Source organism: Cupressus sempervirens, chromosome 4 (assembly GCF_028749045.1).
Source record: "Cupressus sempervirens isolate cs-2001-9-10 chromosome 4, ASM2874904v1, whole genome shotgun sequence".
In the NCBI taxonomy this organism is placed as follows: Eukaryota; Viridiplantae; Streptophyta; class Pinopsida; order Cupressales; family Cupressaceae; genus Cupressus; species Cupressus sempervirens.
In genome coordinates, this window is record NC_143121.1 from 436,941,936 (window position 1) to 437,014,024 (window position 72,089).

Sequence of the window (72,089 nt, forward strand, 5' to 3'; positions counted from 1 at the left end):
TATATTTAAAAAAAAAAAAAAAAAACTATACCATTTACCTCTTTAAAATTATTGATCTATTCTTTTTTTAAAGTTTAATTAATTTAAATTTCCTTAGGTTACTTATTTATTCAAATAAGAAACAAGTTAAGAATTAAATTGACAAATTTTGACAAGTCACCAATTTTAACCCTCATCAGTAATTAACCAACCTCAGTAATACAACCACTCACTGATTAAAGTTTAACTCACCATGTAAGCAAGGAGCTTCATAATTATAACCCTATTAAATTATACAATAATGAATTATAATGCAAACCAAATATGTTAGAATTAAATAATAACTAGGAGAATACCTATCCAGGCCTTATCACATATGTATATGTTGATTCATTAGAATATTTTTGTGCTATTAAGACAACCTTATCTAGTCATTCATATGGGATTATACTAATCTCTTGTAATTACACTATTATAAATTCATACATGAATTATACTAACCTCTCACACTTTCAGTATGAGATTCTATTTATCCCATCTTTTTCATTCATATGGAAATGACCTTGAATTGAACGCTGGAACATAGCCATTCATATTGAGATGAGCACAATTCCTACTATGTAAATTTGATAATTACCTCTTTAAATTTATTCAATGAACAATAAATTAAATTTAAATAATTAATAAATACCACTATCTAAAATTAATTTATATTTACATGTATAATTTTTAATATACATAGATATTATACCTTTTTGTTATATAATAATGTGAAGAAAATTTTACATATATAACGTGCCTTATACACATACCTTAATGGGGTTGGTCCTTGATAACTTTACCACCTTATTTGGATTCATTAGTTTTTATGTTTTAAAATAAGAGTCTAAACAATTGTAAGTCCTTATGGTTGTCTCCTTTTAACTTCTTCATTCCTTATCATTCCATATCTATTTGGAGAGATTAAATTTCAAAATGGATTACACAATTTGTTCTCCCTATTCTTGAATGGGAGGTATTGACCTCCCTTTCATACTTGGTACTCTAAAATGATGACTTCTAGAGACACGTCCTTGTATCTTCATAAGCCACCATTCTTTAACTATATCCAGACCTCAATACTAACTAATTCATTTACTTTTAATCAATGCCCAAGTATTACTCATTCTTATTATATTATAAGAAATTTATAATAACTATTACTTAGTAGTTTGAATCAATACATTTCATTAATTTTCTCTTTATTTATTTATTTTCATTAGCTATTGTCAACTATGATTATAGTATCTTTATTGTCTCGATTGTGAATCTCTTATTATCAATGATTACTTATACCATATTATGACACTCTTACATTCAATTGGGAGATAGATATTCTAATAAAGTATTATGTATGTGAAATCCATAATGTTTAAATATAAGTTGATGTCATCAGAGATGCTCTCTCACTCTCTAAATATATTCATCCATCTTTAAAAGCATAGTGTGCATGATGTTATATGAGATATGGCATTGTCCAATTGGACATATTATTTGTTTTCTTTCTTAATTGGATATACATAATCATACGAAGTTGGAGTTTTAAATAACCTCCCATATACATCTATGACATTTTATTTCCCTTATAAAATATCAATTTTTCATCCTTCATCCCTTTTCATGTATTGATAATTCCTTCAATAGTTCTTGTTGATCAAGATGCTCAATATTTTTTTGCAATACTCCTAATGTTTTAATATAAGCTTATGATGTTAGAAACTCTCTCTTACTCTCTAAATATCCTCATCCATCTTTAAAATCATAGTCTATGTGGTGTTAGATGAGACATGGCATCATTCATGTTAAACAATTCTTTGTTGGCTTCAATTATTTCAACTACATATTCATATGAAGTTGAAGTATTAAATAAAATATGCCATTTTATTTCCCTGATAAAATATGAATAATTCATTCTCTTACATGTATCTCACAATTCCTTCGATAGTTCTTATTTGGGAAGATACCCAATATTTTTCTTCTTAATAAAATACTTTGTCAACATTTCTATACATTAATAATTAATTTATATGCTTAGTCCTTTATATTATTTAAATCTAATGACCAATTATGATTGATAAGTGTTGCAGATGAATTACTTAGTTTTATTAATTATTTTTTCATTATATTATTTTACTTATTGAAATATGATTTACAAATTTACTGTTAATATTAATAGAATTATATAATATTTAGTTATTATTATGAATAAATGTATTTAAGGAATTTTAATCATATATTTATATTCCAATATCTGTATCTGAATAAAGCACTATATAATGATCTTGTATATACACTAACTTCATATCATGATATATGCATAGTAGAATTTGACTTAACTATAAAATAAACTTAAATAAATTCTAAAAGTTGGAAAATATATGGTGAAATAAATATATATGATAAAGTAAATTTACTTTAAAATCATATATTTGTATATATAAATAATATTAAATAGATAAATAAGCTCACTCATGTATCTCAAGTTTTGACAAAACAAAAAGAGTTATATTATAGAATCAACCTCTCCAAATGTCCCAAAGTAGAACATGGTCCAACACCATGAGGCTAATAAAAAAGTCAAATATTATACATTCTAGATATCATAAATGCCCTAGATTGGCCAAAGGAAAACTTCCATGAATAGGTGTGGAATATACTAATAAAATCACTAAAAATTAAAATAATAGAATGAACAAGTAGGAAATTCAAAATACTAAAAAATAAATTGGGAATCTAATAGAGGTTGATGTTGAAATTCTAAAGAATATTTAGGAAGTTATAATGAATAACATTGACAAGATAATAGATTATTCTAGGGATTAGAAGTAGAATAAAACTCACTTCATTTAAATTCATTTAGAAAGAGATGATGAAAATGAATGAGAAGAGGTTTATAAGGCAAGTTGTGCTCTACTTCCCATAGCTAAACAATAAAGTAAAAAAAAGTCAATAAAGACACCCAACTTGAACATAAGGTGGAAGTTTCTACTAGTTCCTCTTCTTAGGTTGGATGAGTATTTTTTAAGGCCATCTTAACTTTTTTAAGAAACAATGACATTCTCTTAAAGAGAATGGTGTCTCTTAACAACAATTAATTGTCTAATCTTTTGATATTTTTTAAATTTTTCATAATTAGTCTATAGAATATTTTATTCTTTTCTCAATCTTAAATATTTTAAGATTTATTTCACTTGTCTTGATGGCTAACTTGCAAGAAGTCTAAAAGTAACAAATCAAAATAAGAAAATTAGAAATGATGAAGAAATACTACTAAAAGAAATGACAAGAATGAGACAACCAACTCAATTTTATTCACATAAAATAACATTTTTAATAACCCTCCTTTTGGTAGGAAAAAAAATTTCACATACTAAACTTTTATCATCTCAATTCTTCGTTTCTTTCCTTTAAATAAAGTTTTATTTCTAGGTAATATTTTTTTTAAAGATGCTAGAGTATTCTAAATCCCTTTTCTTTAATAAATACCCATATTGAAAGGCAATGCATCATATCTTTTTGGAAGGGTTTATTTCTTGACATTTAAGAGGAAATCAAATAGCTTAGATAATCATAGTTTTAATTATGGATGGGAATCCATCTTGTCCAAAATGAGGCTAATAATATTCTTTCTTAAGGATATGATCCTTAAGGAATCTATTTATTTTGATTTCAGTATTAGTTTTTGGACCATAAAAATATGAAGAAAGAGACTTTACTTGGTGGAAAAGATCAAGAATATAGTTTGACTTTTTTTATCCTAGGCATGTATGTTTATTTGAGACAATATATCAAAGACAAAATTAAAACTTTCATTAAAAAGCGAGGTGTATGTCACTTATTTTTTACCTCATTTTTTGTGAGTCATTAGAGGTAGTGATGGCACATCTAGACACTATATCAAAGACAAGATTCCAAATGCCTTTTAAAAGTGTTATTTATAGTGATAAATAGAAGAGTGTGTCAATCATATTTTACCTCATTATTTGTGAGAGTTTTTTTTTTTGGTAAAAGTGGACAAGCCACTGAATATATTTATTAAATAAAAGCTGATTCAACAACAATTCATATGATAAGTAGGAGATAATTTCAACTGCAAGCTTTGGGTTTAACCATGGAGGAAACTCCATAGTTAAGTGCACTCAGGCTAGAGTAGTATTGGGATGGGTGACCTCCTGGGAAGTCTTGGTGCTTCACCCCTGTGAGCATCACCTAGATCCAATGAGTGCTAAGTGTTCCATTTATTATCATGAGAGATGGATTCATGTTGAATCACTGCTCATGAAATATGGGTCAATGAGTTTGACTCAAAAATCACACAACTAAATCTTGATAGCAATATCACAACAGTTCATATGTTTAATTTTTGGCTATTTGGGATGTTCTCTTATACTTTTTTTAATTCTTTTTTGAATATTTTGAGATTTTTTGAAATATTTATTCTTAGTAGATGTTTGTACAAAATAAATCAATTGATATGCCAAGGTCCCTTAGAGTCTCATTTTATGTTTTATAAAACAAAAATAAGACTTACTAAACAAATGTGGCCAAGTACTCAATGCATGAAGTCTTAACATCTTATGAAATTTAAATTTCGAGGTAAATTGACTTGTATCAATACTTTGGATCTATTTATTTGTTCTCTATGATAAAATATCTTTATATGGTGAATATATGTATTTAGTAGTCTCAATATCCATTAATGAATAATAATAATATTTGGCTATTGTCCTCTTTACAACCATGATTTTCTTGAGATAGATGAAGTTGGATGAAATAGACTTAATTTTGGTTCACATGTTTTTCTTATCCCTATAATAATTCACACTGACAATCATATGATAAGCTATGAGTAGAATTCATGGGTTTTGGTCTTCCTCGTGTCAAAAAGCATCCTTGGAAGTTGGATTCTTATGTTTAAGACACCATTCATGTCAAATTGAATTTCAAGATAATCTTATTTATTTATCTTCTATAGAATTGAATTCTTTCATAATGTGTATTATGAAATGGGCCTTTCCTATTAAGTTTCCCTAGAATATTATATATTAATTATAGAGCTATGTTTTTCTCAATCTCAATATTTGTTTTGCATTGTTAGTTATCGCTAAGTACTATTGTATTGTTCAATGGTTTATTCATTTTAATTAGTGATTAAATTTTTTTTTACTAATTAGAGTTCATCATTTTTAAATTTTATTATAAAATTAATACATTATAAAGTATAGATGCAAACTTTATAACATTATCATTTTTAGAAAATAGTTTTCTATGATTTGATTGGATGAATCCATTTAATTCTTTTATTGGCCAGATTTCATGGATTGTATTTTTAAGAGTTATTTTTCTTATTAATCAAAATATGATTTATTAATGTTTAATATTTTTAAATATCATAAGCTAGTTTAGTTTAAATATCATAAGTATGTTCTTTTTCTGGTTTGATGGCTCCTTTTGGTTACTAGAGGTGGTGGATTTGTAGTACATCTCCTTGAATATTCATATTATTGTTCACAATTGTTTTGGAACATTATATGATACCTTGATTAGTACAATTATTATTTTTGTATAAAGGGAGTAAAAGTAAAAATAAAAATAAAAATAAAAATAATTCTAACATTATAAATAGTTAAAATAACATGTCCATGTTACTTAAAATGATAAATTTATTCTACCATTCCTATGCTTCTACCAATTGTGTACATATCAAAATTCATTTAGAGCACAAATCAAAGTGATTCCTTTGATTTACTAATTGCACTTAATACACAACTAGTTGAGAGTGAATGGTAAATAAATATGTAATTAGATATATTTAGATATGAGGTAATGATGAAAAATTGCATAGATGCATGTCTAGTTGGTCCTAGGAAAGAACACAACAAACATTTACTAGTTGAAATTTAACATTTCATTTGAAAATGTTAGAAAATCAAATCCATAGATGTAGTGTCAAATTTTCAAGAAGATGAAGAAAAAAGTAGAGCAATTGGTCAGGGTAGAATGGGTAGTTAGGATAGGAATGAGGATAGGGTTGAGAGGGAGTGCTCAACTCCCTCTCCCCATTTTTTTTTCTCCTCATGGATTTCTAAAAATTAACACTGATGGTTCTTCCCAAGGGAATCTAGGCCCTGCTAGTATTGGGGGAGTGGCTCGTTGCAGTTTTGGTGAAGTTAATTTTTTTTCTTAGTGTATAAGGGTGACCATACTAACAATCTCATAAAGGCTCGAGTCATTTTATTTTTTGTGCAATAGTGTTGTTTGCAGGGATGGTGTAAGATCATCTATGAGTCTGACTCCCAAGTGGTGGTGAACTTGCTTTCTTCATAGGAGCTTGAAGATGTTAGTTGGCAGCTGGCCACTATTGTTAATCAAACTCTTCAATTTTGTACCTCTCTTGAGTTCATTAGGTTTACTTACATTCCTTGTGAATGGAACAAAGTTGTTGATTGTTTGGCCAAATGGACTTCTAGTCATGCTCCGACCTAGAATATTATGGATAGTGGTCAACTTCCCCTTGAGTTGTTACAACAATTTGATGATCTTTTTGCTCAGAACATATCTCCTTGTTGAGCTCTCTTTCTTGTAATACTTTTTGTTTTAATAAATTTTTACCCCTCTTTTTCCAAATTTGCAAAAAACCCATCAAATTTTTAATAAAACCATACTTAAACATTGCCATTATGCCTCTACTATAGATGTAAGTTACAATTCTACAATACATTTCAAAAGTTGCCATTAAAATGGATATAAAACTATTTTTCAATTATAAAGACAAAAAGAAAGAATGGAAAAAAGAAAATGAAGGTAATTAGAAAAAAATTCATAAAATTACAAATAAAAAGTATACAAAAATATAAACAAATATAACTAAAGTGCAAATAAAGCTTTAAAATTGAAACATTTTATCATTAATATCTATATATGCATAAATGTGTAAAATAATTTATATTAAGACTTAGTTTGGAAATGAGTGTTTCCTCACAAAAAAATCTATTGATATTTATAGGCATTAACTATACATTCACATTCAGTAAGAGAAATACAAACAAATAATTCAATCATCTACATGCATAACTGTATTACGTAAATAGTAATCCTTCTAATTATTAGAACTCCTTTTGAAAAAATGTACCATAAACCTGTTTCCTGTGAAAAGAACACTATTGCCTATGAAATTGTGTTGGGGAAAAGTTTGGATAGTCATAAAGTGCGCTTCCTTAAAACAAAGTATTGTATAAAGAAAATTAGTTTTATGTGAAGTGTAATTTAGTTGTAAGCCTAGCAAGAGTGAGACTTAGACTCGGAAAATAGTGAGTCAGTCTACATTTATGTGATATTTTAATTACCATGAGCAGTGAAGGATGAAGACTTTTCTACTGAAATTTAGTATATAATAAGTAGCGATAGAGTTACAATATTGTTATAATTTTCCCACACTAAGTTGCCAATTATGTTGCGGAATCCATGCACCAACAGTAGAAATCAGATTGTGATATTTGAAGCAGAGCTTCGGGAGTCATTTTCTCAAGATCTTTCTGTTTCATTCTTCCATACACCAAATTTTCAGGGAGAAATTCACCTACACCGAGTGAAGCAGACTGTGAATGCTCCTGATTTCTCATTTTCTTGTAAATACGCATTGCTGACACGCAATCCTCATATGGGTCATGAATGCCATTCTGAATTTTATACCTGTTGATAGATACGAATAAACATATTTTCAGTGACAATTTGTACATTTCACATATGAAAATTGAATAAATAGACTTTGATTATGTGAATTAAATAAATAAACTTTGATTTTGTATAAACATATGAATTTTTTTTTTATTGTTATACTTGTTCTATTGTCTTAAATATCACACACTAAGAAAAATTTAAGTTTTAAAAAAAAGGTTTAACTTTAACTAAATAACACTTTAATTTAAGAATGGATTCTTTTACTCTAATTTGTCAAAATACTCATGATCAGTCTTATGAAAATTGAAAATATAACTCCTTCTACACCATATAATTAAATAAATAGGCATTGATTTTGTGTCAGCATTCTATAATTATTAAGAATAAGTTTTGGGAATAAATTTCTGATTGGTAGAATTGTTCTATGATCTTAAACATTATACATTAAGAAAAATTTAAGCTTAAAATAAAAAGAAGTCAACTTTAACTATTTAACACTTTCAGTTAAAAATCAATCCTTTTAGTTTAAAAATTAGTCATAGATATATCATGTCAGCCATAACTAATATATCATGTTTACAATCTCAATGCCCTATACTTCTGATATATACTATATTGCAATGGAAAAAATAAATAAATAACGTAGAATATTTATTATTTACATAAAAACCAATACATAAGGTGCGGGAAGAAATTACCCTAGAAATGATTGAGTTAGATACTTAAGTGAATTGCTGACTTTGCTGCTCTTGAGTAGTGGAATATACTTAGCAGTGTCCCTGAAAAAACATCATGTTTAAATTATGGTCTTATACAATTCTTCTAATCCTGAACTAATCATAAGGTAATCCAACTATACCTAATAAGATGAGGAGGGTATTCCATTCCTAAGCATTGCAAGTCACGGTCTAAGCCATGTCCTACAAGAACCTTAGCTTCTCCCCCATTCAAACGAATTCGCCAAATTGCTTCTCCATTATACAAAATTTGCTGAATCTTTTCTCGCACTTGCTTAAGTGGCATGGCATCCATGATATGTTCTGGTTTGATGCCAGTGACATAATATCTACAAACAACATCCAACGTTTTAAATTATAAATTTATATAGTAATGGCAGGCTATAACAAAAAGATTGAGTTGGAAACATCTTATAACCTGTAATCTGTAATTGGAATTGGAGGCTTGACATAACAATGGAAGACCACTTTTTCTTCCTCGTCTATCAAGCAAACTCGTGCACAAAGGTCTAGAGACCCATCCTGACCACCACCTACCATCTCACAATCCATTGCAATGGCAGAAATATTTCTCTTTCTTGAACTTTCACCATGAATCTGCTCATTTTCTACTTGGATTCTCTTGTTCACCAAGAAATGCCACCCCCCAGAAATCTGTATGCATCAAAAGAATTTGAATCAATAACTGATCCCTAGAAATTAGGGCATTGTTCAATTGAAAAGCAAATGAATTGAAGAACACTAAATTAGCTATTCTCATTTCAAATTAATCTCATTAAAGAGGCGGTGGAAAAACTCGACAAAGATTTGCAGAATTAAGTTGAGGCTAGAAAAAGGTTAAAACATGGCATCCCAGGACAAATCCAGAAGTTGAAGACAGTCATAGGGAAAGTGAAAGGGAAATCTACGGGCTGTTGCAGAAGCTGATAACAGGTAAGAGCAAAACGGATATTCAAGGCATTCAGCTCAGTTTTGATCTATTGGCTAGGATAAAGCAGCTGGATTAAACATCACACACTAAGCTTCATTCTAATACTAAAAGTGTTAAATAGTCAAAGTTGACTTATTTTTTCGACAATTGAAGGGTGGGCCCCACAAAAGAATGAGAGGGCAATTGACTAAGAACAAAGAGATTGTTGTGCCTACAAATACTGAGGAGGATCTGAAGGTAGCAGAGATATGGGCCGCCAAACTTCTTAAGAAGTTGGCTTAGCTCTGGTTTTCTATATGTTTCTTGTGTTTCTAGTTTTTTGTCTGGTTTTTTTCTGCTGGTTTCTTGGTTTTGTGCTGGTTTCTAATGTTTAGAATGATGGAGATTGTAAAGTTTTATCATTTTTCAAGCATAGTTTAAATTTTTTTAGACCTAATTGTTTATATTATGTAAGTTGATACATTTGAATTTAAGATCCTTGTAAAACCTACTTTTTCTTTAATCCAAAAATATTAGCCATATTCAAAGATTTCTATAGAATGTAATGAACTATTTGTTCATTATCATATGACCAAGAAGATTTATTTATATAAAAAGATTTATCATTTGTTAGAACAACTTGTATGTTCTATCTTATGTTCTCCAATTTCTACAGTCTTAAGAAAATAGTTGATAAAACTAATTTGGAATTGCAAAACACGGCTGCAAACTCATTAAAAACTTACAGGAGGCGATGGTGGCTGGGATTGACATGTTGGTCGATGATAACTGAGATCGTCCGCACTTGGGAAGACCTTGAGACAGAGGCTGCATCCCCTTTCACTGAATTGTTTAGCACACTCAGCTTTGGGTAATGCTCCTAATGAAAATCACGAGTTCAAAGTCATAGTATTAAATAATTAGAAATTGGAGTAGTTGGATTGTTCAATATCTGCTAATGAATTTAAAAGACATAAATCTTTTGACATTATTCAGTGTTATTTGTTTTGTAAACCCCTAAGGATTTCCAAAGAACTTACTCTAGGTTCTAGCTTTTACCCCATGTAATTCAGGAACAAAACAAGGATAACATGCTAAAGATAAGATAAATGGTAAAATACCAATCAAATGTTCCCTCAGTGAGTCGTAGAACCTGCAATGCTTTTTGCAAATATCACAGATCGGTTCGTGTGTAGAGTGATAAAAAGTTTTCATGTGCTCAACTAGATGCTCCATTTTGTTGAATTGTCTGAAGCATGCTGCACATTTATACCTGTAAATTACAAAGGAACTCACTCCATAAGTACTTAATACTTTCAGTTTAAACCAAATCTTCATAATAGTGTAAGATGAGATTAATCCCTTCAAAAGACCCCTACTCTTTGCAAATGAGTTCAGATAAGTCATCTATATGTGCTTGAAAGGCATATAGATACGAGACTCCAAGAAGAAAGTAAACAAATACTAGAAATAGTAGTCAAAGCATAGATCAAATAGTTTAGGTCACTGCGTTTCATCTAAACAACAAATAATTTGCTGGTATTCATGGGGATTTTCTTTTGATTGAGGTCGGTTCTTTCAAAGAAATTTAAATGGCATTTTCAGACAAATTCCTGTGTAATATGTGATTTTTCAATTGTTGGGTTCATTAAGGTCGTCTTCTGCTGATCCTTGCTGGTGGTTTTTTCTTTTTCTATATTTTTTATTTATTTCTATATTGTACATTAAGAAAAAAATTAAGTTCCGAAAAAATAAATCAATTTTGACTATCTAACATTTCTAATTTTAGAATGAAACTTAGTGTATGATACTTAAGCCATCTGTGATCTCACTAACTATGAGTCCCATTATACTGCTCTGTATAACTGTGTTGTAATAGATCCAACCCCTTTCTGTGTTTATCTTAATTAAAAGATAACAAAATTTTCATATTTCCAAAAATAGTAATTTCTATCCAAGAAAATGGAAGAAGATTAATCAACATATAATAAGTAAGATTATAGAAATGAATTTGCAGATTAATCAACATATAATAAATAAGATTATAGAAATGAATTTGTAGAAAGCATGCAAACCTCTGATTAACAGGGATTGCTGCAAGAAAGAAAACCAATATAAGATAATCTCTTAAAAAAAGGGAGCACTAAATGTGAGCAAAACACCCATAATCTTTCAAATACTATATGAAAACCAAAATAATCATTTTGCTTATAAAAGAATCAATGCTCGACTCTTAAGTTGAGAAGATAAAGGTAAAAGCTATGAGGAAGGGAAATGAAGAGCACCTCAGGGATTCAGTTGGCTCTAGAGCACGATCCATGAGATTGGGTGGAATGAGTAGTTTTCTGATATGCAGTGCAGAGGACTAAGGGTGGGAGGTTATATATAGGCTATTTCTCAAAGAAACCTCACCACCATCCAGATTTTTATTATTCTTTATCGACTTTTTTTTGCATTCGACATGAAGAATCCTTCTTTTTAGAAAGGTTATAGTGAATAATGAATGTTCATCCAAACTTCCCATAAAGGATAATATTCAAACTACCACTCAACTGTCCTATACCATATTACTTCGATACTACTATTCACATATATTTGCATCGCTATATGTTCTAGCTGACACTTTAAGCTAATTTAACGATGTAACTAAGTGTTAAAAATATTTGAGCATAGTTGTTTTATGCTAGGTTTTATTTGAATGTGATGTAATATATATTTTTAAAGCTTTTAAGGTTGTAAGAAAAATCAAAAGGCTCTATAGTTTTAGATTCATAGGCAATGTCAAGGAATTGAGAAATGTTTTTAATTTGATAGTACTATAAAATTAGTTGTCATAAGAAATATAATGTTAGTTTTTGAAGTATTAGATAGCAACAAAAAGAATGGGGAGTTGACCTTGGAGTGCATAAATGTTGAAGGATCAGCAGGAGGTTACCTCTCAATTATCTAACTAATACTAGTTTTATACTTCAAAAAACATATCAGTTCCAAAATAGAACAATCATTAAAGCACATATCTATGTCACCTTTTAGGATATCAAAATGTGATTTGGTCAAATCTCATTTCTCTATCAAAACTCAATTTTTTCAAAAATTAAAAATATCCTTTTATAGATCTTAGATTCAATATCACCATTATATAAATTTCAGAGTGTTTCGATTAGTTGGAAGATTTTATAATTTCAAGTCAATATTTTAACATTTCAAAATATTTTAACATTTGAGAAGATGCTCACTCAAAAAATGATAAAAAAAGTAAATTGTATAAAAAAAAAATATTAAAAATTTACATTTATCTCTAGAGGAGAGAATCCTCTTCATGAATATGTAATTTTTTTTCAAAAAGCGTAGATTTGATAGGGAAGTTTTGATGGGAGAAAAATATTTTTAGATTCTAATAAGGTCAACTTTGAGTACTTATAACAAAGAAAATATGCATAAAAAATAATTTATTTATTTTTTGTTCCCTAGCTATACATGTCATCTATAAGATATTTTCAAATCAAAGAAAAAAAAAAAGATGATTTGCATATACTTATTTGATGGGAAATACACCTTTTATGTTTTATAGTTAAAAAAGAGACTTCAACATTTAAAAAAAAAGAATAAATTCTTACTCAAATAATTTATAAAAATTATACACATAAAATTCATCCAATTCTTTACCTTTCATCTGTTACATCATCTTCAAATTCTAAACACAAATACCATTTTTATGTCATTAAAGTTGAACATTTGCATTCTGATATCCTGTTTCTTTAGAAAAGGTGACACACGTTTGTGCTTCTACCCTACCATCAGTCCTATTACTATTCATCCAAAAAAATGGAAAAGCATTCTAGCAACAAGAGGACATATTGTTGCTATTAGTCCAACACTTAATCATATACATATATACTAAAACCTTGTAGGGAACCAAGTTTAGAGTGATAAAAAACATAAAAAGAAAAAGAAAAAAACATAATCAGGGCTAACTGTCATCATTCTTTTATGGTTCCTCATTTTTTTTCTCCTCAAACTCATCCCTATTCATGTCCACCCCCTCCTCTTTAACAAGTTTGTCCAAGAGCGTCTTCAACCAATCCTTTGCCAGGAAACTATAAATAGAGCAAGTAGTTTTACTCTCCTTGCCCAAATCCTTTGCATCCTTATTCACTTGTAGGAAATAAAAAGTAGTGGCAACCAAATGCATAACTATCATGGAGAACTCAGCTAAGGTGTCAAATGTGTGGCAAAGGCCAATTTGATTGTCTACCATCTCCTTCATTTAATGCTCCAACCTATCCATTCAAACCTTACTTTGGCTCTGGCCATGGCTATGCTTCTCTTTTTTCCCCCTACCTTAGGGAGTGCCTTTCATGGGAAAGTTGATGTCCTCCTCCCCACTTCTAGTCGAGGATGAGACAACTTCAAGGGTATTCGAGATATGTGAGGGACTGGGAGGGCTAGATATAGGCTTCTTTCCAATGTCCTAGTGTGGCCTCTTCCTCTTGGTGGGTTTTTTTCTCACTCTTGGTAGACTCAGAGCTAAAGTCCTATTTGGGGGTGGGGGGAGCAAGAGGGCTTGCATTTGTCCAATTTGAGTTGTTTACTAGTTCTCTGAGAATTTTTCTTGCTCCTCCTTGTGTCCATATTTGAATCAATAAGGTTCATTTTTACCTTAGAGGTAGGGGTTTTCTTGATTTTTCTGTGGCTTGAGCTAGGGCCAATGTCCATGGATATCATGTTAGTTATGAGAAAAGAAAATATCAATACTTTAATCAAAATGTATAGGAAATATTATTTTTTAATATATATTTTTCGTGATCTAACACATAATCTAATGATTATTGGGCAGTAAATATTTTTGAAAAATAGATTATGTAAAATTTTAGATAAATTTTGAAGTAAAAAACTCATATGAAACTTCAAATGGGTGGCAATAGAATATTTTTCCTAAGCTTAAAAGTAGATATGAAGGTAGAGTTTGCTTGAGCATGTCCTTTGATAAACTCACAAAAAGACAAAGAAAAAACTATGACCATCACTCATGTAAGATTGAACATGAAAATATTATGGAAGAAAATTAGGACCACAAAAATTAAGAATTGATCGTCTTAAGCCTACTAGACAAGAGAATACATAGGGAGTCAATTATAGAAGCAAGTTCAATCATGGAAGATGTCACATTGGAGATTGTTTAATAATATTCATATGGGCTAATGCAAACACACTCAATTGGCAGCTGGAATTGGTTCTAGACATTTATAGATAATTTTAAAAGAAAAAACATGGGTCTACATTCTAAGACATAATAATGATGTATTTGAATATTTTATCAATTCAATGCTCTTATTGGATAGAAAGTGAGTATTAATACACACTTAATTAAATATGAATATATTGTGAATTGATATAGATGTTGAATATATTTAAAATGATTTCTTAAGGTTTTACAAATACCATGGAATCCATGGATAATTTATTACAAGATAAAAAATCTCAACAAAATGGAATGGGTTAAGGGAAAATTAAACAACAATTGAAATATAAATGAGCACATTAAAAGAAAATAATTTTTCAAATTTTTGTTAGGCTACATTCATGACATGTGCAACATACATAATGAATAAATTTCCACCAAAACATCACAAGTATGATCTTGTAAGAAGGATGCAAGTCTAGAAGAAAGCATAGTGATTTTGACAAGAGAGAATTTGACTGTGTGGCACATATTCTAGATTAATTGAGAAATCAATGCTTACAAAGGAGAATACAAAATATTTTGTAGGCAATAAAAGTTAGATTTTATTCATCAAACAAAACAAAATTATATAGCATATGATATAGTTATTGATATGTATCATAGGATATAGTTAACCAATAATTGTTCACTATCTACAAGGGAGGAGGCATCAACAATAAGAAATTTCTAACCCCATATTTACTTTGCATTATGGATATGAACCTTAGGTTTATATAATAAATTAGGTTGACTTCAAAATATAAATACATATTTTGATGAAATCATCTTCTAAAGCAGAAAATCCTGAACTAAGAAAGGCTACATCAAGTTATCTTGTGAGCCTCAAAAAGGTGTAGCTTCAAGCCAAATTCTTAATCTCTCCATCGTGAACTCTCAAATAAAAAAATATTGAATTATTCAAAAATGATCCATAAGAAATAAGTAGATCTTTACCCTTGTGTAGTGACCACAAAAGTGTATAATTATTGATCATATAATCTGAAGCTCTCTAGACAAAAATTCATATTGAGGGTAATATCAAGTTTAAAATATGTCCCCAAAATATGTCTTCATAGGACATGCATTCTTCAAATTTGTTAGCATTAGAGAGAAAAACAATATCAAAGTCCATCTTCAAAATATAAAAACATATGAATGAAGCAAGGCTCCATCGAGTTATCTTATGACCCTAAAAAAGATGTAGCTTCAATCCACATTCTTAATTTCTCCATCCTAGACTCCCAAATAAAAAATACTTGAATTATTCAATAATCATCCATAAGAAGTGGGAGTTGGAGGATGAGGTGGCTTTTTATTCTTAGTTCGCAATTATGCCTTATCATGCTATGGATCAGGAGGATTCTTCTTCGTCGAGATGGGACATTAGTCCATTTTACCCATTTTCAGTAGTTGGTTGATGGTAGAAACCCATGGGGTTTCATGTTGTGGTATTGTAATTTTGGTTGATCCCATTTTTCTCGTATGGTTGCTAGTTTTGAAGTTATTGGTTGTCTAGTTCTCAATTTTGGAACCCTCTATTGGGTATGTCTATATGTCATTGTTATGATGGATTTCAACTGGGTCTTCTAGTTTATAGTTGGTGTCTTGGGTCTTACTAATAGTTTGGTTATTTTTCAGTTGTGGTGCATGATTTTTTGTGGGTGTCAAGTTTGCAGATATGTAACCATCTTTTGAAATCATGTACTTCTAGTTTTTATAACTATTTACCTATAGGTGATTTTTCCTTTTGCTTAAAAAAAAAATGATCCATAAGAGATGAGATAGATCTCTAACATTGTCTAGTAACCATGAAATTTTATAATTATTGATCATGCTATGAAGCTCTCTCAAATTTTTTTTTTATTGAGTGTAATATCAAGTTTAAAACCTGTCTCTAAAATATGTCTTCATAGGAAATGCATTCTTCAAATTTAATAGGGAAAATCTTCTAAGTGCATGGAACAATGTATGTTACTTAATCATGATACCTAACTCTATAGGGCTGCTACAATGTGAGTTAATATTACCACTTTCTCCTTTTGAACTACTTTCACTATCATGATGGAATATCTTTTCCTTTCTCTTTTATTGTATGATTTAGATGCATCTGTAATGGATGTTAGAAAGTGTACAATAGAAGGAAAAACCTATACCATATTGCAAGGGCCTCATTTCTCAGCTTTACAATTTCCACTATGTTATGTTCCCTCCCTGAAATTTTTTCTTAGTGCAACCCTTGACCTCAAATACCTCTCATGTGGTAGGTTTTACCTACATTCTTAATTCCCATATCATTTCCCAAGATTCTCCTTCTTCTAGTAGTAGGAAAACCTCAGTATCTTTTAAACCTAAGATGGAGCTTTCTATTGACCTAGGTGAGATAGGAAATGAGTCCTCTATTGAGAGGCAATAATCTAATAGAATTTCCAATAAATCAAAAAAGAAGAAGCCAGAGACAAAAAAAGATAGCTTGGAAGAGGTAGAACCATATTTTGAGTCTAAGGGGGGTGGGAAAAAGAGAATTCATACTACAGAGAAATTATATATTGATGAAGAGAAAGATACACCCCAAGAAATTGAAGAACCCTTTAAGGATAAATACACTCATTTTTTTGGCTACTTTTAGTATGGCACGGTGGATCTCATGACCAAGGATGATAATTTGGGAACAAATAATAACTCTCACATGACAATTACTTCTCTCCTCATGAAGGCCAAGGAGGATCCCCCTATTCCCCCTCCCTCCAAGAAAACCCTTGTTCAATCCTAATCCTTTTTAATCATCCTGTGCACCCCCTTGTTGAGGAACCCATCCCACCCCCAATTTGGAAAAAACTACTTTCGAATAGGTTGAAGATGAATTGACGAATTTTTGGATCAAGCTAGAAAAATAGAACCCAGTGGTTGATTTGAACCTAAGGTTCACCACTTTGGAAAAGTTTGTTGTAAAGGTTATACATTATGTGACAACCACTCTCCAACTTCTTCACTCACCCAATGAGAAGAAAGAATGATGGTTTGGCCTAATTATGGGTTAAATATTTTACTGTATTTATGATGGTTCAACTCTAGTCTATCTTGGCCAATATGAGAACTTTTTATATGGACTTTAATACCACTAGCTTATATAGTTTTGTTGTTCTTGGTGGTTACTAGTATGACACTATCAACTATAATGGTTTTGATAGTACATTGTTGAACTCTCATAGGTACTTATTTTTAATGTTAATTGGTGGATAATATGTTATTTTTTATCCTAGTTTGTGAGTTGTTTTTCAATTGATAGTATTTCCTTTACTATGGTTATTTTTACTAGACAAGTCAACCTTTTTTATTTCTATCAATATAAAAAAAAATCAAAAGCCAAAATTTCAAAAATTGTACTCATGCACAACATCACCCCAAAGTGAGAACTAGCTTGAGATGATTAAATTTACAACATCATCTAGTGTCACCAACCTCTAGAATAACCAACTAAAATATATCCATTTGATTTCCCATGTGAGTCTTCTTATGTATTTTCATGTTTAATAATGAGGACCCTTCATATCCAAGCACTAATACAAAGAAGATAGATTATTTGATTAACATATTTGAGCAAAAAAAATCACCTTCTTTGCACTTTACATAACTTATAAAACTAACTCAAAATGTATCTTCCCTCACAAAGAAACTTAGTTCTGAAAGTAACACTTGAGAAAGTACCATGATTCAAAAAGTGGAGTAATAATTACACTAGAGTCTTGATCAATAACACCATTAATGAACCCATACTCTAATTTTTTCTTTAGAAATATATTTCTATTACTATACTATATATTCTCCAAAATCCTAGCCAAGGCCTTTAATATTTGTAATTGTGATTAAAAAACCTATATAATGATAATCACACTTCTGTAATGAATTATTTCATGATAAATATGGAATTTTAGAACTCAAATCTTTACACATGTTTCAATGCTAGAATATGCTTTCCTTGGTAAGGGACACTAAGAGTGATGGTTACTACTTTTGTGCCTTTTCTTTTTCCTCAATTGTTTTAATCAAGGTTGTGTGGTTGAGCTAAATCTGCAACAACCCTTATCTATGGATGACCATTGACAAGGGAGGCATTGTGCCTTTAATGGAAGTCACAATAAGATTTGATGAGCACTACTCCATGTATTTTGTGAACAACTTGGCTAATATGAGAGTCATCATGAGGGGCATAATGTTTGAAGTTAATAAGGAAGTCATTGCACAAGCCATTGGGTTCTTGACTAAGGGAAGGAAGTGGGAAAAAAGAAAGGTTTTAGATGAGACTGCTATAAATAGTGTTTTTAGAAGAACAAAGAACCCATTAAACTGCTTGGTTTCTATAATTGAGGGGATCTCTCTCAGTCTTGGCACCAAATATGTATGGTTTTGATGAAATATTTTGATAGTTTAGGAATTATGATGGTTTTGTTGGATACAATTAAGTAAATTGTGTATTGTCTTTGATGTTACACAAATGCCATATCAGTTATCAAACAGAGTCTACCAAGTTCTGTCGGTCAGAAAAATAGTTTACAGAGTCTACCAAGCTCAGTCGATCAGTAAAGCCTTTTCCAGTGTATACCGAGCGTTCCTGTATGTCACACGGTGAGTTAGTGTTAACCGAGTTCGCATGGTAAGCTAAGGAAAGCTTAGTTTTCATCGAGTTCACTCGGTAGTCGAAGACAGCTTTTACCGAGTCTAGTCGGTTTCCAAAGGAAGTGGTAGGTTTACCGAATTCCCCGATAATTGTAGTTTTTACCGAGTTCTGCCAGTTGACACAGGAAGCAATTTTTTTGTTCTAGCAGCGTCGGCCAGTGAAGAATTTTGTTTTGATTGTTAGTTCAAGCCGACTTTGGAATATGTTTTGTCAAGTTGGTTGGGCTGACCTGGTATTATGTATAGTATATAAAGAGGTGCTCAAGATGCGGAAAAGTGTGGAATAGAGAGTGTATACGGATAGTGCAAGGAAGTGCAAGGAAGAGACTTGTGTGTGCCTAAGCAGAGTTGAGCAGAGGAAAATCTTGGAGCTGCAAAGATATATTTAATCAATAAGGATCTTGTCGAGCTAAACTGAGATCTGTATTCAGCAAGATAAGTTGCATGTATTTTCAAATCATTCATTGTTGCTTTCTAACCATTGTAACAGTGATTCCAAAATCTCTTAACAGAGTTGGTTTAATAGCCATTCCATAAATCCTTTAATAGGGTGGCAATTCAGTTGAATTGTTCTAAAGACCTCTCACAAGGCCACTCCTAACAGGGTGATTAAATCCTCTAACAGGGTCACACCTAATAGTGTGTTTTGTAACCTTTAACAGGGTTGGCTCCTAACAGGGCTCACTTCAGAAGAGTGAAAATTGGTGACTAGTTGCTGGTGGTTTTTCCCATATTGGGTTTCCACGTAAATCTGGTGTCTACTGTGTTCATGATTACTTTCTTTTGCATGGTCGCTTATTTCAGTAAATGCTTAATAAATTAACTAAACATCTATCAAGTTTTAAGCAGTAATTTATGTGTTTACTGAGTAGCAGCAGCAACTAAGTTTAAGGCATCTTTGAGACTATTGAATTTGTTTTTGTGGTAACTGATTCACCCCTCCCCTCTCAGTTACCCCATCTTCATTTTCCAACAATTGGTATCAAAGCTTTTGGTGCTTGCAGGAGGAGATTTCAAAGATCTAAGCCAAAGATCAAGATGTCTTACAAGAGGGAAATCCCAAGGCTTAACCGAAACAACTTCTCAGCATGGCAGGGATTAATGAGACTTCATCTAGCTTCCATTGGTGACACTGGTCTGAAATATCTTGATGAGAAATATGTAGAACCATTAGGTACATTATCAGTCAATGACATTGCTATAAAGAAGACTCATAACATTATGATGATTGATATTGCATCTTCTTTGAGTTATGAAGAGTTTGATGATGTTAAGGACTGCACTACTGCCTATGAAATGTGGGAAAGACTAAAAGAGATCTATGGTGGAGATGACAATGTCAGAAGAGCCAAAGCTGAAAGTTTGAGAGGACAGTTCGATCAGATGAAAATGAAAGAAGATGAAAACATTGCCAAATATGTTGAAAGAATTAAAGCATGTGCCAGTGCTATCAAAGCTTCTGGAGGAAGTATCAGTGAAGAGACAGTCATAAGTAAAGTTCTTAGAACTCTACTTCTAGTTTATGCCATCAGGGTATCAGCCATTCAAGAAAGAAGGTGTGAGGCCAATCACAAGATAAACCTAGAGGCCATAGTTGGAAGATTGACAGCATTTGAACTAGATAATTTTGATAATTATGTTCCAGCTGCAAAGAACATTGAGTCTGCATTTGAAGCTAAGCTTTCACTCAAGGACAAAGGCAAGAAGAAGAAGGAATCTCAGTCAGAGAGTGAAGATCAATCAGATCAGAGTTCTGACAGTGACCTTGAAGTAATTGAAGCTCTACTTGCAAGGAAATATTCAAGAAGAAGAGGTAAATACAAAGGTAAAGTACCCCTAATCTGCTTTTCATGTGAAGAAGTCAGTCATATTGCTGCAAGGTGTCCAAACAAGAAAGATAAAGATGAAAAGAAAGATAATAAATGGAACAGTAAGAAAGATCTCAAATCATTTAAGAATAAAAGTAAGAAATCATGTTTTATGGCTAAAGATTCTAATGATTCTAATGATGAAGAAGAGGATGAGATTGTTTACATTGCTATAAAAGATGAATCTGACAATGAAGAAATGACACTCATCTCTCACATAAGTAAGAATGATACATGGATCATTGATAGTGGCTGCTCACATCATATGACTGGAGATAAAACAAAGTTTGATCAATTTGAAGAGTATGATGGTGGCAGTGTAAGATTTGGAAACAATGAACCTTGTTGCATCAAAGGAAAAGGAAGAATCACTCTAACCCAGGAACTTGTATGTGATAATGCTTATTGGGTAGAAGGCCTAAAGCACAATTTGTTGAGTGTGGCACAGTTACTCAACAATGGACTCAAAGTAGAATTCATCCAAGGCAAAGCAAGACTGTTGAACGGTAAAGGAAAGCTGATTGGATCTGGTACTCAAACTAAAGGTAACTTGTTCTATCTTGAACTTGGTGAACATTCATGTTTTATTGCTCAAGTAGAAGAGAGTTGGTTATGGCATAAAAGGTTATGTCATGTGAATTTTGACAATTCGGTAAAGATAAGCAAATTCAAGAAAGTGAGAGGCATTCCTGATTTAAAGAAACCAAAGGTCGGTTTATGCAAGAATTGTCAAATTGGAAAGATGGGTAAGTCTAGTTTCAAAAGCAAAAATTATCAGTCTGAAGATTTATTAGAAATTGTGCATACTGACTTATGTGGACCTATTGGAACTAAAAGCTATACTGGTGAAAAATATTTTATTCTTTTTGTTGATGATTATTCAAGAATGATGACCGTCATGTACCTAAGGAATAAATCAGAAGCATTTGAAAAGTTCAACTGGTATTTAGCAAGAGTAGAAAAAGAAACATGGAAAAGATTGAAATGCCTAAGGTCAGATAGAGGTGGTGAATTTATTTCACATGAATTCAATAACTTTTGTATTGAAAGAGGAATCAAAAGACAGGTTTCAGCACCAGGTACTCTTGAACAAAATGGCATAGCTGAAAGAAGGAACAGATCCATCATGGATTGTGCAAGAACCTTGATGATAGAAAAGAATGTTGCTATCAAATACTGGAAGGAGGCTATCAGTACAGCAGTTCATACCTTAAACCGAGTACAGTTGAAAAAAGACTCATTCAAAACTCCCTATGAATTATGGTATGGCTATAAACCCAATGTAAGTTATCTGAAAGTATTTGGAAGCAAATGTTATATCTTGAAAGAATCTAGAAAAGGTAAATTTGATGTAAAAGGTGATGAAGGTATATTTCTTGGATACTCATGCAAGAGTAAAGCATATAGATGCTTGAACTTATCTACTCACAAAGTCATAGAAAGTATACATGTGAAAGTTGATGAGTTTGCAGAAAAGACTGAAGAAGAAAGCAGAAGAGAACCAAAAGATTACAAAAGATTCGTCTTCAGTGAACCGGATATAATATCAACTACATCTGAGAATCAGAAACCTTCTTCTACCGAGTCATCACTAACCGAGTTGCAGGAAACATCTACCAAGCCAACATCTACTGAGCCAATGTCTACCGAGTCAGAGAATACCGAGTTAGAGATTACCGAGCCAGAAGTAACCGAGCATGTGCATACCGAGCCAGTTGATACCGAGCCAGACCAAACCGAGCATGAAGGTGAAATGCAAGAAGATAACGAAAATATTCATCCAAAAGGAAAAGAAACTGTTCTAGCCAAGTATGTCAGGAGACATCATTCAGCAGATCAGATCATTGGAAATAAATCTGAAGGAACCATCACAAGAAGTAAGTTGAAAGGTACTTGTTTACTTGCTAATTTTGAACCTAGAACTGTCAAAGATGCATTAGAAAATGATAATTGGATTGAAGCAATGAATGAAGAAATAGAGCAGATAGAGAAAAACAAGACATGGACTCTTGTACCCAGGCCTAAAGACAAAAATGTAATCGGTACAAAGTGGGTTTTCAGAAATAAGTTGGATAAAAATGGTAAAGTATCAAGAAACAAAGCTAGATTAGTGTGCAAATTATATTCTCAAGAGGAAGGCATAGATTATGGAGAAACTTTTGCTCCCGTTGCTAGATTGGAAGGTGTTAGAACCTTATTAGCATATGCTGCTTACAAAGGATTTAAAGTTTATCAGATGGATGTCAAGTCAGCATTTCTAAATGGTATACTGGATGAAGAGGTCTACATTGAACAACCTGAAGGTTTTATAGATCCAGATAAAAAGAACATGGTTTGCAAATTGCACAAGGCACTATATGGTCTGAAACAAGCTCCTAGAGCATGGTATGAAAGATTGCATAGCTATCTTATTCAAATTGGATTTCAAAGAAATAATGATAACAGTAGTTTGTATATCAAGGAAGGACCAAAAAATAAGATTGTCCTGGCAGAAATATTTGTAGATGATACTATTTTCACAGGGAATGATGATCTTTGCAAAGAATTTTCAGAACAAATGAGCAAGGAATTTGAAATGTCAATGTTTAGTGAAATCAAATTCTTTGTTGGACTTCAAATTCAGCAGAACAAGAATGACATCTACATCACTCAAGCAAAATACATCAAAGAGATATTGAAAATGTTTGGTATGGAAGACTGTAAACTAGTTGGAACTCCCATGTGTACTGGACTAAAAATTACCAAAGAAGATGATTCAAAGGAAATAGATCAGACATTGTACAGATCTACGATTGGAAAGTTGCAATATGTAGTTCATACTAGGCCAGATATTGCTCTTGCAGTTGGAATTGTGGCAAGATTTTTAGCCAAACCAAGAGAAAATCACATGATGGCAATCAAGAGGATAATGAGATATCTGAAAGGAACTGAAGATTATGGATTATGGTATAAATTTGGAGGAAACCTAGACTTAAAAGTGTTTACTGATGCTGATTGGGCAGGAAACCTTGATGACAGAAAAAGCACAAGTGGAGGTGCATTCTTTCTTGGAAAGAGGTTGGTTTCTTGGACAAGCAAAAAGCAAAATTGTACATCTCAATCAACAGCAGAGGCAGAGTATGTTGCTGCAGCAGTAAATTGTTCTAATATTGTTTGGTTCAAGCAATTGCTATAAGGCATGAAGATGGAAATCAAGGAACCAGTTGTCATGTTTTGTGATAATACAAGTGCAATCAACATATCTAAAAATCTAGTAATGCATTCTAAGACTAAGCACATTGCAATCAAGTATCACTTTGTCAGAGAATTGGTGCAGAACAAGGAAATCAAATTGGAATATGTCCATACAAAGGAATAGATTGCTGACATATTCACAAAGCCTTTACCTAAGGATGCATTTTTGTATCTCAGAGGTAAGTTAGGGGTCATTCCCCTATCTGAAGTTCACTAAAAATAAGTTTTAGTAATGCATCAGCTCTTACAAAATTGAACAATCATCAGTTGATGCAGCAAATCAAGAAAATATTGCATATGAATCAGTACTAAAGGTACAATGAAATTCATTGAAATTGGATTGTCTTTGGCATGTGTTGTCAAAGAGGGAGAGTTTTACTGTCATATCTTTCCGAAATTTGATTATGTAATTCCTTCACAGAGGGAGATTACTGTAAGAGGGAGAGTTCTCTATCTTAGAGGGAGAATTGTTAATTGTGTTGTGTTGTTGGAGACTTGCTTTCAAATTTCATTTCTGCTATGACATGTTGTGTTGCCATCAATGCCAAAGAGGGAGATTGTTGGATACAATTAAGTAAATTGTGTATTGTCTTTGATGTTACACAAATGCCATATCAGTTATCAGACAGAGTCTACCAAGTTCTATCAGTCAGGAAAACAGTTTACAGAGTCTACCGAGCTCAGTCGGTTAGTAAAGCCTTTTGCAGTGTATACCGAGCGTTCCTGTATGTCACACGGTGAGTTAGTGTTAACCGAGTTCGCACGGTAAGCTAAGGAAAGCTTAGTTTTCACCGAGCTCACTCGGTAGTCGAAGACAACTTTTACCGAGTTTAGTCGGTTTCCAAAGGAAGTGGCAGGTTTACCGAATTCCTCGGTAATTGTAGTTTTTACCGAGTTCTGCCGGTTAACACAGGAAGCAGTTTTTTTTGTTCTAGCAGCGTCGGCCATTGAAGAATTTTGTTTTGATTGTTAGTTCAAGCCGACTTTGGAATATGTTTTGTCAAGTTGGTTGGGCCGACCTGGTATTATGTATAGTATATAAAGAGGTGCTCAAGATGCGGAAAAGTGTGGAATAGAGAGCGTATACGGATAGTGCAAGGAAGTGCAAGGAAGAGACTTGTGTGTGCCTAAGCAGAGTTGAGCAGAGGGAAATCTTGGAGCTGTAAAGATATATTTAATCAGTAAGGATCTTGTGGAGCTAAACTGAGATCTGTATTCAGCAAGATAAGTTGCATGTATTTTTAGATCAATCATTATTGCTTTCTAACCATTGTAACAGTGATTCCAAAATCTCCTAACAGAGTTGGTTTAATAGCCATTCCATAAATCCTTTAACAGAGTGGAAATTTAGTTGAATTGTTCTAAAGACCTCTTACAAGGCCACTCCTAATAGGGTGATTAAATCCTCTAACAGGGTCACACCTAACAGTGTGTTTTGTAACCTTTAACAGGGTTGGCTCCTAACAGGGCTCACTTCAGAAGAGTGAAAATTGGTGACTAGTTGCTGGTGGTTTTTCCCATATTGGGTTTCCACATAAATCTGGTGTCTACTGTGTTCATGATTACTTTCTTTTGCATGGTCGCTTATTTCAGTAAATGCTTAATAAATTAACTAAACATCTATCAAGTTTTAAGCAGTAATTTATGTGTTTACCGAGTAGCAGCAACAACTAAGTTTAAGGCATCTTTGGGACTATTGAATTTGTTTTTGTGGTAACTGATTCACCCCTCCCCTCTTAGTTACCCCATCTTCATTTTCCAACAGGTTCTAGTTGTCATTGAAAGATGATGAAATTTACAACATCATCTAGTGTCACCAACCTTTAGAATGACCAACTAAAATCTATCCATCTGATGTCCCATGTGAGTCTTCTTATGTATTTTCATGTTTAATAATGAGGTCCCTTCATATCCAAGCACTAATACGAAGAAGATAGATTATTTGATTAACATATTTGAGTGAAAAAATATCACATTCTTTGTACTTTACATAACTTATAAAACTAACTCAAAATGTATCTTCCCTCAAAATGAAACTTAGCTCTGAAAGTAACACTTGAGAAACTACCACAATCTCAAAAAGTGGAGTAATAATTATACTAGAGTCTTGATCAATAACACCATTAATGAACCCATACTCTAAAATTTTATTTACAAATATATTTTTATTACTATACTATATATTCTCCAAAATCCTAGCCAAGGCCTTTAGTACTTGTAATTGTGATAAAAAGAACCTAAGTAACTAACGATAATCACACTTCATTAATGAATTATTTCATGATAAAGATGGAATTTTAGAACTCAAATCTTCACACATGTTTCAGTGCTAGAATATGCTTTCCTTGGTAAGGGACACTAAGAGTGATAATTACTACTTTTGTGCCTTATCTTTTGCCTCAATTTTTTTAGTCAAGGTTGTATGATTGAGCTAAATCTACAACAACCCTTATATGTGGATGACCATTGACAAGGGAGGCATTATGCCTTTAATGGAAGTCATGACAAGATTTGATGAGTAGTGCTCCATGTATTTTGTGAACAAATTGGGTAATAGGAGAGTCATCATGAGGGACATAATATTTGAAGTTTATAAGGAAGTCATTCCACAAGCCATTGGGTTCTTGACTAAGGGAAGGAAGTGAAAAAAAAAAAGCAAGTTTTAGATGAGACTACTATAAATAACTTTTTTTTGGAAGAAAAAAGAACACATTAAACTATTTGGTTGCTTCAATTTAGGGGATCTCCCTTAGCCTTGCCACCAAATATGTATGGTTTTGATGAAATATTTTGATAGTTTAGGAATTATGATGGTTCTAGTTGTCATGGACCAATTGGAAATAATTATCAACAACTCATGTTTACTCCCCTAATACTCATTTTGTCTTCACACTATCACATCATTATTTCTTTGTCATTTCATCTATGTGAGATGTCATTTCAACACATTCATTTGAATCTCATATCTTCCTTCATTCTCTACATTAATATACTTTTAAATACAAATTAATTATCAAATATTCTCTCTTATATAATTTTTCATCTTTTGATCATGATGCTCATTAATACAAATTCTTATTACTTTCTTTGAACTAGTAGTTTTTTGTAAGTAATAAATTTTTTTTAAAAAAATTAAAGAAAAATATTTTGTTGAAACAATTTTTTTGGAATAGTCAACAAATAGAGGATTTTGTAGGATTTTATTTTCTGATTTCTGATCAATGTAAAAAGTAGCAAATCTATATTTGAAAGATATAAATATAATTTCTTTTTATCTCTCCTTATAATGTGTTATAATCTCTTTTTTACTTCTCTTACCTCTATTCATGTCTTGTGCCTCTCACCGTTAAGATTTTCTTTATCTTACATTCACTAACCTTAATAAATACATTTCAATGGTGTGGTTTCTTAGTGTAATTATATTAATATGTATTATGAATTTAGAATGCTCTAAAACTATGTTAGACATAATACAAATGTGGAAGCATAACACAATTCAGAGACAAAAAAACACATTCTGCTGAAATAGAGACTATGCCATTGAAATAGGGGAAGAGAGAAATGTATTCAAGATGTTCATTATATGATTCAACAACATAACTATATGATTACATATGATTCATCTATATAACAATCTATATCACTCATTACATTACAAAGCTACATTCAATATATATATATATATATATAATAGAGCAATAAACATGAGTGCCAAAACTCTAATTCAAAATACAAAAACGAGTGCCTAAATTTGGAAACTTCTTTTTGCTTAATGTTTAAAATTCACATGCAGTTAACATGCAAGTTAACATCCATGCTAGTTGTTGCTAGAGTCATAATTAGTTCTGACACTCCCCATTAATTTTGACTCCATGAATGTTGTTGTATTTTCAAGTTTTTTGCTTCTTTGAAGCTTGTCAATCCATATTGTTTCTTTATAGAAATATTTTCCTCTATTTGAAGGTTTATGTGATAGTATTCTTTTTGACATTGCAGGGTAAACATGACTAGTTTACCATATCCTTTCTTTGTAATTTTCTTCTATCAATGCAAGGGAGAATGTGACTAATTCCCATTCTATAGTTGTGGGGTAGAACACGACTGGGTCTCCCAAATCTACTTGCTTCCTTTTTTGTAGAGTGGAATGTGATTGGTTCACCCAATAACCTATTTCTTTTGTCTTCATAGGGAGAAAACACGACTAGTTTTCCCTCTATTAGCATTTTCTTTCTCTCAGCCATTCAACAAACATATTTTTTGATTCCTTTTTTTATATTTTTGCATCTTCTGCAATAGCATCTTTTGCATTCTTTTACTTTCTCATTCATTCAACACACACGTTATTGTATTCTTTAAATATTTTCCTCAATGTTGCTTCTTTTCCTTCATTTCAATTTTTCTTCTTTTCTTTCTTCTTATTTCTTTCCATCATATCATGCTGCTGCACTTTTTTTCTTTTTCCATATCTTTTTCTCTTTCATACTTTTTATCCATGCTCTTTTACTCTGTCATTCTTTTCTGCATGTTTTTGTTTTCTTATTTTTCCTATCTGTAGTCACTTAGTACACACTTCTACATCTTTACACACTTCGACTTGCACAACAATTTTCTACTTCTCCATTTTTGGACAAGCACGATGGTGCCTTCACATTCTCATCATGTTGTTGCATTTCCTTTCTATCCTTTTGCATTTTATATCCTTTCATTTTCACTCATCATTTTTTTATTTTATCATCTTCAACACTATATTTTTCTTCTTCACCATTTTCTATACTTTTCTTCTTCATCATTACCTACATCACATATTTTTTTCCTTCCTCTTTTAACACATCTTTTATTCATTTACATTGTTCTTTCAAACACAAATAAACTTTCTTATTTTTTTACAAATGTTTTCAGCATTTTACCAGCTTTCTTATATATTTTAAAACTTACAATTTCTTCATCTCTCACTCATCCATTCACACGTTCAAACAAACTTATTTATTTTTTGCAGCCATATCTTCTCTCACTGATATCTTTTCTCTTTTTAAAACATTTGATCTTCCAATAGTTGTGGCTATCCTTTATCCATTTTATATTTGTGACATTTTTCTTCACATATGAAAGTTTATAGTTCCTTTTAAACTTTTCTGTAAGCCTTTACTAGCTACACTCATCAATCCATCCATAATTCATCTTTACATACTCTACCATTGGTTCTTTCTTCCATTCTCTATTCCAAGACATGTCTTTGGTGTGATCTTCTATATCACAATGAGCACATTTATTTTCTTTCTTTCTTTGTGCTGATTTCTTCACACACACATCACACTGAACATTATTATCACAATTATTATATCCGAGACCTACATTCTTTGGTCTCCAAATGGCCTCAATTGGCTCTTTCATTCCATGTTCATTCTTTCCTAATCCTCTTCCTTAATAACCCTTCTTCTTCATTATCTTCAAACCAACACTATTATTATTAACAAATAAAATCTGCAAACTTCTTGTCATTTTCTTGCTTACACTTTTCATCACAAACACTTTCAGCTTCACCAAAATCACATCTTCCATTCACATAATGACACAAATTATTTGTGTCACATGATATATCACATAAAGATGGATTAGACTTTGAATTTCCATTCTCTTGTTTCAGATTTGACATTTCCATCTTCAACATACTATTTTCCTCTTCCAATTTCTTCATCTTTTCTTCTAAAAATTTGTTATATTTCTCAACATCATCAAACAACACTAACCTTTCTTCTAATTCTTTATTTCACTTTTTTATAGCATCATATAGTTTTAATATTTCTTCTAATTTCCCATTTTTCTCATTAACTTTGATCAATTCCTTTTCTAAATCTTGAACTTAACACAAGTACTCATAGTTTTGTTTTCGAATTTCTTTGAAACTTTTTACTTTTGAATTTGACTATTTAACACTCATCAATTCTTCTTCTAAACAATCTTTTTCCTTCTTTACACTTTCTTCCATCTTTCCCCATTGAAACACAAGAACTTAGACTCACTTTTTCTATCAAATTTTTAGAACGACTCCCTTCTCTTCCTTTCCACAATATCTCAAATCTCTTAAAAGAAAGAAATTAACCCAAGACAACTAGAACTCTTTGTTGTTCATAATATAAATTTTTTAAATCTTCCAAATGAACAAAATAGGGGAAATCATTATCTCACCTTTTATAATCAGCAACTTACATATTTATCTCTTCATTCTCTCTTTGAGATTTCTAGCAATCTCCTTCAAAGATGTATGTTCCTTTATCTCCAATAGTAGCAAACAATCCTCTCTTTTACTTCTCTACCTTTTTCATAGGGTTTTTCTTCTATTTACATAGATCACAAACTTCATTTGCACAACAACACTTTTCAATCAACTCCATGGATCTGCATTCTTGTCTGCAACAATCTTCAGTTCTTATAAAGATTCTTCACACTTAATACACTTATTCAAAGGGATTTGGAACTCTCAACTATTCACAAAAGAACATTTTTCATTTCTTATTTTAACTACTCAAAATAGAATATTAATAAATAGTTACCTTACCAGCAATTTTCAACTTCACACAAGCTCAAATCTCTTAGCAGCATACCTCTCTTAGCAATAAGAAAGACTAACTCAATCAGTCAACACAAAACAAAGAGATGATCAAGCAAATGTTAACCATCATAAATCCAACGTGTTAACCCACCATGAAGATGCACAATTCACTAAAAACACATATTGTTGTTGCTGCTGCATACATACAACTTGTTCTCTGTTGAACTCCTCTGCTCTCAACCATTGCTTTTCACCTGTTAGCTTTCATATCTTTAGCTCTCCTTCTAAACCTTGAGCTCTACCTCTTCCTCTATATTTTTATTTAGTAATCTCCAACTTGTCTTCTACAAAGCATCATAGAAACAAACCCTCAACTTGATTTAATCATCAGATATATTTTATCATTGGCTCAAATCCACCATTAGCACTAAACTCTCCATGTCTCCCAAATTCTTAACCATGGGCTCTAACTCTTACTTTGCTGATTTCTTCAACACTCTTCAACCATTGACTTTGTAGTCTTCAACTCTCTAGGATTTCAATCCTTGTGCTCTGATACCATATTAGGAATTTAGAATGCTCTGAAACTATGTTAGACATAACACAAATGCATAAGCATAACACAATTTAGAGACATAAAACACATTCTGCTGAAATAGAGACTGTGCCATTGAAATAGGGGAAAAATGTATTCAAGCTGTTCATTATATGATTCAACAACATAACTATATGATTAAGTATGATTCATCTACATAAAAATCTATATCACTCATTGCATTACAAAGATACATTTGATATATATAAAATAGAGAAATAAACGTGAGTGCCAAAACTCTAATTCAAAATACAAAAATGGGTGTCTAAATTTGAAAACTTCTTTTTGCTTAACATTCAAACACGACAGTTGTTGGAGTCATAATTACTTCTGAACGTACATGCAATATAATTGTTTAGTTACTTAACTATAAAATGCATCTCTATATTGTCAACTTAATATAAGTAGTATAAACTATACATCACATGTAAACTTTCTTGGATCATTGAATGAATCAACCAATCATTCACTCTTGTGTTAACATCTGGTACTAGAGAATGGAAAATCTCTGAGATGTAAAAGTCCGATGTTGGAAGTTGATTTTGGATGTGAAAGACAAAATGGCATAATGAAGATCAGATATGGAAAGAATCACTTTGCCAAAATCTTTATATAGTCTCAATATATAAGCCCACAAGCCAGAGGTAACAACATCATAACTAAATGATTAATTGTCTTGTTAGTTGCACCATTATTGTCATTTCCATAACATTGTCTGTGCTTGGTTTTTTGTCTTGTTTTTTTCCATATTATTGTCAACATTATACTCATTGCATTTTCTTCTGGGTCTCAGATTATAATCTGAGTAACAAGGATTGGTATTGCGGTGTTTTGAGTTGTCATAATTTCAAGAGGAGAGAATCCTTTCTGATGAATAAGAGTCCAAGGCTAAGTCTATTAAAAAAATAAGAAATTTAAATTTCAACTCACAAACTCAACCCTAAACCTAAAAACTTTTCTCGGCACATAATTATTGCTCGGCATATGAAGGTTCTGAGTGCTAGTATTACTCGGCACTTGATGGTGCTGAGTGGCAGGTTGCTCGGCACTTGAAGAAAAGTGCTTGGCATAGGAGGGTGTCGAGTGCCAGATTTACTCCGCACTTGCTCAACACTTGAAGGTGCTGAGTGACAGGCAATAGGTGTCGAGTGAGCTTGGCAAAAAGAGGAGCTCGACACTTGCATAGGAAATGCTCGGCACCAATGGATGCTGAGTGAACTCGGCTCCAACTGAGAAAGAAGATGCTGAGTGTTCTGTTTCAAACTTAAGAAATATAACTTAGAAAATATTTCAACGTGAATGCTTTCACCATTAAAACCAGAAAGCCAAAGCTTTAACCTTTCAACCAAACTTGTCAAATGCAATGAATAGAAGATGAAGAACAATAGATTAAGTATGCTTCTTGCTTTCTATTCAACTAAGATTTAAACAATTACAAAATCTAGGAGCATTCGGCTTCAACCAGAAAAACCCTAAAATAACCTTAAACTAATAATACTTCAAACTTCAATAAACTTCTAAACCTGCAACTCTAATGGCTGCATACAATGGTGCTTGGAGCAATCACTGCTTCAACAGGACAAATTCAAACAACAAACTTATAGAGTGAATAAGGAACCATGTGCAACTGTAGGCACAAACTTCCTTCCTTCATCCTTCTCTTCTTAGCTCTGCAACTTTTCTCTGATCTGCTTGATTTGCACTTAAAAAATGAATGTAGAAACATTCCTTTTGTCACATTCCATTCTTTTCCCTCTCAACGTTCAAATTCAAAATCTCACCTACCAAAATGAATGCCTTCTATTCATGGATACCTATGGTGACCTGACAAGGTAGATGAGCGTGGGGATCGAGGACAACCTGTAGGCGTTGACATTTAATTTCCAACACTGCCCCTTTTTCCTGAGCCAAACAAACAAGAATCACAGCTGATCCAAATCAACTACACCTAGACACTCTCTTAGGTGTACAAAAAATCCAATGCCTAATGGCTTTGTGAAAATGTCTACTAGCTACTACTCAGACTTGCAAAAATTCATTTTCATATCCCCATTCTCCACCAACTCTCTAATGACGTGATATCTGATTTCTATGTGTTTGCTTCTCCCATGGAAGACTGGATTCTTGGACAATGCAACTGATGAGATGTTTTCACAATAAATTGTGGTTCCATCCTCTTGCCTTTCATTCAAATTTGTCAAGATCCTCCTTAGCAAAATTGCTTGACATGTTGCTGCATTTGCTACAATGTATTCAGCCTCTACTGTAGATTGAGCAACAATAGGTTGCTTCTTGGATGCCCATGAAATTGCACTCGATCCCATATGAAACAAGTATTTGTAAGTGCTCTTCCTATCATCTAAACTTCTAGCCCAATCACCATTAGTATAGCCAACCAACTTGAAATCATTTGATGCAGTATACGAAATCCCAAATCCCTTGGTACCTTTCACATACCTTAGGATCCTCTTTTTCGCTTGCCAATGTGAATCCTTTGGTGCTTCCATAAATCTGGAAATTAGACTTATTGCATGCATTAGGTCTGGTCGAGTTGCAGTCAAATACATTAGACTTCCAACCATACTCTTGTATAGTGTTGGATCCACTCTCTTGCTAGAGTCTTTGTTGCTCAACTTTAGACCTATTGCTATTGGTGTGGGGGTTGCCTTACTGATCTGCATTCTCTCCTAGATCTACCCTACATATTTTTCTTGAGAGATGAAGATGCCATCATGCATTTGTTTTACTTTTATGCCTAGAAAGTATTTCAAGAGACCTAGGTTTGTCATTTTAAATTCACTTTTCATGACCTCTTGGAACTCACCAATTAGAGTCTTGTCATTACCAGTAAAAATTAAATCATCTACATACAAGACAACAATCAACACATTACCCTTTGCTGCCTTGATGTAGAGAGTAGGCTCACCATTGCTTTTGCTAAAGCCATTGCTCATCAAATATGAGTCAATCCTATTGTACCATGCCCTTGGAGCTTACTTGAGCCCATAAAGAGCTCTCTTCAACCTATATACTTTGTTCTCTTCACTTGTAACTTCATAACCAAGTGGTTGCTCCACATACACTTCTTCTTTCAATACACCATTTAGGAAGGCAGACTTCACATCCATTTGAAATACCTTCCACTTGTGCTGAGCTGAAATTGTTGTGATAGCACACACAGTTTCCATTCTTGCAACTGGGGCATAGGTCTCATCATAATCTTTTCCATATTGCTATTTGTAGCCCTTGACTACCAGCCTTGCCTTATGCCTATCAATCTTGCCTTCAACATTGCATTTGGTCTTATAGACCCATTTCACTCCAATCGCTTTCCTTTTTGGAGGCAATTCAATTAGCTCCCATGTCTCATTCCTTTCTATGGTATCTATTTCCTCATCCATGGCATTACACCATTTTTTCTCCTTAATAGCTTCCTCAAAATATATTGGATCACTATGAGAAAATAATGCAAAATTAACACTCTCATCATAATCTTCATACCTTTCATCTTGGTATATCTCCCTAAGACTCTTGGTCTTTTTGGGTAATAGGGAGGAGAGTATGGGATTAGAATCTTCATTGCTGTTGCTTTGCCGACTAGCTCGATCTTCACTGGTACTTGGCACTAACACTCGGTCATGCCTAGAGGAGCTCCACAATGTCTGAACCTGCTTGCCTTTTCCTCTATTTTCTCCTTCTTGTTGTCCATCGGCATCTTCTTCCCTCATAATTGGCACTTTACTTGAAGTGCTTGGTGACTCATCAATTTGTCCATGCCAAGATTGATTTTCAAGAAATTCCACATCTCTTGAAAGCATCATCTTGTTGTTCAATGGGTCATACAATCTGTATGCCTTTGATTCTAGGCGGTACCCTGTGAAAATGCATTTCACACCTTTGTCATCAAAGTTTTTCCTTTTCTCTTTAGGCACATGTGTATATGCTACACATCCAAACACCCTTAAGTGTTCAACTGTCCATCTTATATGTGACCAAGCTTCCGTTGGAATTCTGTCACGGACTACCTTTGTAGGACACCTATTAATTAGGTAAACTGCTATTGCCACAGTCTCTCCCCAAAATTCAGTTGGGAGACCTTTCTCTTTCATCATGCTCCTTGCCATTTCAACAATGGTCCTGTTCTTTCTTTCAGCCACTCCATTCTGTTGTGGTGTATAGCTGGCTATGAGCTCTTTCTTTATGCCATGTTTCCTGCAAAAATTTACAAAAGAATTGGAGGTATACTCCCCTCCTATCTGATCTTATGACTTTGATATAGTGTCCACATTCTCTTTCAGCCTAGGCTTTAAATTTTACAAATTTATCAAATGCTTCAGATTTATTCTTTAAGAAATACACCCATATCCTATGACTGAAATCATCAATGAATGTCATGAAATAAGTACTCCCCCTAATGGAAGTAACTTGCATAGGACCGACTAGGTTAGTATGCACTAACTCTAATGGATATCTAGCCCTCCTATAATTTCCAAAATTAAAGGGAAGCCTATGTTGCTTACCAAAAATACAAACCTCACACTTGTCACATGAATTTCCTATTCGTGGAAAACCTTCTACCATTCTTTTATTTGACAATAAATTTAAACCAGCATAGCCAAGATGACCATACCTGAGGTGTCATAGCCATGAGGGGTCTTCAATCACACTCTTTAGAGATGATTATGTTTGAGGTGCAACACAAACTTGAGATGAGAAACATGTCTCTATCCTCAAGGGAATCATTCTGTTCTTTGTCATTTGAACTGTTGCAAGTAAGTTTTTACTCCCATGCTTTTCATAAATGACACACGTGTCATTCTCTATCAGCACTTTGTATCCATTTTGAATGAGTTGACCAATGCTCATCAAATTGTGCTTCATACCAGGGGAAAAATACACATTTTGTATTTCCCTTTTCTCACCTTTCATGGTGTGGACCATAATAGATCTTTTGCCCACAACTGGTAGGGTTCCATTATTACCCATCTTAATTTCTGATTTGAAACTCTTGTCAATGAATGAAAATAAGGTTTCATTGCCACTCATGTGGTTGCTACATCCACTATTGAGGTACCAAACCTCAGGGCTTCCTTCTTCACCAACATTACACATGATGAAGGCAGTAGCATTGGGTCCACTTCCCATGTTCACATCAGCTACATTTGCTTGTCCTGACTGATCATTCTGCTTCTTCAAGCATTCATTTGCATAATGCCCATATTTATGATAGTAGTAGCATTCTACATTACTCTTATTTGAGTTGTAGTTTTTATTACCTCCTCTTGAAGTATTTTGTGAGCTACTTGCTCCATCTTCTCTTCCTGAGCTTTTTGCTGCAGCATTCTTTTATCCTCCATTACCTTGGCCTCTACCTCTGGAGTTCCTGCTTGAGCCATTTCTTCCTCTCCCCCTTCCTCTTGGATTTGATTGAGCCTTGAATGCTTGCTCTTAGGTAGAAGAAGATGTGGATCTATTGATCCTATACTCATGGGTTTGAAGAGAACCCATCAACTCATCCATTGTCAAAGTAGTGAGGTCTTTTTCCCCTTCTATGGTCATGAACAAATGGTCATATTTATGAGGTAAACTCCTCAATATCTTCTCCACTATCCTCTACTCTTGATAGTCTTCTCCATTTGACTTCAATTGATTAATCACATTAGAAGTCCTTAAAATGAAGTCTGCAACTGATTCATTTTCCTTCATCTAAAGGTTCTCAAACTCCCTCCTTATATTCTGTAGCTTTACATTATGGACTTTATCAGTCCCCTTGAAGTTTGTCTCAAGGATATCCCATGCTTCCTTTGCATAATTTGTTGCTGCAATCTTTGGAAAAATTGTCTCTATCATTGTTGCTTCAATAAGACTAAATGCTTTTGCATCTTTCCTCCTTGACTTCTTCAAATGCGTCTTTTGTGCATTTGTGAGGGCAACATACTGAGTTGGATCAGTCACATCATTGAATCCATTGACCACAAACTCCCACAAATCATTTGCAACCATAATGGTTTTCATTTTCTTTGCAAATGTATCATAATTCTATCCATTAAATGATGGTGGCTACTGCCATATCTTTCTTGCATCTCCTGCCATGATAAATATCCCAAGAAAATAAATGCCCTAACTCACTTTGGATGTGGGGCCTCAAAGCTCTGATACCATGTTAAAAAATTAAAAAATTTAAATTTCAACTCGCAAACTCAACCCTAAACCTAAAAACTTTGCTCGGCACATAATTATTTCTCAGCACATGAAGGTGTCGAGTGCCAATTTTACTTGGCACTTGATGGTGTCAAGTGGTAGGTTGCTCGGCACTTGAAGAAAAGTGCTCGGCACAGGAGGGTGTTGAGTGCCAGATTTACTCGGCACTTGCTCAGCACTTGAAGGTGCCGAGTGACAGGCAACAAGTGTCGAGTGAGCTCGGCACAAAGAGGAGCTCGACACTTGCGCAGAAAATACTCGGCACCAGTGAATGCCAAGTGAACTCGGCTCCAACTAAGAAAGAAGATGCCGAGTGTTCTATTTCAAACTTAAAAAATATAACTTAGGAAATATTTCAACGTGAATGCTTTCACCATTAAAACTAGAAAGCCAAAGCTTTAACCTTTCAACCAAACTTGTCAAATGCAATGAATAGAAGATGAAGAACAATAGATTAAGTATGTTTCTTGCTTTCTATTCAACTAAGATTTAAACTATTAAAAAATTTGGGAGCATTTGGCTTTAACCAGAAAAACCCTAAAATAACCCTAAACTAATAATACTTCAAACTTCAATAAACTTCTAAACTTGCAACTCTAATAGCTGGATACAATGGTGCCTAGAGAAATCACTGCTTCAATAGGAAAAATCCAAACAACAAACTTACAAAGTGAACAAGGAACCGCGTGCAACTACAAGCACAAACTTCCTTCCTTCTTCCTTCTATGCTTAGCTCTGCAACTTTTCTCTGATCTGCTTGATCTGCACTTAAAAAATGAATGTAGAAACATTCCTTTTGTCACATTCCATTCTTTTCCCTCTCAACGTTCAAATTCAAAATCTCACCTACCAAAATGAATGCCTGTCGTTCATGGATGCCTGCGGTGACCTGACAAGGTAGATGAGCGTGGGGCTCGAGGACAACCTATAGGCGTTGATGTTTAATTTCCAACAGAGTCATTCCATTCATCTTTAATAGAAAGCGTATATTGTTCAACATCTATCACAACAAAACAAGAGCAAAGAATAGTGTCCCAAGAAGAAAAATTAAAAAAAAATGCTCAAGATCATCCAAAAAAGTCACAGTTTTGGGCTAAAAATAATGATACTATCCCATGATGTCTTATTGACAAGTTGTTACTTCATTTTCATTATGGAATGTGCATGATGATTATGCAGTTCATTGCTCTGGGGATAGCGTCAATTAGGTTTTGTTGGGTAGACATATTCAACATAACATTAATTGTTAAGAGATCTCTGTACAAATGGACTTCTAATATCATTATCCTCATCTACTTCTATCTTTCCTAATATGCTATATTCGATTAAGCCCCGTGCTTGAGGATAGTCACAAGAAAAAATCCTTTATTTTTTCTCCAGAAGACTATCTATGTAGTTGTCTAATTGCATGAGATCGATCTATAACTGATGCACCCATATGATCTAGTTAATAGACATTTCTTAACTATTATCATCACTATATATTATTCTAAACATTGAGAGATAAGATAACAAAGAATTCATTTCATTTTTTATACAATATACCCATTCTTCTGAATCTTATCCTAAATTTCTTTTAACTCTAATTAGATAGTGACCTAATTGGATACTGACCTTTGAGGAGAAAATATTCTCAAGGTGTCCTTGTTTCACTTTCTTATATTCCCCTCCCTCCCTTAACTTCTTAGAAACTCAAAACATAGTGGTTTGACTCAATCATAATATTTCACCATTTATGAGAAAGCCACTATTTCCAATTCTAAAGGAGAAATCTATTTTACTAGAAATAGGATCCACAACAAAATTGATTGGATAATTACTAACAATCTATTAATTATAGATAAGAGGATGATACAATCTCTAAATGATACATCTCTTTATCATACTATTAGTCAACATAAAGGATGCTTCCTTTTAAGTCTATATCATGGTCATTTAAAAATAATTTCAAGTCTATTATACTATCCAATTGTACCTATTTTTCATAACAAAGTGTTAAGTTCCCACAATAATCCAATTGCTAGTAGGGTATTTCAATTTGATGGAAGCAAGGCAATTCCAAAATTTTATTTTTGTTGATTTATTATTAGTATTAAAAATATTGAAAAAAAATCCAGCAAGAATCATCTCCAATATGCCTAAATCCAGTAGGTACATGGTTAGCATCTTGAACTATAATATACAGTGGGAAAACATTCACAAGTTATGAACTATTTGATAGCATCTTTCTCTCACAAAATAAGTTCTAGTGAAATTAACTATATCTAAGCCTCAATTATAGATTCTACTCATACCACTTCACACATTCATCAATAAATCATCCACTCATACTTCCACAATTAGAAATGATTTCATTTATTTTATACAATTCATCAAATTGTGAGAATAGATAGGTTAACTTCAACATAAACACCTAGTGAAAAATATTTATCAATTATAATATATAATATCTAATGTGATCCATTGGATTTCAACTAAGATATAGAAAAAATCATATCTTCGACCTCAAACATGTAACAAGATAAATATGTTGGACCTATGAGTCAAATTCATATTCCAACTAGAGAAAGGTGATGAATAATACTTTGCATCACCCACTTAATCATTATTGATTAGAAATTGGTAGCAAAGAGAGGCATAAAACTTGAACCCACAATGATCGTCAGTAAAGACAAACCAATTGAGTCAAGTGAATAGGTAAGCAAGTGCACAAAGATGGGGAGCCAAAAGGTTGTAATTTTGTGGTTTTTCCCCATCCAAGCCATAGTGTGTACATTCAAAAGGTTTATTTTTCTTAAGCCTTTGGCTTGGGAAGCACAAAGCATAGGGTGTACACCTTATTAAAAAACTATAAAACTGTGGACCTTCTTTAATAGATTATATTTTTTATACCATTTTTTAATCTTTCCCATACAATGTACTACCTATAGGGCATACACATTATATAGGGTGCATGCCCTATAGTGAATGTACCCTATGGAAGGCATAGAATTTGACCATCCTCAAAGGTTGGAGTTTCCTTGGATATCCAACCCAAAGGCTTGGAAGTCTAAAAAAGTTTGAAGATGTTTTTTCTATCAAGAATACTTTGTGTGTGTGTGTGTGTGTGTGTGTGTAAATACACACACACATGTATCCATTAGTTTTACTCATGGTTATATAATGATAGAACTTAGTTACATAAGATTATACATCTCCTTATTATCTATCTAACTATATTTTTCTTTGAAGTCAAATTATGTTAGTTCTTTTATCACTAATTTTCTTTCGATTTATGTCCCTTTTATGTCACAAAACAATGTGTAGTATTCTAAGGATAGATTTTTTTTCTCTTATGTCATTTCTTGCAAAACATTACTTTTTTTCAAATCTAGACTACATTATACTAACTTTTATAAAAAAAGAATTGATTTTTGTTTTTTGTCAATAATCTATATGCATGATTTTACAATTTCACAATGAAACAACAATAAAAATTCATAACAAATAAAATATAGAGTAAAAACTTACCAAAAATATCTAGGATAAATGATGTAGTGTTAGATAATTTCTTATCAGAGTTTATAAAACATTTCAAAAAAATCAAAAAAATTATAAGGGAAGCATATGTGATGCTGTGTTATAAATTTACTCAAAAAATAGGAGCACTTTGTGTGCTCCCCCTTTTTGAGGGCCTTAAGCTCCACCATTTTACCATAAAGTTAGTAGTTAAAAACTAGATTCTTAGGGCTAAACTTTTGTTTTTGTCATATCTTCAAATATTGATACCAACTATCTTTAATTTCTTTTCAATCTTCAGATTTATCTAATTTTAGAAAATAAGTGGCAACTTATGTCCTATTATTGGTCCCTTATTTTTGTGCAATTATCTAGGTGTGATGACTCAAACACGAGCAAAGGTGTCATGAACAATCATAGGTAAAAAGAAAGTATGATGAGTCACCATTGGCATGATATGATAGAAGGATAAAGGAATAATATGATATAACAAGATTCCATGATATAGTGTTCACAAATAAAAATGTTCGAAGCTATGTCATATGACTCTACCTGGATTAGAAGTCCTACTTTTCTAGTTACCCACTTGTAGGGAGTCATGAGTGTTATGTGACTAACCTGTATGTGCTATTCAAATATTTAATCTATCAATTTTAGTGGAATTTTTTCAAATATGGTTTTGGTGCCTAGATATTAGAGAGTGAAAATAGGTTTTGTACATTTGATTATTGGTGTTGTTAGTTAGAGTAAGTGGTGTAGGAGCACCTAGTCAAAGCTTCTTGTTTTGAATTTTACTTTTTATTTTGACATTTAACAACTCTAGCCAAGTCAAGAGTATGAGTTTGGACCTTTCAAGGTCATGGTCAAGTTTTTTCCTAGGTGGAGTTGACTAGGCTCAATCCACTCTAGTTGGTTTGGTTTTCTTGCTTTATGTTTTTTTGGTTTTAGGTTGTTAGGGGTTATGGATATTGGACCATAAATTCTAAGGAAGGTATGGTTTTTAACCTATCTTGTACTCTTTGATGTTTTTACATCCTCTTTCAAAGACTAGGCGATCCTACATACCATTTGGGGTTAAAGATGAGAAAGATGTAAAAAAGATGTCAATCATTGACAAAGTTGTAAAATAGAGAAAAGTGGTCAAAAGCATGTGGATTGATTCTCTAAAGGCCAAATTATGACTAGACATCATAAGTGGACCATGTTAGGCCTACTGGGAAAATTATGAGTGATATATGTCTTAAATTTTCAAAAATGCAAAAGTTGCATGACAACATTTGAGCAAGAATTGAAAATATCATGGATTTGAGGTTGATAGTTACTATAACTATCTGAAACATCTTGGTAGACTTATAAAACCACTAAATTCCCCCATTCCAAGGGTTTGGAATTTTAACAAGTGAAATTTTGCAATTGGATTCATGAAATATAGTTCAAAATTTAACAGTTTTTACATTTCTTGACTTCATGCATGGACTAATGGATTGAAAGAATCATTTTTGTGTTGGATTCTTATTTCTCATATTGTTATAGTTATTTTAATTTTAGACTTCAAGTATTATAGAGTTCATCTGTACATAGTTGGAAATCATTTGTACATAGTATGTTCACTGGTTTTATTTTGGCAACTTTTGGTAAAATGGATCCCCCATGAGTTCCTACTATGGATTCATCATGGAAGTTAGGAAAATGAAAGTGGATCCAATTTACATAGTGAATATAGATTCTTGGGCCCTTCAAAGATGCATGTCTATTTTTCATGTGAGGGCCTAGGCAAGTCATAGTCACTTGATTAGGCATTCACAGTGCATACAAGGAGTTTTTGGAGGTTTGAATGTGATAGATACTTTAAACCATGAGATGTAGAATGGAGAGGAGTTATTAATATTTCTATTTACAAGAGGAAGAATTTTCAAATCATATTTTTTTAAGACTTTGATTAGGCCCTAGTCATTACTATCATTCATAATGTGAAACCCTTGATTATAGTCATAAAATTGCTTTCAAGTGTACAAATGGCTTGGGAACTTGAGACCCAAAAAATATTTTACTTTTCTCCAAAAGGGTACTCAAATCCATGATTTTATTTCCACCATTTTTAGAGAATTTTTCAGATATAGTCCAAAAGCCCAAGTTGGAAGGCTAATTCAATTATGCCTATTTTGACAATTTTGGAGTAGATGCAAACTTGAGGAAAAATTATGGAATTTCTATCCAAAGTCCCAGGTTAAGTCTAACACCTCATGTATGAACCCCTCACTCCATGTAATTGAAGAAATGCTCAAGAAAACCCAAGAGATGAAATTGGCAAGTTAGGTTGAAGAGACATCTGCATGGAAAACTAAGGAAGAGGAAGGAGATTAGAGGATCTTTAAGGATTCAATAAAAAATATATCAAGTAAGTTATGCAATTCTTTAGATCAATCACTTAGTTATCTTTCTTAGTATTACATCTATTTATAACCCTTAATAAGGTATGATATATTGTAAGCATTTGTAAATTCTCTAACAATGTACCTCCTAGAAGGAGTGTTGTCAATACTCTCATAGGACAAATTTCATTGTCTTAATATGATTCTAATAGATTATCAATATTCAAAACCAAATGAGTTTTTAGAAGGAACAGTTCTATCCTTTAATTGGGCAACCTATTATCTATAGTAAAAGACTAGTGGGTATATTACACTTGTTATGATTTTCATCATCTCATGAAGGGTTTACACATATAAAATATATGTATCATTAATCTATTCTTTTCTATGTGATCTTGCATGGTTCTATTATGTTTCTTATATCATTTTATTATTCTTTGAGCACTTGGGATTTAAGTTATTTGACACAGTGGTTCAACTAACCATTTTTTAAGTAGGTACTAATAATAACCCCCTTCTCAGTACTAGTTTGGGAAAACAATTGGTATTAAAGGTTAGGCCCCAATAAAAGCATGATTAATAGCTTATGAAAAATCTAATGGGGGCATTTAGGCTTTCAAAAACAATTGGTTGAAGCTCCCACCATCATTGAGGGTTTGAAAGACAAAGTTAGGACTTAATTGAACAAGAGAAAGAAATTGGCACAAAAACTAAGTGAGAGTCAAAAACTCATTCAACTAAATAAAGATGAAAGTGGATTACATAAATTTAAAGAGGCAACAATATATATTACTACTGATAATGAGAAGCTAACCAAAATAATTATGTTGTTGAAGAAGGAACAAGAAGATACAAGAATGAGAATGAGTGTAACATTTAATGATAAAAACACTTCCATTAAGTCCAAACATGAAGCTTAGGAACAACTAAGAATATCACAAGAGGAAAATGAAATAGTTGAGGAATCTGCAAGAAAAAAGGAATCATAGATGGAAAAAAATGAAAGATGAACATTACCATATAAGATAGGAGAATAATGTCTTACTTGAGCATGATCACAATCACAAGGAGTGGATAACACTACTGATTGAAGAGATCAAGAAACTGGGGAATAAGAACACTAGTTAACTAATGATATGTAGAGTGCAAATAAAAGGAATGAAAAATTGAATAATTTCAATCAAATTACTAAGAAGATAGATTAACAAGTCAAATCCTAGAGGATTAATAATAATATCATGGGAATTGGATAAACAAGTGATATAAATACTAAAAAGGGTGAGTAGTCTAAATAAAAGGACTAGGATTAAAATAAGGAAGATTGTCACCTAACATTGTGAAGCTCAATAAACCCACCTATTATTTTCATGGTGAACTAGGAGATACTTCAAATGTATGCTGGGACAAATAAGCCACTCCTAAAATCTCATATACCTTGATAGGTATTATCACAATTATTACTATTATGGTCACACTACATGTAAGTGCAAGTACCATTTCAATGAGAAAAGGATTGATTGCTATTGTTAGTATTATAATAAGGATATGAAAAAAGATGAGGAATATAGATCAAATACATGATCAAACCAATCATCTTCTAAAGTAGCAAGTACCATTAGAAGGGATAACTTTTCTAAAGTAGCAAGTCCCATTAGAAGGGACAACTTGTCCACATAAATCTACTCAACCTATGGAACCCATGATCATCTTTCTGCCTATTATGAGATTGAGATAGGTCAAAGGAACAATTCTAGACCATGGATAGGTATAGGAATGACATGCCAGAACTATCACAATGTTGGTCATTTTGTCAAATATTTATGGAAAAAGAATAATTTAGGTAATTAATACCCTAAAAGAAAAGTGAAGAATAAGACTATGAATAGAGAGGAAGTTGAGAAGGTCCTCAAAAAAGTTTGGACCAATAATAATGAAAAAGAAGAAGAAGCCAAGCCTATATAGGATGTGAGATCACTGGTCAGTGGTGAGCCCTTAAGTCAAATTAAGATAAATAAGTATCGAGAAAAATCATACACATGCTCCCATATCTAAACAAGTAAGTCACTTGTGATAATAATTTTACTAAGTGTTTCCAAAATTGGCAGTAAAGTTACACAAGTCTATGGATAGGAAAGAGGTAGGAAAATGATTGTTAGCCAAAGGGTCTTGAGCACTAATTATTTAGATTAAGTTATATGTAAATATTCTATTCACAATTATACCCCTAAGTTTGCAATTTTTTGTTATAAATAGACTCATGTAAATCCATTTACCTCTTTATTATTTCAAAATCCTTTTATCTTTCTAAGTTGAAAAAACTAACATTTAGTGCATGAGCATTACATGAATTTTGTGTTGATTTGAGCAAGAAAAGAAAGGTAGCTTGATTAGTGTGTTGATAAGTGTCATTGATCAATGTGAATATTATTAGTCACCAATAAAGATATACAATGCAAGAAGAAATTGACAAGATAATGTTTGTCAATGGAATGATGACAATGCAACCTGAGTATGTGGTTCTTCCATCAAGGCTGGACAAAAAGGATATGCCTTATCATAATTTCTTAGTAATGTTATTCTTATTGAGAATGTCAATGCATTTTTAAAGGTAAAAATTGAAGAATGGGGTGATAAGGCCTTTCAAAATATATATATAGGAAACTTTGTTAGAATCAAGTTTTGAAGGAGCATAAACACTTAGAATATACAACCCTAAACAATGCACTGAACATACACAATTTCTTCCATGAGGATTGGATGAGATTTATACTAAGCATAGTGTGAGATTGGTATATATGGTTAGAACAAGACTAAAAAGGCACAAGGGATTTAATTTGAAGGGTGTCTAGCTTCACTTCTAAAGGAAAGGAAATCACAACTAGAATTGTATTAATAAAGTATGTTGCAGAGTGGACTGCATGTCACCATGATAGGTGAGATTGTATAACTACTAATATAATAGATGATGAAATTAGATTTTCTACAGTAGTGATTGCATATAAGAGTTACTACTTGATCCAAATCAACAACATGTTGAGTGGAGTAGTTTATAGAGCATATTAGATGATTCATTACCTATCTCTACTTGACCCAGTGAGATGGATCCATTGAAAAATAATGGAGGATATTGGTAAGATAAAAAAAAAAAGTTTTCTCCAAGAACATTCTAAAATTTGGAACAATTTTGTTTTGTATTTTCTTCTATTTTAGAAAGGATTTCCTTGGGTATAAACCCTTCACCTAGTTGAAAGATCAACCCATCTTAAGCCTTATGATTAGAATCTACATGAAACTAGATGGGAAAGGTAACACTATCTTGTGGGGATACTTTAACATATTTCAAAATGAAATGATCAAAAAGGAGAGAATAGTATATTGCCTAGTTGAAGAGTATAATAATGAACTGTATTTCTTTCCGAGCATAGAGAATTCTATGATTCAAGTGGTTCAATCACGAACCCACTAGTTAACTGGTCTCTAGTGTGAGATAAGTAAAAAAGTGACCAGGCCACACATTGAAAGGTTACTCTCTATGCTTTAAAAAAAGTGTTCAAGCATCATATCCTATGTGGAAATGAACTCCAAATTCCAAAAATAGAAAGAGATAGAAACTACAACAAAGAAGAAGCCAAGGAGGGAAATCAAAGAAGAAATTACTAAGAAAGATGAACCCCAGGAAGTTAAGGATGCTAAGATTAAAAAAATTGAGGAATATATTATTGGTTAAGCTCCTTCAAGTCCTCAACTAGAGATGGATACTCAAGCATAACTTGAGTCAAAGTAAGAGTCCACTCTTGAGCTCAAGGAAAAGGGAAAAGGAATTGGTGCAAAGAAAATAAGAATAATCTAGACAAAAAAAGTTGAAACATAAAAATGGAAGAGAATTAGAAGGAAGATAAAGTTGAAGAGAAAAGTTCACCAATACTAAATGCAAAAGAGCCTTCTAGAATAGAGATCGATGTTAAAGTGGAAAAGACAAAAAAGGAAGGTAATTGGCTACCACCTCCTCTTTTAATTGACAATATTTTACTTGATATCATGCATAATGGTAATTGTAAGACTTTGAGAATAAGGTTTTCAAAATTTAATGATAAAAATAAGAATAAGGTAGTTAGTGTTATACTAGTAAGCATGAGAACTTTTAGTAGAAATCCATTAGAGATAAGGTCATAATTACCCAATGAACTAACTAACATCATAGTGAATAAATGGAAAGAAGGTATCATAAAGTTCAAAGGAACACTACATGATGCCCTTACATAGATGAGGTTAGATAATACCAAGTTAGAAAGAATGATGTTGGTTGAAGAATACAAACAAGACTTTTCTATGCAAGAGAATGTATCTTTCACAACCAGTGAAATAAAATTAGTATTTGTGAATGCAATAAAGAAGTGGAATACAATGGTTGAATGGATGGTGGAGTTTAGCATGAAGAAAAATCAAAGGAAATCCCTCAACATAGAGACCTAAAAATAAAAGCCATAATGATGGGAGATAAGAAAAAGAGAAAATACAAGGGAGGATTAGGGTTAGGTAAATATGAGGAATAAAAAGGATAGGTAGAAAAGTTACTTGAGACACTTATAAATTTCAATCCCCTTACAACACCAAGCATTAGATCCCAACCTATTCCATCGAATTCAAAGACATCTCAGAAGGAGGATGAATCAAAGGAGAATAAACTAGAGATCCAAGCTCCACAAGTACTAGAGAAATCATCAAAAAAGAAAGAGAAGGAAAAGAAAGAAGAAAAATCCAAGGGTAAGTCCCCAATGAAAGGAGAGAATGCAAAGCCAATGAAGAAAATGTAAAAGGGAAAATCTCCACAATCCAATTAGAAAATGGAGAAGGAGAATATCTAGGAGATGGAAGAGACTCCAATAAGGTAGTCTACTAGTCCCATGAAATCATAGGTAATAGAAGACAAGGAGGCATAAGAAGAATTTAAGAGACCAAAAAAAGAGAATTCCCCTTAAAAGGAAAATGTACCAAAGAAAGAGAAAAATCTAACAAAGTAGGGGACATTGAAAAAAGAGAAGACACCAAACAATCTTTAGTTACCAAGAAAGAAAGATACTCCCAAGGACAAGGAGAAATCACAACCAGAAAGGGACAACCCCAAGAAGAGGCCACTAAAAAAGGAGAAAAACCCAAAACAAAAAAAAAAAAAACACTAGCAATGGAGGATAAACAAGGGAAAAATAGTCTCTATAACTAGAAAGGAAAGGGGAACAAGAGAAATAAACTTCACCAAAAAGAGAAGATAAAATGACTAAATCTAAGATGTTGGAAAAGTATGCCCAAAACATAAAGAAGTGTCAAGAAGATATAATAAGTAAAAGGGAAATTAACCTTAAGAAGAAGAAGAGAAATATTATACATTCTTCACCATCATCACCATCCTCTTCATCTATCCTAGAAGATGAAGGAGAACTATTTGAAAATGAGGGAAAAGTTTAGATTGAAAATAACTCGATCAAATAAAAATTGGAGAAAAAGAAGGAAAATTTTGTGAACATATCATCAAAGGACCTAAGGAAATACTCAAAATTGGTAGAGAAATATGAATAACATGAGAAAGAAAGAACATGATAGCCACAGGAAAGATCATTGGTTAAAACTAGATATTTTATTATTGAGCTCACATCAAAGGTCACCTATGAGCCAGTAACATATTTGATTGGTCAACTTAAACAAATAGTTGAGAAATTAGAAGGATATGTTGAGGGAATGGAAAAGGTTGCTAAGAAGAAAGTTGAAGAAAAGTAGATTGAAAAGCTCATGAAACTTATTGAGCTCGACAATGTTACCCTAGCACAATTCAAGGATGAACTAATTGAGGTCTTAAAATACATTATCCTCATGCTACAAAAGGTTTATGACCTAAGTACCTTCATACATGATCAATGATCTTGAGTAGAAGAAAGGAACATATTAATGGGATCTTAAACAATTCATCAAGATGTTTGGTCTTCTCACAAGTTCATTTCATCAAAATTATAAGAAAGGTTCTAGAAACCACTCACCTAGTTCACAAACAACGGGCTGAATAGAAAAAAAGATCTCGCAATCTCATAGATCATTAATGTTTCCTATCACCTGTAGCATGTATCATTCAAGAGAATCTAAAAAATGTAGATCTACTAATCATCAAGACACTGACCAATACTCTAGATGGGATAGAACACATGGAAAATATTCAAAGTGAGAAAATTTCTCTCACTAATTTAAAAGAGTCATGGAAGACATATCTGAGAAGTCATTTCCCTCTATATAAAGAGGTGTTTAATAGGTTGTAATTCAATTTTTTTCCCAGTTGTCATTGTTGATGAAAAGTGAGTGAAGAACAAGGGAAAATGGAAAAATAATAAATAAAGGGCGAGAAGAAGAAAAGAGAAAAGTAAAAGGAGAAGAAAGTAAGAAAGAAATGAAGAGAGACAAGGAAGAAGTCCAATTATTTTATGAATGGAGGGATAAGGCCAATCCCAACAAGGGTAGATGAATAAATAAGTTCAAAATGAAGAAGGATGAAGAGACTATACTTAGGAGGAGACTCATTATTTTTTGACTAAGTCCACACCAATAAAATGTTTTACACTGCTACAATTGAAGAGAAGAAGGAAAAAAGAATTAAAGAGACATGTTGTGTTAAAGACAGTCAAAGATGGTTGAAGGTTTTGCTGTCAATGCCAAATAGGGGGATAGTTTGACCTATAAGTAAAATTGGCATGATGACTAAAGAAAGGTGATGACTAATGCATTGCATCACATACTTAGAGTTATCAGTGATTGGAAACTAGCAAAAATGAGAGGAATAAGAGTTTAATTTAGAATGAGCACCAGTAGAGACTTCTTGTTAGGATTAATGAGATAAGAATAAAAATTAAATACAAATATAAGTAATATTAGAAGAAAAAATATCACATAGAAGAGAACATAAGACACAAATATTGAACATTTCTAACCCAATCCTTGGGCTACATGCACGAATAGAAAGTCCAATAATCTTATTATCTAGTGATTACAATGTGATTACAATCTATAATCCCTTGTAGCCCAATATCATTGCAAGAAGTTTCAATTTCATCACACACATTATGAAATCCATAAAACTAAGACATTTTATACAATATTTATACCACTTAAACAATTAGGGCTAGAATAAGTTGTCTAATAAATAATAGAAGATGATGCCTTTTACAATAATAAAGTCATCTGATTTTTCATGGGCGTCACACCTCAGAAGTCCCATGGGGGCATTGCCCCTTAACCCCACATTATAGTGCAATAGGGAGGGCACTTGGGGATCTACCCTTGGACCCCACAAGGGGCACTAACCCTTGACCCGATCTTGGGTTCTCTACCCCCAAACCCATGTAGAAATAATCTGGAGAGAAAACATGCAAATAAAGTGGGAAAAATTAAACTCTAAGTCTCATTAGTCTCCACATTTAAACTCTTCTACTAGTCTAGTTAAGTGAGAAACTATCATGAGTTAAATAGGCATAAAGGTGTAATGAACACTCATAGATAGAAAGTAAGTATGATGAGTTACCATTGATATGACATAATAGATGGAGAAAAGTATAGTATGATTAACATACTTCCATAATACAATATTTATAGATAGAAAGGTTAGAAGCTACATTATATGAGTCTAGGTAGACTAGCAAGCCTACCAATCCAGATATCTACTAATAGGTAATCATGGATTTTATGTGATTAACCCATATATGCTATTAAAATTTTTGTACCCATAATTGTGAGTGGAATTTTTTTAATAAGGTTTTGGTGCCCATGTATTGGAGAGTGAAAATAGGTTTTATAAACTTGATTATTGTTTTTTCTAGTGAGAGTAAGTAAAGATATACAGTTGTAGAGCATAAAGACAAACAATAACCAGGTTGTCTAGATAGAAAGGAACATGAAAGAGTGCTACATGATACAAAACATGGAAAGATAATGAAGAGTAAGGATATCAAAGAATATTCAAGGATTGAACAATAGATCTACAAGGCAAGTTGTGTTATTCTTTAGATTGACCACTTAGTTTTCTTTATTACTACTACAACTATTTGAAACCCTTAATCGAGTATTCTTTACTGTAACAACTCATAAATCCTCTAACAAGGTATCTCCTAGAAGGAGTGTTGTAAATCCTCTCACAAAGTAACATGTATAAGCTTATTGTAATTGTAATAGGTTATCAACATTCTCAACTAAATGAGTTTTGAGAAGGAATAATTTTAGCCTTTAACTAGGAAATCTTTTATCTACAATAAAAGGCTAGTGGGTATATTACTCCTACCATGGTTTTCATCTGCTCACTAAGGATTTACACATACAAAATGTATGTTTCAATGACATATATTTTCTTGTCTGAGCTTGAACAGTTCAACTGTGTTTCTTTTATCAAGGTATTATCATCTAAGAAACTAGTATTTAAAAGTTGTTTACAATAGTAACTTAGATAAAAAAATTTAAAGTATACCTTTACTACCCCCTCCCCTGCTTCAATACAAGTTTGAGACAACAAAATAAGCATATCTCAATCTATTAAGAAAAACTACATCATCTTGTCATGCAAGAACATGAAGAATATAAATATTCTTCTAGAAAATATTTAATTACGATCACACCAATGAATGTTATCTAAAAATACAAATAGAATTTGATCATGAACACCTAACTCAAAATTCCTCTCCATCTCTAAACTTTTAATCAAGAATACTATTAACGAACCTCTATCAATTGAGAAATGTATCTTACGACCCTTAAGATTGCAAACTAATAATGTCAAGAATATAAATCCAATTCCTAAACATGTCATAACTATTGTGAACAAAAATGGTATCAAACTAACCCACATCAGTCTACATACTACAACTATGTTTCTTCCTAAACATGCAAAATACCATGATATAATCAATCATCCATTTAACTCAATCAAATGATGCAATATTCCTTTCAAAATTAACAAAAATTAACTATATTTTTTTTTCAAACCATATGTCACAACTCAATTATAATCATAGTAGCTATACAAATCACAATTTTCCTTTGAATATTCTTGCAATATCTCTTCAAGAATATCTAAAAGAAAAGAATATATTGACATAAATGAAAAAACATATCCCTAATATGTGATAATAATCTATAAAGAATATATTTACAAAATATTTGAATAGATTGCCACCTGAAGCTCCCATAGATATATTTCCATGAACTTTGCAATTAGAAAACAACATTATCCCTTCCCCTTTGTCCTTAGGCATCTTAGCTTTCTACACTAAAGTAATTGTTTTTTGAGGTCCCCAACAAAATGTTATAAGATATTTTATTTCTAGAAATATTTTAGCCCTTTAAAAGTCAATGACATGGTTTTCATTTCTTACTTGGGACATTTTCAAGAAAACATATAGGACAATTCTCTAAATCCATCAATGATATTATGAATAAATTCTTACTCCATTCTATATTTTTGATATTATGATTCCATAATTGAATTTATACTCATTCCCAGTAGAAACACCCAAAGATGGGTTGAGTTTCCTCCTTATTTATTTTCAAGCTCTGTAAATGGACTTTCCTCATTAATGTCCATTTCTTCTTGAATCAATATTTTTTTAGTATATATCCATCTCCAAAGAACCCATCATAATAAGATAGAAATAATTATATGTGAAACATATTTTGGTTATAATATTAATTTAATAACTAAGCAAAATATAAATAATAAATAATATTAATATGATATATTCTATTATCAATCGAATAAAATTTAAAAACAGATAACAATCAAATAATAATAAAATTAAAATGAATGAATGAATAAATAAAAGTATCTATAATAGATAATATTGTAAAAAATATGTTTTATATCTCAATGGAATGTAATATTAAATGATAATAAACATAAAATCAATAAGTAAATATATAATATAATACAAAATAATATTAGAATCTAACTGAAAGTCAAGAGATATGTAATAAATATACAAGACTCATTCAAAATAAATATAAAAGAGAGGAAACTTTATTTGAAAAAAATGGAAAGAAAAGGATAAGATAAGAGTTAAAAATGATTAATGGAAGAGGAAATGAATGTGAGGAAAGTAAGGAAAATAATGAAATGATGCAAATCTTTGAAAGTATTGTAATTATGACTGGTTACAACTCTTCAAAAAAGTGATAATTATTAAGCGTTATTATTGTTTGGAATGATTTTGATTATGAAGGGTTGTGACTTTTATAAAGGATTGTGATTATGATGTATTATGACATTTGAAAAAGGATCCATTATAAAGGGTCACAACTCATTGTGAACATGATAAGGAGGCATGACCTTCCATTGAATAAAGAAATACATACTAGGCCTCAAACATACAATACCCCTCTAGGATTTTAACTAGAAGTCATATTATTTCCTAGGTCCACCTCAAACATTAAGAATTGTTTTTCTTTCTATGGTACTCTTCATCTAGATTTTCATAAGCATAATGTGGCTCTACTCTCCTCTCCTTATTATGTGAAAACCAAATTTTTCATTAGGGTTATATCACAAATTTGATTAGAAGTCTATTGTTGTATTCTAGGATTTTAACTAGAAGTCATCTTAACTCCTAGGTTCACCTCAAAATTTAAGATTTCCTTTTCTTTCTAGGGCATTCTTCATCTATATTTTCACAAGCATAATGTACCTCTGCTCTCCTATCCTTATTATGTGAAAAACTAATTTTTTCATTAGGATTATATCATAGATTTGATTAGAACTCTATGTTGTATACTCAACAGTCTAACTCTTAGTTATTCCCACTCTCTAAAAGAAAATTCCCTTGTTCTGATTAAGTAAAGTGGGAAGAGCCTAAATCAATTACATCTAAAGAAAAAATAATAATATTGTAATATATTTCTAATTTATAATTAAATTACTAGGTTAGTTTTTGAGTGGAATATTTTTCTCTTGATAGGGTTTTCCCTATGTAAATAAGAGTGTTAAGTATGCATGTTATCTATGTTAATTTGTTGTAATTGTTTTATATGTCTAAAAAGGTTTCTACAAATTTTCTCCTAGGATTAGTGGAGGATCTTGGTCCTCTACCATAACTTTAATTTATATGCACAGATAAAAATATGCTTACAAATACTACTATTGACATGTATCTCTTGAAGATCATTAAAAAAGTGTAAATTTATTTGTCTATATGAATGTGCATTTATGGATATGTATGTATATATGTATGCATGTATAATAATACACATTCATCAATATATCATAACATCATTTCATATTCACTTATAGCTATAGTTCAAAAAATATGTCTAAAAAAGCATAATATAGTAATTAGATGCTATCTTACACTTCAATGCAAACTATGAACACTCTTCATGTTTAGTGTGTCAACTAGTTAGGAATAATACTTTTTTAAAGAGTCTTTATCACTTTATCACTTTGTATTAGATAAAACTATAAATCTAATTGTATTTACCATAGGCAATATACTATTGCAATCATTATAGTTAACTAGAGATTAATTCTTTCAATGAAAACCAATTGGATATGAGTATTATTCTTTTTAATTTGAAGTTTTGATTTTTGTAATGCTTATTTGTAAAAAAATTAATTTCTAAATTTTTTAAAATTAATTTACTTGAACTTGATTGGCTCATATATTTGGGATCTTATAGGAGTGGAGTTTTAGTAAGCACTACCTGATATTTTAGTTTGCTTCATTAATAAATGAAAAAAATTAACATTGTATGAATATTTATTTTGATTTGTATAGATTTTAGCATAGCTCATGATAGTATTTATAGTGTTTATCATATTAAATTTGATAATACTTAATTCAATTAACTATTGTATATTAATTAAAAATACAATTATCAAGTCACTACAATATAGTTAAAATATAGTACAATAGCAAAGATGGAACATGATAGTATTTATCATTTAACTTTGATAATGCTTTATGCGATTAACTATTGTATACATAAAAAATGAAAAGGTAAAATGAATTAGTTATTAGTTAAAAATGTAATTATCAAGTCACTATTAAAATATAATACAATTATTTTTCTGATTAACAAATGCTAAAATTTCTACATTTTAATTAATCTATAGCTTAGGGAAAATACAAGCCACTATTTGTGACTTGTTCCTATCATGTACCAAAGATTTGAGCCAAAGCATTAGAAATTATCCAATTGTAATTTAGTTAAACTTAGGAAAAAGTGTCACCTTTTGTACATTTAATGATATTTGTCCATTGTAAATAAATTTTATTATTGTCAATGTAGGGATTAAATGTAAGGCCACCCAAATATTCAAATGACATGAGAAGAAAAATAATTTTACATGTATAAATATCAATAAATTATTTTTGAGCATGTTACAAGAGGACAATAAGAATCTTGTTTCATTATAGACTTAAACCTTGTACTACCTTCCTCTTAATTTTCTTAATAGAAACTGTAACTATTGTTTTATTTTTAAAATAAAAATATGCTTATTTTAACAAAGAATACAAATAAATTCAACTATTGTTAAATTATTGATCAAATTATTAAACTTATTTTAAAAGATTAAACTAAAAGAAAAATACTTTATCACAAGGACAAATAGATTTTATTCAAGATAAAGTTCAAGTTGATGATGTCCTAAATACCAATGCTTTCAACAACTACTATAAGAATAGAAGAATGACCCAATGATATTTAAATAATAAAGAAGTTTGAGTAATTTCATAATGCTTTAAATGTCAATACTTTCAAAAACCACTACAAGGATGGCCTGGTGATATTTAAATAGTAAAGAAAATACATAACTGCATAGTATGAGTAAGTAGATATTTACGTAACTGTTCCAACGTCTGATCAAGAAAAAAGGTTAAAGGAGGAGGATTAAATTATTATGAAATATCTAGAACATGTTAGCGAGTAGCTAAAGCCCTCTCTAATTTCTTTGAACTATTATAGTAGCAATTGTTAAACCCAGGTAAAATCCAGTATAGAGCTTATGGGATTAATATAGATAACAAAATGTACAGAAATAGCATGCGCCAACTAAGAGAGTATGTCGGAAAGATTTGATTACCTGTAATCTGCATTTGGAATCGGAGGGTTTGCATAACAAGGGAAGACCGACTTTACTTCCTCATCCCCAAAGAAGACTTGTACTGCACAGGATTCGTTTGGAAATTGTGGCTGGTCAAGAGAAATCTATGAAATTATCACTTAAATAAGCATGAAAAATAGAGGGTTAATATAGTTTTAGCTATTCTATTTTAATTTTTTTCTTTTAGGAGTAATAGACCTAATCAAGAGCAGTTCAAGACATTTGTATTAAATAGTTATAAATTAGAACCAGTGATATTCAATATCTACCACCAAATCAAAAAGACCTAAATCTTTTTATATGATGTATTGATACCTTGTTCATAGATTCGATCTATCTTCTCCTTAGATGGCTCTCCTTCGTAGGGAAAAATGGGAAAGAAAAGAAAAATAATTATAACATGAAAAGCATATAAAAAGGAAAATGAAGAATACCAATCAAATGAGGAGAATGATAAGAAATATTCACGTGCTCATCAAGTAGATGCTCCAGTTTATCAAATTGTCTGGAACACGCTGCACAGTTATGCCTGCAAATTACAAAGAAACTCATCTGGATAATTACTTAATATTCTCATTTTAAGCAGTTCTATCGTTTTTTATAGCTCGTATAACTATCAATAGCTTTGCAATAAGTTTAGTTATGTAAAGAAAAGTTATTCAACTTGTGTATTTTATAGGAAGTTATATGAATATAAAGAAAAGTTATGTAAATAATTTTTTTGATTAATGATAGATTTCGAATATGATTTGAAATATTGATAACAAAAATATATAATCTTATTTAAAAAGATGATCATAGCTTAATATCGTTAGAATGTAAAAACTCATTATTATTGATCTTCTAAATAGTTGTATAGATATAAAAGAAACAATAGATTTGAATTTGAATAGAAAAACTCCCTCGTTGAAACATCAGCAAAATTATCGTCGAAACATTAGCAAAATTATGTTATACAGGGAAAAAGCATCATAAACTGGAACGGCCAACTCTAATTAGCAGGACAAATATTGAAACTAGTTTCTATAAGATTGAAAATTTATTAAATATGGACGTTCTTAGGTAAAGCTAACAAGACAGTGCAAATGGCAGTTCAATTTATAGAGCGTAAAGAGCAGCATCATTCATAAACAAAATATAATAAACATCTTTCTTCTTATTCTGGTGGGGGGTCATTTAGTATACTCTAAAACGTAAATACACAAATATCACCACATTAATTTATCCAAAAAAACAATTAAAACGCTCTGTTATGAACCAACGAAACATTATCTCTCACATACATAAGATAAATTTCGAGTAAATAAATAACATCAAGACAACCAATGATAAATAAGAACATATAAGTCTCCATACTTGGATATTAAATCAATTGCACTCCAGAGATTCAATTATCAAGTGAGTTCTTAGAATAATATAAGTGCTCTCTTGATATGGAGATTAGTTAAAGGAAGAGGGGATTTATATAGCCCATTTTGAGATAAAGCTAGCTCACCGCCATAGAAAAATCAGGTTGTTCCTGTCCATTTCTTTTGGAGAATCCTGAAAAGTCAAATAGTTCATGATAAATACTTTCACTGAAATATATGGTTGCCACACTACAAATTAGATACGTATTCTGGAATGGTCTATGGGTCCCAATCTGCAACTCAAAGTTCCCGAATCAACACAAAAATCCCATGAGTTGCATAGTCCCTCACATCTGTTAAGTGCGGAATATCCACAATGGCCACGTGAAGTCCAAGACTGAGAGCTGACACGTTGCATGAGGTTTCATTTTCCACAAATGTTCTCATGACCCCAGCCCATTCCATTCTAATTATTGTTAGTACTCTTTAAGCAATTCTAATTGCTAAATGGTATTAGTTCATTCTTGAATTGAAGTCTGTTGTTCTGCGGTTTAACCTGATTGTATAATAGATAAATTTAAAAAATTGGTTTAGTTGTTTTATGGTAAGTGTGACAATAATGATAATGTTCTTTTCTTTTCCCCTTTATCTTAGTCAATAGTGTATTTTTTTAAGCCTAGAAATAAGATGATAAGCAGCATAATCAAATCTCTGGGAAAACATTAAGGTAATTTTGTTATTTTGCAGTATTTCAATTTTAAAAATGATTAAATAAATGTATTTTTTAAAATAAATTTAAATATTAAATAAATATTATTTTACATATTTCTATTATATTTTGCATTGCCATTACTCTATACTTGTATAATCAATTCTATTTTTACACTATAATTTTATAATCAATTTTTTAATATTAAATATTATAACTATAGTCAGCAAATATTAGCCACTATGAGTGAGTTTCTTTTAACCTGAAACAAAGAAAAACTAAAGATAAGAGATTTCCATAAACTTATTTACCCAACAAGAGCCCATTTAGACATGAGTCTCCAACATTCCACATATAAAAATAAAGAGAACTTTAATGCACTTATCTATTGCTATCTTCTTAAATGAAAAGCATTCACACAATCTGATTCAAAGATCTAATATGTAGATCCGATATAATAATTGTAGATCATTCAAGTTTTTTAATCCAATGTAAAGCATAAGATAGAACATAAACTAATAAACTAAAAGTACTTCTAATAAGTCAATCGACATTCACCCAAAAGATAAAAAGTTCAACGATCCTAAATTTAAACATCATAAAGTAATGGTTTCAAGAAGTGTTACTAATAACTAGTTCATTTTAAAACTCGAAAAGAAAAGAAAATTCTTTTAAAATAATAAAATGAAACTCATGATGAGTTTCCAACTCCCACATCTTCCGAACCTTGTACACTTTTCACACCAACCTCTACAGCTCCCTTCATATCTTCTCCTTTCCCAAATTTTTCACTATACTCTAGGTACCTTCTAACAGAAGGATTAATTGTGTCATTGTGGTGAATGTCAATGGTCTATAATCTTGTTCTTCACCTAGATAAATTGTTTTATATATTTTTGACCTCTTCAGGGACCAACATTTCCTAGGATTCAAAAAATCTAAGAATCCCATGTGAGGTTCTTAGTCTATCAAATGCCTCTATATCATCCTCATGAACTTTTACAACCACCTTAGATAATAGCTCATTGTATTGTTTCCCGATCTCCTCCATTTCAATAAATTTCTCCTCAAAATCATTAGCTAAGTTGAGATCCAAAGAATTGGAGTCTCCCTTAATGTCAACCAAATGATGAACATAGTAATTCAGGACTTGGTTGATGTATTTTAGAGAGTCATTATATAGATAAATCCTCTACTCAATATAAAAATCCAAGGAGTAGTAGATTTTGGTGGTACTATCTATAATTTTCTCATTTGTTAATACCGCATGCTTTATCTCCTCTATGTTTTCAATATTTATATCTAGAACATGCCAACTACTCTATTCTTATGTTGTCTTCTAAAATTGCTAGATTAGAGCTTGCATCTTATTAATGATGCTTATGTATAGAATCCTGAGGGAGGTTAGATGTGTTATTCCTTTTTCTAGTATTTGCTCCACCTACTTAGCCAAATCTTGCATTTCTTGAATTCTATCTTTCATTTGATGAAGAACCTCTAATTCTCAGATAATCAAAGTGGAACTAGAGGCTTCTCCTCTAATCTAGCTAATGAAGAGGTAACAATTACTTATAAGGCTGAAATTATGCCAAATTCTCCTACAAGTCATGATTCTTCTTCTTCCACTAGAGCTTTTCCACTCAAGCGCTTAACATGAAAATTTGTAGGATAACCTTCACTCTATAGGATAGCAAGTTTGGCATCACTAGGAGATGCATTTTAGTCTACCTCAATACGAGAATCCATATCTTCATTTCTAATGGGGCCACCTATTTCTAAGACATGGTTTCTTGTCTTGGCATTGGCAACAACTCTCAACATTGTTTTAGTCCTTTTACAAATGTTTAAACTTTGGAAGAAAAAGGAAAAAGTGTCCACTATGTTACCACATGAAGTGACTTTCCTTCTCTTCTTCTCTACCTCTTGAGTTAACCAAATAGGGGAAGTAAGGCTGGATCTAGCATAACTCACTCATGTTGAGATTGTTAATGCAACTTAGGGAAGGGTCACAAGGGTAGTAGGAGTAGCAGAATAGGGGATTTCTATTATAGATTTTATATTAGTACCTAGCATGATTGTTTATTAAACTACATTAGGATCCTCTTTAACCTCATTCCTCTTTATTAGATTACTCTCTTTAGTCAACTCATATATATTTCTTTTTCAACCTTGTTCTCATTGGGTTTCTTTCTATCTCCCCCACTTTGTGTGTCTCTCTTGTTCAAGCTAATGAATATACTCTCATCATTCACCATAGGAGTGATAAAAGTATTTCCTTTGGATTAAGGACCAATATTTTTTTGACTACTTCCATGTGTACCTTTATTTCTACAATCCCCTTCCAAAAAATGCACTTTTCTTTTAGTCATAGGGGAAGATGAGCTGCCAAATCAAAAGCCTCTTATTTAATGCAATCTATGTTAGGGATGCCTTTATCTTTTATCTCATGAAACTGAAGATTAATAATAATTTCTTCTTCATGTTCTTCTATAAAGATATTCAAATTGATGCAGGAGCATCTAGAGGTATAAGGGCAATCCTGTGTCACCCAAAAAAAATGTACTTAGACTTAGTTTCTGTTTCATGTGTTTTCATTTTTGGACACCCATTTGGGTCAAATAAAGGTTCCAACTCTCACAGTTCCACTATCAGTGTGCTAGTAAATCTCAAAAAAATAGGAGTATGTAATTGGGCCATCATTTTGGTGAACTAGGAGGTGTAAATTGGCCAAATGAATGTAATTGTGATTTAGAGCATTCCAGAAAAAGAATTAGGTCAAAAGGCCCCACGATTTGAAAGTTATTGTAGTTTTTTGGGTTGTGGAGACCTCCTAAGAATGCTTCAAAGTCATGTTAGGGGCATTAAATGACCTCAAAAAGGGCCAAAAATTGGGGGACAAGCAAAGCTTGTCCATAGGGCTATAGAGCACTTCGAGAGCTTTTCGAAAATGTAAATGGTTCGTCAATCAGAGCTACGGTTCAAAAGTTATGCCTCCCAGAAGTTCGATTACCATTTCTGGATTCTTCTAGATTTGTGCCGACTTCTAACGCAGCTTATGGAGCCTTCTATTTGGTCGGTGGATGCCTACTAGCACTTTCTAGAATGTATTCCTAGTCCTTAACCCTCCGGGGTCTATTTAAGGAGATTTTTGGCATTGTAAAAGGTAGTTCGGAGTGGAGTTTGAGAGGAGGTACTGAAAGGAGAAATTATCTCCACATTTATGCTATTGTAAGCCCTTAGGGCATGTTTTGAAGTTTATTTTCTCTGTACTAAATGTACTAGCTTATTTTTAAGTTAATACAATTTCCCTTTTCTGTTGTGTCCATTCTGTTCTTGGGTTGTGTCCCCATCACAAATTGACCCCAAAGGATCAAATTCACTGCAAAGTAAGCCTCGTGAAATTCATTTTCAACATCTCAATCTCATCAATACAATCTACCAAAAAATCCTCCAATGTGGGGTGATGGATGTATCTTTGGGATCCATACAATTTATTTATGGCAAGTACTTTGTTATCAAAATAGGGTGTTTTGGTCAAAGTGGAAAAATAGTAACCTTCCAAGACTTTCTTTAGGCTTTAGAGTTATTAGTGTCTTGCATGAATAAAGAACATAGAAATAGGAAAGGTAAAACCATTCCTTTCCATGGTGGAGTACTTAACACTAAAAATGACCATTTGGAGACATACTTCAAGGAACTTAAAAGATTTAGAGCCATATCTAGGAAGTTTAAGAGGCTCCTTTTCAAAACTTCTTATTCTTAGGTATGTGAGTTATTTGAATTTTGTTAAGACACCACTAAACCCTAAGAAAAAGTGGCTAACTTCCAAATATAACCTCATATAGAATTTCCCTTTTAACTCTTTGACAAACTTTATAGGAAAATAATTATTTACAAGGGTGAAGTCTTACTCACCACTATTTGCACTGAGTTGGAGAAAGAACTTATACATGGGGGTTGAGACAAAATGTATGGGTTGTGGGGTTGAATCCACTAAAAAAAACTTCTATGACTTGCAATAAGATACAACAACAAAAAGGAAAATTGAACATCCCATTTAGCAAGAATTTCTTTAGAAGAGTATGAAAGTTGGAGCTATAGACCTTCCCAATGTATATAATCTTTTTTTCTCACAAAATATGAAACTAAACTAGAACAACTAGAATTTAATTCTCTTAAAGTTAGAGCTTCCTACTACTTTATAAAAAAGTTAATCACTTTTGAAATAGTCTCTCTAATTCATTAGCTTACTAGGAAAATGGGACTTGCCTTTATTATTCAAACCAATTCTTGGGATCATTGTTGAGAAAAAATTCTTCACATGCTTTGAAATATTCACATGTCCAGCCTTGATGAAAAGCCTCCCCATCACCCTATCATAGGGAATGGCTAGAGCCTACATAATTCTCTTCTAGCTGATATTCGATAATACTTTCCCATTAGGGATTCAAATTTCCCATTCATAAGGATGATAAAAATTTACAAATGTGGCTACTAACTTAGGATACTTTATGGTACAAGGAAATGTCCCTACATGTATGCTCAGTCACTCAAAAGGAGAAATTATCCCCAAGAACTTGGATCCTTATTACCTTCATACTTCTCTAGAAATTTATAAAATTCCTTGTATTATGTCTTGATATCCTTCACTTCAGATAGTTAGATTTGAACTACAAACTGCATGTCAAGGAAGAAGCTAGATAAAATAACACATGGAAGATGTTAAGAATGACACTTGAAAATCCACTACCCAAATAATATATTAACTTGAATAGGATGTGTATTACATAAATCATCATTCTTTCTTGAAAAATAAGTGAATTTTATGACAAACTATAGGCAAAGAGGTAGGGAGATGACATTGAAAAAGATGAATGCCTAAGGTGGAGTTACTCTATGACTTGGGACCCACCAGTCACTTGGTCACCTAAAAACCTAAAAATACAACTAGTGATTAGATATTTTATGCTACAAAGAAACTCCAACCGAGAAATTGGTTAAACACACATTATTGGGGACTACCTTTTTAGGAAATATTGTAACTCTAAGAGTACTTCAAAATATTGATCAAATTGGATTGACAATTAGGGAATGGGGCATGAATGTGATAGTTTGGGTAGTTGTAATGATCCCATTTCAGATCGAACATGATTTATATCTTTAGTTCACAATAATTATTTCTAATACAATAATGATTTATTGATGCAAAAATTGTAACACAATCTACCCAGAAAACACAGCTAAGAATTCTAATGGATTGTGGAAAACTACTATCTACAATAATTATTTCATTTATCAATTAATTTTTATTTCTTTAGATTTATGATTGAAAAATACAAGTGTTATCCAATTTTCCTACACACCATCTTTGGACACCCTCAAATTTTATAGGTCCAAGCTCATTTCACGAATATCAAACTAACCCCTACCATTATTAGGATTAATAATCAAAGATACTTATTATGAGTTATTCATATAAGTATAACCTTAATGTATAAATCATAGTTGATGTTTTGTTCAATTATATAATCATACATGGTAAACAAGATTTTATAATCTATCATCTTCACTAGGCATAATATTTTGAGGCCATGCTTATTCAAGAGGGGCTTTTTAGATAAAATTTTATTTAAATTATCTCCTTTGTGTATGTTTAAATGGGTATCCATGTAGCATGCAATAGGGAAGTTTAGGATTTAATTATTACTTGTGCCCTTTGATCAAAGTTGGGGTGCACCTGATAATGGGTCAACCTTTAACATTACTTCCTTCTTTGTTTGTTCGTTCAACATGGTTCACATGGAATTTTTAGAAGGATAATATAAATCCATGAATGTTACTACTAACTCATGATACTATATCGAAAAAGGAAATGCCCCTACATGAACCAGACCACTTTGAAGGAGAAAATGTTCCCAAGAATTTGGATACTTATTACTTTCATACTTCTCCAAAAATTGGTAAAAGTCTTTATATTTTGTCTTGGTATTCCTCACTTTAGATAGTTGGTTCTAAATCATGGACTACATGTAGAGGAAGAAGGAAGATAAAATAGAGTACTGAAGATGTCAAGAATTATACTTGAAAATTCATCAACCTAATGATCTATTAACTTGAATGGGATGTGCATTAAATAAATCATAATTCTTCCTTGAAAAATAAGAAAATTATATGCCAAGTTGCAATAAAATAGATAGTGAATTAATATGGAAAAGAAGGAATGCTTAAAGTGGAGTTACACTATGGCTTGGGACCTATTGGTCACTCGATGACCTAGCACTCTAAACATGAAACTTGTGATCAAGGTTTTTATACTTGCAAGAACTTCCAACTAAGTGATTGGGAATAGACACATTGTTAGAATGATTTAGAATAAATGAGGGCGGGGTGGTGGGGGGGGGATGAATTAGTTATCCTCAAGTTCATATGTACTAATTAAACTTTCGAAAACTTCAAACAACTTAAAGAATTTCATAAAATAGCTTGGTCTATATAGAAAATCATCAACAATTTAAAATTCTTTAACTCTCTTTTTTTTGTCTGTATACCAACTAAAAATAAAATAAAAAACTATAAAAATAACATGCTTAAAGTAAAATTTACACAAGTAAATTGACATTAGCATTTAATGTGGAAACCCAATTTGGGAAAAACCACCAAGTAACATGCTACCACTTGTTCACTCTTCTGCATTCATCATGGTTAAGAGACAACCCTATTAAAGGTTTAAAAATATGCTATTAAGTGTGACTGCGGTAAATGATTTAATCATTGTGTTAGGAGTGACCTTATTAGAGGACATTGGATCATTCCATTAGAATGACACATTGATTAAATGATTTAAAAAATGATTGTTAGGTCAACCTTGTTAAAAGGATTTTGACTACCACAATAGTTAAAAAGTAACAATAGGTTTGATCTAAATAAGAAAACTCACTTTGCGAATTCATATCTCCATTCACTCATCTATTGGTTCATTGCTGGCCTCCATTATCATCTCCATCACTGATCTACTTGGCATGCCTTCAAGAAATCACACTTGACTAATCTCTTCACTTCTCCTCTGCTATGATGTTATCCTCAAGTTTAGATGTACCAATTAAACTTTCAACAACTTCAAAGAACTTAAGGAACCTCATAAAATAGCTCGATCTATATAGAAAATCATCAACAATTTAACATTCTTTAACTCTCTCTTTTTTCTTTTTCTTTTTTTGTATACCAACTAAAAATAAAATAAATAACTATAAAAATAACATGCTTAAAGTAAAATTTAAACAAGTAAATTGACACTAGGATTTAATGTGGAAACCCAATTTGGGAAAAACCACCAAGTAACATGCTACCATTTTTTCACTCTTCTGAAGTCATCATGGTTAAGAGACAACCCTATTAAACGTTTAAAAATATACTATTAAGTGTGACTCTGGTAAATGATTTAATCATCATGTTAGGAGTGGCCTTATTAGAGGACATTGGATCATTCCATTAGAATGACACATTGATTAAATGATTGTTAGGTCAACCTTGTTAAAAGGATTTTGACTACCAAAATAGTTAGAATGTAACAACAGGTTTGATCTAAATAAGAAAACTCACTTTGCAATGTGAATTCATATCTCCATTCACTAATCTATTGGTTCATTGATGGCCTCCATTATCATCTCCATCATTGATCTACCTAGCATGCCTTCACGAAATCACACTTCACTAATCTCTTCACTTCTCCTCTACTATGATCTTATCCTCAAGTTCAGATGTACCAATTAAACTTTCAACAACTTCAAACAACTTAAATAATCTCATAAAATAGCTCAGAGTATATAGAAAATCATCAACAATTTCACATTCCTTAACTCTTTTTTTTTGTCTGTATACCAACTAAAAATAAAATAAATAACTATAAAAAATAACATGCTTAAAGTAAAATTCACACAATAAATTGGTGCTAGGATTTAATGTGGAAACCCAATTTGGAAAATACTACCAAGTAACATGCTACCACTTTTTCACTCTTCTAAAGTTATCATGGTTAAGAGACAACCCTATTAAAGGTTTAAAAATATACTATTAAGTGTGACTCTGGTAAATGATTTAATCATCATGTTTGGAGTGGACTTATTAGAGGACATTGGATCATTCCATTAGAATGACACATTGATTAAATGATTGTTAGGTACACCTTGTTAACATGATTTTGACTACCAAAATAGTTAGAATGTGCTGGATATAATTGTTCAATTGTGTGTTGTCTTTGATGTTACAAAAATGTCATATCAGTTATCAGATAGAGTCTATTGAGCTCAGTTGGTCCGCAAGGAAAAAGGCAATGTCTACCAAGTGTTCTTAGGCTTTACCTTGTACAGATAGTTATAACCAAGCTTTCAAGGTTAAGCAAGGAAATTTAGTTGTTATTGAGCTTACTCGGTCATCAAAGGGAAGTATGCAGAGGCAATTTTTACCGAGCTCTCATGGACAACAAAGGAAATTCAATTCTTACCGAGTTCACTCAGCAACCAAAGGATTTGGTAGATTTTGTAGTGTTAACCGAGTTGAGATGGTTAACTTAGGAAATTGTTTCTAGAGTAGTATTTACTAAGCAAGGTCGACCATTGAAGGATTTCATTGTTTTCTGGAATAAAGTTTAATTATTTAATGTAATATTTCTAGCCAACTAATGTATGGTTTATTGGTAAATGTAACTTGTGAATGAGTTGACTTGATAATCTAAATGGTATATATAAGAGGTCAAGTTGGAAATTCTAAGTGTGTGATGGATTTGATGTGATATGAATGTGAAGGAGGACTGATTATTGTGAGAGAAAATTTGAAGGATGGTCAGAGATCATTGAGGAGCAGCAAAGCTATATTTGATCAAGGAGGATCTAATGGTGTAGAATAGAGATCTATAATCAGAAAATTTAGTTGCATCATATTCAGGTCAATTCATTGTTACTCTCTAACCATTGTAGCAATGGTTTCAAAATTTCTTAATCGAGTTGGTTTAATAGCCATTTTTGTAAATCCTCTAACAAGGTGATGGTTCGATCAAATTGTTCTAAAGACCTCTAGCAAGGCCACTCTTAACAAGGTGATTAAATCCTCTAATAGGGTCACACCTAACAATGTGTATTGTAACCTTTAATAGGGTTGGCTCCTAGCAGGGCTCACTTGAGAAGAGTGAAAATTGGTAGCTAGTTACTTGGTGGTTTTTCCCATATTGAGTTTCCACATTAAATTTGGTGTCTCTTGTGTTCATGTTATTTACTTTTGCATGCATGTTAATAATTATGAATGCTTAAAGATCAATAACAAGTTAATCTACCAAGTTACATCATTTTTGTGAAGTTTTTACCAAGTTACAATAGTAACTAGTTATTTAAGACATCTAAGGGATCAAGATTTGTTTTTATGGTAACTGATTTACCCCCCTCTCAGTTACTTCATTTATAATTCCAACAATTGGTATCAGAGCTTTTGGTGCTTGTAGGAAAATATTTCAAGGATCTAAGCTAAAGATCAAGATGTCTTACAAGAGGGAAATTCCAAGACTTAACAGGGACAACTTCTCGGCATGGCAGGGATTGATGATACTTCATTTGGCTTCTATTGGTGATTCAGGGCTAAAGTACCTTGATGAAAAATATGCAGAACCTATTGGTACATTATTTGTCAATGATATTTCTAAAAGGAAGACTCACAATAACATGATGATAGATATTACATCCGCCCTAAGTTATGAAGAATTTGATGACATCAAGGATTGAAAATTTGCCTTTGAAATGTGGAACAAGCTGAAAGAGATCCATGAGGTGATGATAATGTGAGAAGAGCCAAGGCAAAAAGTTTGAGAGGACAATTTGATGAGATGAGGATGAGAAAGGATGAAAACATAGAAAAATATGTTGAAAGAGTTAAAGAAAGTGTTAGTGCAATCAAAGCATCTAGAGGGGATATCAAGGAGGAAATGATTAAAAATAAAGTTCTTAGAACTCTACTTCCCATTTATGCAATCAGAGTTTCTGCAATTTAAGAAAGAAGATGTGAAGCAAATCATAAGATAAAATTAGAAGCCATAGTTGGAAGATTGACTACATTTGAGTTAGACAACTATGATAATTATGTTCCAGCTGCCAAGAACATTGAATCAACATTTGAAGCCAAGCTTTCACTCAAGGAGAAAGGCAAGAAGATAAAAGATCCTTAGTCAAATAGTGATGAAGAATTAGAACAAAGTTCAAACAATGATCTTGAGGTGGTTGAAGCTCTGCTAGCAAAGAAATATTCAAGAGGCAAAGGGAAATACAAAGGTAAGTTTCCTCTAATCTATTTTTCTTGTGAAAAAATTGGACATATTGTTGCTAGGTACCCAAATAAGTAGAACAAGGATGAGAAGAAAGGTCACTAGTGCAATGGCAAGAAAGAATTCAAATCATTCAAGCACAAAGGTAAGAAAACATGTTTCATGGTTAAGGATTCTAACGATTCTGATACTAAAGAAAATGATGAAATTATTTACATTGTTGTATAGGATGAATTTGATAATGATGAAGGAATGACACTTATTTCTCATGTGAGAAAAAATGATAGATGGATTATAGATAGTGGTTGTTCTCATCACATGACTGGTGATAAAACTAAGTTTGAAATTTTTTAAGGCTATGATAGTGGTAGTGTGAGATTTGGTAATAATGAACCTTGTTGCATAAAAGGAAAAGGAAGAATCTTATTGACCAAAGAACTTGTATGTGATAATGCATATTGGGTAGAAGGACTAAAACATAATATTTTGAGTGTGGCATAGCTACTCAATAATGGATTCAAAGTGAAATTCATGCATGGAAAAGAAAGACTAGTGGATAGCAAAGGAAAGCTGATTGGACCAGGCACTCAAATAGAAGGTAACTTGTTTTATCTTGAACTTGGTGAATGTTCATGTTTTATTGCTCAATTTGAAGAAAGTTGGTTATGGCATAGGAGGTTGTGTCATGTGAACTTTGATAACTTGGTAAAAATAAGTAAATTTAGGAAAGTAAGAGACATTCATAACATAAAGAAACCTGAGGTTGGTCTATGCAAAAATTGTCAAATTGGCAAGATGGGAAAGACTAACTTTAAAAGCAAGAACTATCAGTCTGAAGAAATTTTAGAAATTGTGCATACTAATTTGTGTGGACCTATTAGAATTGAAAGTTATACTAGTGAAAAGTTCTTCATTCTTTTTGTTGATGATTTCTCAAGAATGATGACTGTCATGTACCTAAGAGAGAAATTAGAAGCATTTGAGAAGTTCAAATGGTATTTGGCCAGAGTAGAAAAGGAAATAGGAAAAAGATTGAAATGTTTGAGGTCAGACAGAGGTGGTGAATTCATTTCACATGAGTTCAATAAATTTTTCATTGAAAGGGGAATCAAAGGATAGGTTTCAGCACCTGGAACTCCTGAACAAAATGGAATAGCTGAAAGAAGGAATAGATCTATCATGGACTATGCAAGAACCTTAATGATTGAAAAGAGCATTGCTATCAAATACTAGAAGGAAGCTATCAACATTGTAGTTCATACCTTGAACTGAGTACAGTTGAAGGACTCATTCAAAACCCCCTATGAGTTATGGTATGGCTACAAACCTAATGTAAGTTACCTAAAAGTATTTGGAAGCAAATGTTACATTTTGAAAGAGTCTAATAAAGGTAAATTTGATGTGAAGTGTGATGAAATAATATTTTTGGGATATTCTTGTAAAAGTAAAGCATATAGATGTTTGAATTTTTCTACTAACAAAGTCATAGAAAGTGCACATGTCAAAGTTGATGAGTTTTCATAAAGAATTGAAGAAGAAAGCAAAAGAGAACCAAAAAATTATAGGAGATTTGTTTTCATTGAACTTGATACAGTGCCAGGTACACCTATCAATCAAAAATATTCTACTCCAGAGTCTTCTATAACCAAGTTTCAGGAAGTTCAAACCGAGTCAATACCTACCAAGTTGTAGGGACTCGAGTTGCAAATAGAAGCTACCAAATCAATAGCTACTAAGCCCAAGCAACCAGAACTAGAAGTTGAAACATAAAAGGATATCGATGCAAGTCATTTAAAAGGCAAGGAGCCTATGCTAGCCAAGTATCTTAGGAAGCATCATGCACCAGATCAAATCATAGGAGATAAATATGAAGGAACAATGACATGAAGTAAGTTGAAAGGAACTTGTTTACTTACTGATTTTGAACCTAGAAATGTCAAAGATGCATTAGAAAATGAAATTTGGATTGAAGCTATGAATGAAGAGATAGAGTAGATACAGAAAAACAAAACATGGACTCTTGTACCTAGGCCTAAAGACAAAAATGTGATTGGAACTAAGTGGGTATTCAGAAACAAGCTAAATGAAGATGGTAAGGTGTGAAGGAACAAAGCTAGATTGGTATGCAAAGGATAATCTCAAGAAGAAGGTGTAGACTATGGAGAAAATTTTGCTCCTATTGCAAGATTGGAAGGTGTCAAAACTTTACTTGCATATGTTGCATACAAAAGATTCAAAGTTTATCAGATGGATGTCAAGTCAACATTTCTCAATGGTATACTAGATGAAGAGGTTTACATTGAACAGTCTGAAGGTTTTGTTGATCCAGACAAGAAGGAAATGGTCTACAAATTACATAAAGAATTGTATGGTCTAAAACAAGCCCCTAGAGCATGGTATGAAAGACTGCATAACTATCTTATTCAGATTGGTTTTCAAAGAACTAATGATAACAGCAGCTTGTACATCAAGGAAGGACTAGATAATAAGATTGTTTTGGCATAAATATTTGTAGATGATACTTTGTTCACAAGAAATGATGATCTTTGCAAAGAATTCTTAGAACAAATGAACAAGGAATTTGAAATGTCAATGTTTGGTGAGATCAAATTCTTTGTTGGTCTTAAAATTCAATAGAATAAGAATGGCATCTACATCACTCAATCTAAATACACCAAGGAGATATTGAAATTTTTTGATATGGAAGATATCAAACTAGTTGCAACTCCTACGTATATATGATTGAAACTTACCAAGGATGATGAATCAAAGGAAGTGGATTAGAGATTGTATAGATCTATGATTGGAAAGTTGCAGTATGTAGTGCATACAAGACTAGACACTGCTCTTGCAGTTGGTATTGTAGCAAGATTTTTAGCAAAACCAAAAGAAAATCACATGATGGCAATCAAAAGGATCATGAGATATTTGAAAGGAACTAAAGATTATGGATTATGGTATAAACTTGGAGGAAATATGGATTTAAAAGTGTTTATTGATGCAGATTGGGTAGGGTACATTGATGATAGAAAGAGTACAAGTGGAGG

The 72,089-nt window shown here is 32.0% G+C and overlaps 1 protein-coding gene across 1 annotated transcript; it reads right to left on the bottom strand.

Annotated features, from left to right (window-relative positions):
• Nucleotides 1-7,466: 7,466 nt before the first annotated feature.
• On the bottom strand, nucleotides 7,467-58,495 carry LOC149561886 (uncharacterized). The gene is made up of 10 exons (XM_089827920.1): nucleotides 58,382-58,495; nucleotides 58,177-58,223; nucleotides 57,150-57,210; nucleotides 56,661-56,770; nucleotides 10,467-10,618; nucleotides 10,092-10,225; nucleotides 8,854-9,032; nucleotides 8,558-8,764; nucleotides 8,397-8,477; nucleotides 7,467-7,710 (listed from the first exon to the last, which is right to left on the bottom strand). The coding sequence occupies exons 1-10, from the start codon at nucleotides 58,493-58,495 to the stop codon at nucleotides 7,467-7,469; spliced, it is 1,329 nt and encodes a 442-aa protein (XP_089684046.1).
• Between the last annotated feature and the right edge of the window lie 13,594 nt (nucleotides 58,496-72,089).

What these genes read in the sequence shown, in the direction of transcription:
- LOC149561886 (XM_089827920.1), bottom strand. Translation starts at nt 58,495, where the DNA reads ATGGAATGGGCTGGGGTCATGAGAACATTTGTGGAAAATGAAACCTCA. An exon ending in CCCAGCCACCATCGCCTCCT is followed by an intron (nt 9,033 to 10,091) that starts GTAAGTTTTTAA and finishes GAAAATGAGCAG; the next exon opens with ATTCATGGTGAAAGTTCAAG. An exon ending in CTAACTCAATCATTTCTAGG is followed by an intron (nt 7,711 to 8,396) that starts GTAATTTCTTCC and finishes ATCTATCAACAG; the next exon opens with GTATAAAATTCAGAATGGCA.